This window comes from Eubalaena glacialis, chromosome X (assembly GCF_028564815.1).
Source record: "Eubalaena glacialis isolate mEubGla1 chromosome X, mEubGla1.1.hap2.+ XY, whole genome shotgun sequence".
NCBI lineage: Eukaryota > Metazoa > Chordata > Mammalia > Artiodactyla > Balaenidae > Eubalaena > Eubalaena glacialis.
In genome coordinates, this window is record NC_083736.1 from 2,176,338 (window position 1) to 2,248,426 (window position 72,089).

At 42.6% G+C, this 72,089-nt stretch overlaps 1 protein-coding gene and 1 non-coding gene across 2 annotated transcripts; one reads left to right on the top strand and one right to left on the bottom strand.

Annotated features, from left to right (window-relative positions):
- The first annotated feature begins 19,182 nt into the window (after window positions 1-19,182).
- On the top strand, window positions 19,183-19,658 carry LOC133082515 (cytochrome c oxidase subunit 5A, mitochondrial-like). The gene has a single exon (XM_061179122.1). The coding sequence runs from the start codon at window positions 19,183-19,185 to the stop codon at window positions 19,639-19,641; it is 459 nt and encodes a 152-aa protein (XP_061035105.1). The 3' UTR covers window positions 19,642-19,658.
- Window positions 19,659-20,180: 522 nt separating this feature from the next.
- On the bottom strand, window positions 20,181-20,287 carry LOC133082861 (U6 spliceosomal RNA). Its single transcript, XR_009699076.1, has one exon. It is a non-coding gene; the product is annotated as a U6 spliceosomal RNA (small nuclear RNA).
- Window positions 20,288-72,089: the final 51,802 nt, after the last annotated feature.

The window sequence follows — 72,089 nt, forward strand, 5'->3', positions numbered from 1 at the left end:
AGATATAAGAACAAATGTGAACACATTTAAATGACATCTTGCTTTATGAGGATTATACTGATTTCAGGTTTATTATAACTTAAACCAATATTTTCAATTTTAAATGACAAGCTTTAAAAGGTTTCAACTGTATAATTAAGCATTGAAAGTATACTCATATAGTGGTGAGGATAAAAAAGCAGGTTGGGGGCTTCCCTGGTGGCACAGTGGTTGAGAATCTGCCTGCCAATGCAGGGGACATGGGTTCGAGCCCTGGTCCGGGAAGATCCCACATGCCGCAGAGCTGCTAAGCCCGTGTGCCGCAACTACTGAGGCTGCGCTCTAGAGCCCGCGAGCCACAGCTACTGAGCCCACGAGCCACAACTACTGAAGCCCGCGCGCCTAGAGCCCGTGCTCCGCAACAAGAGAAGCCACCGCAATGAGAAGCCCACGCACCGCAACGAAGAGTAGCCCCTGCTCGCCGCAACTAGAGAAAGCCCGCGCGCAGCAACAAAGACCCAACGCAGCCAAAAATAAAAATAAATTTTAAAAAAGTAGGTTGTATTAAATACTTTGAAATGCAATTAATTAAATCATAGACTTTACTTTTCAAATCTAATCGCGATTTTATCCTATTATTTTCTTGCTTTAGCAGGTTTTTGGTTTAGATAAGTGAAATGATGAGTTGAATAAATTATTATGCTCATATGTTTGTATAGAAACACAGAAAATGTTTGCAATAATAAGATGAAGGCACATTATTGTTATTTTAGTGGTTGCTTTATGGTAAAATACACTTTATAGTGTATTTTGTTCTGAAGTAACTTTTCAAAGCGTGAATTAAGCTCACTATGGTGTGCCCACAATAGGCATGCAGTTGTATGAATTTCCATCTCTGCCTTTCTCTGATGTTTTGCAAATCTTTGCCAAGTTCTTGGACCTCCACTGAGGGGAGGTGTGTGTGATGATGAAGAGCATCAAGAAAGAATTCATCTTATCAATCAAACTGGAAGAAAAAGAAAGAAAAAGAAAGCATTCCATCCTTCCACCATGTATATCAAATCGTCCTAGTTTACACTTTAAATATCTTACAATTTTATTTGTCAATTACACCTCGATAAAGCTGGGGGAAAATGAATCTTTTCCACCCTAGGCCAAGGTTTAAATATTATTTTTTTAAAGTTTTACTTGAGACGTTTAATTAGAAAAACATGACAATCCATATCTAAAACATTGAGATGTAAACTATGTAAAGGCAGTGAGAATTTCTGGGAGATCTGAGGATGCTATAAGGTCAAAAAACTCACCCCGGGTGCCCACCTATCTTTGCCCACATTCTCCTACCCGCATGGGCAAAAATGCAACAGCAACTCCAGGTGGGCGTCTGGCATGACCCAAGCTGGGGTTTACTAAGTGCTTCACAGCAAGTATAGATAATTCTCATCGCCCTTGACAAGGTGGGTCTTAGTTCCCATTTTGCAACTGATAAAACTTACCCATAAAAGAGACAAGGAGTGTCCTGTAGGAGCAGGTCAGGGTTTCAAACCCAGCTCAGATGGATTTAAATCTCAAGTTGCCACTTTCCTATGAGACATGCCCCTCTCAGCAGAAGGCATGACCGTGTTCTCCTAGAGCATGGAAATACAGCTCCAATCTCCCAGACCCATGCCGGAGTAGGTGTTTTTGACGTTTTGCCTTAAAGATACACGTGCAAACTATGTTCGCCTACCATTTATCTGTTTGATGAACTAGTTATTGATGTGAAATGAGACATGTAGCCAAGTCCCTCCAGCTGGGAGACAGGAGATGCTTATCAAGCTTCCAATGGACACTAACGACGGGAGGAGAGGTACCCCTGAGCGAGGAGGGTAAGTGAGGTCTCCCCCCTGACCTTTCTCTCCTTCCCTCCCTTTACTGGGACTGACAGAGACTCAAGCACACACTCTTGGAAGTGCAAAGAATAAAACATGCAAGCATGTTTTTGGTTTCCTTGGGCATCTGTCAAATAATTTTTCTACACCCCCGTAATGATTTTAAGAGGGAAGGGTTGCATTCTTTGATGGAGACAAAAATAAAAAGTACTTACTTCAGTGTGTCTGTACAAACCTAAATTCCCCACGCAGATGGGCAGCTTGGCGGAGGGAAAAATATGTGCCATACCCTGATCTCCTGTTATGGACTGAATTGTGTTCCCCCTAAATTCATATGGTGAAGTCCAAACTCCTAGGACCTCAGAATGTGGCTGGATTTGGAAGTGGGGTCTTTTAAGAAGGTGATGAAGGTAAAATGAGGTCACTAGGGTGGACCCTGATCCCATAGGACTGGGATCCTTATAAGAAGAGGAGATTAGGACACAGACACACACAGAGGGACGACCCTGTGAGGACACAGGGAGGAGACGGCCGTCTACACACCCAGGAGAGAAGCCTCGGGAGGAACCAGCCCTGCTGACACCTGGATCTCAGACTCCAGCCTCCAGGACTGGGAGACATAAATGTCTAACGTTTAAGCTGCCCCGTCTGTAGTATTTGCCCTAGCAAATCAGTACCTTTGCCTTATCAATAGTGATGTTCTATATACATCCACCTCATGTGTCCATCAACCCTGCCTGCACATGCATCTAATCGATGGGGCTGTTAAGGATTTCTGGGATCAATATTTCACCCTCGGGCCAGGCATACTTGGCCAACCCCAGTACACCCCGGGGCTCTCAACTCTGAGTAGAAACAGACCATGATGGTCCCAAGGAGTTCACATTCTCCAAGGTTCTCTGGGTCCTAATTTTTCTGTCCTCTCCCCATTTTCCACTCAGCTTTCTCATTTAAATTCCCAACATACAAATGAACTTATCTACAAAACTGAAATAGAGTTACAGATGTAGAAAATAAACTTATGGTTACCGGGGGTAAGGCGGGGGGAGGGATAAATTGGGAGATTGGGATTGACATATACACACTACTATACATAAAATAGATTACCAACAAGGACCTACTGTACAGCACAGGGAACTCTACTCAGTGCTCTGTAATGGCCTGCACGGGAAAAAATCTGAAAAAGAGTGGCTAGATGTATTTGTATAACAGATTCACTTGCTGTCCACCTGAAACTAATACAACATTGCAAATCTATTAAACCCTAATAAAATTTTTTTAAAAAGTAAAGAACCTAAAAAACAAAAAGTCCCAATGTATCTCCGACTTCCTGGCCCTGTGTCCCTGGGGAGATGGAATTACCCACATCCAAAGAAAGCAGAGTGGGTAGGACTTCCTGACATCACCCTCAAGTACATTTTCATCCCGCTGCTATCCCATAATCATCGCACATCTGCAAATGCCGTGAGCGCGCTGTGAATGAAGTCTGCGTAAAAATGTACTAATAATGATCAAGATGTAAGATGAAGTGATAAAGATGTAAGTGATGGGAAAGAATCAGAAAAGGAATGTCTCCTCTCCCTGGGGAAAAAAAGTGTGTGTGTGTGTGTGTGTGTGTGTGTGTGTGCACGCGTGTGTGTTTGCAGACTTTCTAGCAAGGATTGCTTTGCATGGTCAGGGCTCTGACGGAGCATCATGTGTTCAAGGTTCAGCCACGTTGTAGCCTGTGTCAGTGCTTCACTCCTTTTTAGGGCTGAGTTATATTGTGTGGAGAGACCACCTTCTTTATCCATTCATCTGTCGACGGACACTTGGGTTGCTGCTGCCTTTTGGCCACTGTGACTAGTGCTGCTATGAACATGAGTATTTGAGTCCCTGTTAGCAATTCTTTGGGGTATGTACCCAGAATTGGCTGGATCGTATGGTAATTCTGTTTAACTTTTTTGAGGAACTGCCAGACTGTTATCCATAGTGGTTGCACCATTTTACATTCCCACCAGCAATGCACAAGGTTGCAATTTCTCCATATTATTGACAGCTCTTATTTTCCACTTTTTTGTTTTGTTTTGTGTGAAGTGGTATCTCACTGTGGATTTTATCTGCATTTCTCTAATGACTATGGCTGTTGAGCATCTTATCATGTGCTCATTGGCCCATCTTCTTTGGAGAAACATCTATTCAAGTCCTTGGCCCATTTTAAAAATTGTGTTGTTTGTGTTTTGTTGTTGTTGCCTTGGAGGAGTTCGTATTCTGGATACGAATCCCTTACTAGATACATGATTTGCAAATATTTTCTCCCATTCTGGGGGTTGTCTTTTCACTCTCTTGAGAGTATCTTTTTTTTTTTAACATCTTTATTGGAGTATAATTGCTTTACAATGGTGTGTTATTTTCTGCTCTATAACAAAGTGAATCAGCTATACGTATACATATATCCCCTCCCTCTTGCGTCTCCCTCCCTCCCACCCTCCCTATCCCACCCCTCTAGGTGGTCACAAAGCACCGAGCTGATCTCCCTGTGCTATGCGGCTGCTTCCCACTAGCTATCTATTTCACATTTGGTAGTGTATCTATGTCCATGCCACTTGAGAGTGTCTTTTGATGCACAAAAGTTTTTAGTTTGGGTGAAGTCCCATTTAATTATTTATTTATTTCTTCTGTTGCCTGTGCTTTTGGTGTCAGCCAGGAAATTATCATAACTTTTTGGAAACGCTTTTTTCAAGACAAGCTGATGTGCATCCAGAGTGGAAAACGTGAGATCTAGTTGGACGTCTCTCTCCCCAGGAATTCCTGGGTACAACCAGCTGCCCAGACATCTGAGTCGAATGGCACTTTTGTCTCTTCTTTACCTCTGCTGCTTGTCACTGCCCAGAAGATGGCATTCCCTGGGAGGCAGCAAGAGAAGCCGATTTTGGCAACTGTGCAAATGGTCACTGTCGGCTCTTCCTTTACCATCAGGAAGTGACTTGACATGAGATGGTTTAACAATAGCCCCACTGCAGTTTCCATCGGCCAAGCACGCCAAATGCTCCAAGGGTCACTTTGGGAAAGTTCCCTGTTTTTTTTTTTTTTTTTTCCTCCAGAGAGATGAGTTCATAAGTCTGGACAGCTGACGAGACCCTCTTTGTGGCCCCAAGAGGTTATCTTAAAAAAGGATGCATTTGCAAAAACAACATTTTCCAACAGGCTACATCTTCTCCCCTCGAGGCTGTGACATTTGGAGATTTTACAAGGACAATGCAAACGCCCCGGGGGAGGGCTTTTGGAAAGGAAGGTGATACATAAAGCCGAAAAAGGGGCTAAGATCTCCTCCCAACTTTCTGCAGACACCACAGGTTTTCATCTTAGCAGCACTCAGCCTTCGCCTGCCTTTTCCAGGACCAGTTACGTCACCTCCCCTGGAAGGGCTAAGGCGCAGCTGTCTGCCCAGAGGTACGGAGCAGAGCTCAGACCTCCTTCAAGATGATAAATCTTGACGCTTGCTGTGTCTAATACCTGAGCCGTCTGCCTCTAGCATCCGCCCCAGGCAAGGGCTCATTTCTGTCTTGTGATTTTTAGGGATCGTTTTTCTGTTCCCACATCCTCTGTACCTCTCACTGACTAGGTGCTACGCTCACAATAATTGTCACCATGATGCGTTTCTTTTTTTCTTCTGCTCCTTGTAGACCTGACTTGCATTACCCTGAAACCTATCTCTGCAAGGAGAGTGTGATTCAAAGTTATATTATCCGTGGGACAAAGCTATCCACGTATCTCCTGGCTCTGAGTTTAACCATATGTAAACATTGGAAGTGCCTAGTATGTGTTTCTTATCTTTCTCAGAGGTCACCATGAGCTGGATGATGGATAGAAGTGATGAATTTGGGCTTCAAGACGCTTGTGTGTGTGTGTGTGTGTTTATGAGACAGCGTACATTTTAGACTAGATTAACCAGGGTGCACGTGGAGCTATCCAACGCAATCTTAATGTCCTGTAAGGAAATCCATTACCAACACCCACCCCGTAATATTTATACATGAACACATTACTGTGGGTGTGTTTGTTGCATGAAGTTTGAGATACGGTCTCTAGGCATTGAAGTAAGTTCTCATTTATCTGTCAGACATTTCTCTGGGTAAACATTGTTTTTTTCCTGTTGGAAATATGTTTGAAGGTGTGGTGGAACTCAGGATTTATTTTACCATAAACCTCTCAAACTGTCCTGGGAGACGGATTCAAAAGTCTCTGTTCCCAACCTAATAACAAATGCCATTGAGATGTGCACTTCACGCCACAAACAAGGGACATTTTAATGAGCTTGTTCTTTTCCTTGTTATTTGGAACGGCATTTAGGGAGTGAGAAAGAATGCAGGAAAAAACGGAGATGGGAAGGAGAAGACTGCTTTTGATGATACACACAGACAGGTAAATACACCCGCCCATGCGTACGTACATGCACACATAAAGTCATGCAGAAACGCATGCATACACGTACACCCAAACGCATGTACACACATGCATACACGCAAACCTAAACACATGCTTGCATACGAACACACATGCACACAAATACATGTGCATACACAAACACACAGATACAGACTCATGCAGAAACATACACATTCAGACACCCAGACACACAAAGGTTAAAGACGATAACCCAGGCCAGAGCCAGATGTGGGAGGTGGCTGAGACAGGGGAGGGTTCTCGTGGCTGGCCGTTCGGCCCTGACCAGGACAACCAGGAGGCAGGCAGACTGCAGGATGCAGCCCCCAGTGCTAGCCACGTGCAAGTGGACGAGGCTGGCCTCGGCTCCAACAGGAGCTCAGACCAGCCACTCCTCAACCAAACCCCAGCCCCAGATTCAACGCTTTATCCTGTGGTCGGAAGGACAGCTCTATGCACGTAATCTCTCAGCCACACATCAGCTTGGAGAACTCTTGGAGACGGATAAAGGACCACCATGCATTTATTCAAAAGGCACCCAGGAGCTCCTGAAGAGAATCACCTGTTTACCCTAAATTTACGCCTACCATCCTCCCAGCTCGGCAGGAGGCTGGCAAACCCATCAGAGTAGCCGACAGATAAAAACACAGCGCAAGCGGCGCTGAGCATGTCTAAAAGTGAGTCTGGTAATCTGGGCATCTGACCCCATCATAACCGAGCTCCTACTGTGGTCCTGGAAAGAACACTAGTGTCCACTACTTATTGGTGACCAATGGTTACCATGGATACCTCTATCCAGCACATGTGCAAACTCAACTTTTATCCCACAGTCAGGCACATACACCACTGTGAACATTCATGTTAAAACCCAATCAAATGGGCACCAATTTTTTTGGATCTTAGTTCCCCGACCAGGGATAGAACCCATGCCCCCTGCAGTGGAAGCACAGAGTCTTAACCACGGAAGTCCCAGCAACAATTTTTAAAATTTGAACTCCTACTGGGTTCAAACTGCTACACTGACCCACATGCCATGCCTGGAAAGACACTAACAGCTGAAAAGAAAATAAAACCATGTACAGGACTGCCTTCTGCATTGAACACACATACAAAAGAAATTGAAAATAAAATTTGCAAAAGAAACTTGAGGTGGGCTGATGTGGATGATTTTTCTTTTTTACTTCTGACAAATACTTTACGAAGTGTTTTGTTAGGCTAATGAAGGGGTGGGGGGAATCTCACTTTCAACACACAGAATGTGTACCGTGGGATATTTCCATGTATTACGGACTGAGTGTTTGAGTTCCTCCGAAATTCATAGGTTGAAGCCCTAACCCCCAGCACAGGTGTATTTGGAGAAAGGAAGCAATTAAGGTGAAATTAAGTCATGAGGGTGAGGCCCTGATCTGATAGGCTTAGTGTCCTTTTTTTTTTTTTTTAAAACATCTTTATTGAAGCATAATTGCTTTACAATGGTGTGTTAGTTTCTGCTTTATAACAAAGTGAATCAGTTATACATATACATATGTTCCCATATCTCTTCCCTCTTGCATCTCCCTCCCTCCCACCCTCCCTATCCCACCCCTCTAGGTGGTCACAAAGCACCGAGCTGATCTCCCTGTGCTATGCGGCTGCTTCCCACTAGCTATCTATTTTACATTTGGTAGTGTATATATGTCCATGCCACTCTCTCACCCTGTCACATCTCACCCCTCCCCCTCCCCATATTCTCAAGTCCATTCTCTAGTAGGTCTGTGTCTTTATTCCCGTCTTGCCACTAGGTTCTTCATGGCCTTTTTTTTTTTTTTCCCTTAGATTCCATATATATGCGTTAGCATACTGTATTTGTTTTTCTCTTTCTGACTTACTTCACTCTGTATGACAGACTCTAACTCCATCCACCTCATTACAAATACCTCCATTTCATTTCTTTTTATGGCTGAGTAATATTCCATTGTACATATGTGCCACATCTTCTTTATCCATTCATCCGATGATGGACACCTAGGTTGCTTCCATGTCCTGGCTATTGTAAACAGAGCTGCAGTGAACATTTTGGTACATGACTCTTTTTGAACTATGGTTTTCTCAGGGTATATGCCCAGTAGTGGGATTGCTGGGTCGTATGGTAGTTCTACACGCACATATGGTCACCTTATCTTTGATAAAGGAGGCAAGCATATACAGTGGAGAAAAGACAGCCTCTTCAATAAATGGTGCTGGGAAAATTGGACAGATACATGTAAAAGTATGAAATTAGAATACTCCCTGACACCATACACAAAAATAAACTCAAAATGGATTAAAGACCTAAGTGTAAGGCCAGACACTATCAAACTCTTAGAGGAAAACATAGGCAGAACACTCTATGACATAAATCACAGCAAGATCCTTTTTGACCCAGCTCCTAGAGAAATGGAAATAAAAACAAAAATAAACAAATGGGACCTAATGAAACTTAAAAGCTTTTGCACAGCAAAGGAAACCATAAACAAGACCAAAAGACAACCCTCAGAATGGGAGAAAATATTTGCAAATGAAGCAACTGACAAAGGATTAATCTCCAAGATTTACAAGCAGCTCATGCAGCTCAATATTAAAAAAACAAACAACCCAATCCAAAAATGGGCAGAAGACCTAAATAGACATTTCTCCAAAGAAGATATACAGATTGCCAACAGACACATGAAAGAATGCTCAACATCATTAATCATTAGAGAAATGCAAATCAAAACTACAATGAGGTATCATCTCACACCGGTCAGAATGGCCATCATCGAAAAATCTAGAAACAATAAATGCTGGAGAGGGTGTGGAGAAAAGGGAACACTCTGGCACTGTTGGTGGGAATGTAAATTGATACAGCCACTATGGAGACCAGTATGGAGGTTCCTTAAAAAGGCTTAGTGTCCTTAGAAGAAGAGATACCTTCACTCTCTCTCTTTCTCCACAATATGAAGACACAGCAGGAAGGCAGCCATCTACAAACCAAGAAGAGAGTCCCCACCGGAAACCAACCACTCTGGCCCTTTGATCTCAGACTTCCAGCCTCTAAGACTGAGTAAATAAATGTCTGCTGTTTAAGGGCCCCCCATATGTGGTACTACATTATGGCAGCCTGAGCTGAGTAACATACCATCTCTGGGTGTTTAGCACTATAATTTTCTACCACAGGGGCAAATGGATTTTGCAGCCCACCATACGCTTGTGTTATAGGCCCCTGAAAAAACTGAGTGAGCACTGGCTGGATAGGGAGGCTTTGCAAAGACCCTGATTGTCCCTGACTATGGTGTTTGGGGTGGGTTTCTGCCCCCGCCCTCAGGAGCACGGGAAAGCACATATGGACACGTGTAGGCTGTGTTTTACATTCTTCAGCATTTGTTTTTGCCAAGATGACCAGTGAATTTGTTTCTGACTGGTTTCCTCTGGGTGGGTGCTGGGGTGGGTAACATTCTCTAATTAATTACACCTGCCTGGACCCTGTCAGCCCTTGACTTGCTGCTCTCATGGCTGGGAGGGCTGTGCTTTGTTCATGGTGGTGGGTGATTCTCTAATAAAATGCTCCTTGAATTGACATTGACAGATTAATGATGCAGGAGGACAGAGTCATAGAGAGAGGGGTTGGGGGACACTTGGGTGCTGCCATTTTGTGGTGGACTTTTCGTTCTGGACGAAAGTAACCCTACATATAATGTACCTCCTAGGACTTTGCATGACCCTTTGTGCTCTCACGTCTCGAATTTTAATAAGCATGGTTTGAATATAAGTGCGAGCATGGTTCCAAAGTAATTAACACAACAGCACAGTGGAGACCTAGAAAGTCTCTATCTATCTATCTATCTATCATCTATTTACTTATCTCTATCATCTTTCTATTTATCTGTTTAGCTATCCCTATCATGTCTCTATAAACTATCTATCTCTACCTATTTCATCTATCATTATCTGTATCTATCATCTATTTATCTATTATCTATCTCTATCATCTTTTTATCATCTATCATCTATCATTTATCATCTCTATCATCTTTCTACCTATCATTTATCTATCATCCATCCCTCCATCTATCACCTAAGTATCTATCTACCTATTCTCTATCTACCTATCTACCCTCTATCTCTCTATATAATCTATCTATACATCCATCCATCTATCCGTCTTTTCATCCATTTGTCTATCTGTCCATCCATCCATATCTATGCATCTATATATCTATCCATGCATCATCTCTCTCTCCACGCATTCATCCACCCATCTATTCATCTACCTATTCATCCATCTATCCATCCATATCTATCTATCATCTATCTAGTTATCATCTCTATCATCTTTCTATTTATCTATTTATCTATCCCTATCACGTATCTATCAACAATCTATCTATACCTATCTCTCTATTTCATCTATCTATATCTATCATCTATCATCTACTTGTTTATCTATCATCTATCTCTATCATCTTTTCATTATCTGTCATCTATCATTTATCATTTATTTATCTATCGTCTATCCATCTAGCTATCATCTATCAGTCATACATCTATTCATACCTACTATGGAAATTGCTTCAGTATGTAGTCAATTAGAGCTTCTACATGCACAGATTTCATTTTGGTTAAGCACTCTGAAGTGTGAGTTATGGATGATTTCAAAGAATGGTGGGGGTCAACCCTAAAGCATCTCCCAGGTGTACGGGAAGAGGGCTGGACACTCCAGCCCACAGCCCTACTTTTCTGAAGGGGGACACTAAATGGTTATGCCCCCCAGGATGCGTCCTACTTTCAGGAGCTTTCTGAAAGTGCAGTAACTGACGTTCAAGGTAATGCCCCCTTGAACCTTCTGGTCATTGGTATGCATCAAGCTGATTATGACCCAACATATCTGAGGAGCAGTTGCCTCCCTGAATCTCCAACTGTTTTCTCTATTACATCGGCTCTGTCCCTGACACACACCTGGAGTACCATTCAGGACTGAGTGCCAGGAAAAGGATGACCTTCTCTGTGTGTGCAGGAGAGGACTGCTTCCCATGCCGGATGCAGCAAGTCTGTGATTTAGCTTCAAGCTACCACCAACTTTAGAACAAACAACTATATTTAAACCAACACATGGAGGGAAAAAAAATACATGTTAAAATATACATCTAACTGTTACAGAGAAACAATGCCTGAATTGTCATGACTTCCAGTTTATACCCACCAAATATAATTTCTCTAACAATCAGAGGAAGGAAACTCAGCTTCAGAATTTCCCTGGGACCAGAGGAGTGACTTCCAAATAAAAGTGCTTTAAACTCCTCTGACTGGGGTCAGTTAAAAACCATGTCTTTTACTCTCTAGGAAAATCATGGGGCATGCTTCTGACTCAGGATACACAAAAGGACCTAGTTTGACGTTGATGAATCAACATCTGACTGCCCTCCTAACAGAAACATTTCCAGGGAAATCCATCTCCTCCAACGTGCATTTTCTTTCCCCACCGCAAACTTTTCTTGGAAGTTCCTCATCTGACACTTGAAAATCTTTGCATTTACATTGAGATATTGGGGTTGGTGTGGGGATATTGGGCTCCCAATGCATAGGAGTCTCCAGGCTTTCATGAGAAAAACCTCTCTGCCAGACCTTAACTCTAGGTCTACTCCCAATTTTGTCCCTATCATGTCATTTTGGGTAATTTGAGTAACCTCTGAATGTGAGATCATCACAGCAATTTATTTCCTAATTTCTCTCTGTCCAATTGCATCCAAAGAGTTATGATGCACTTGGCTGCAACTGGAATTCAAATCTTCCACCTCTAGAGTTTTCCCTTTACATTCATCAGATTCCCTATTCTCTTCCTTTCCCTGATGGCATTGATAGCAGGTAAGGAGCTGCTCCTACTCAAAAATCATAATTTGTACAGTCTCCATGGGTAGAACCAACTGGGATATCTAGTCTACCACCTAACTTTTATGACTCCTTGCAGGATTTTGTCTGCAAAAATGAATTACTAGCTCACCTTAAAGCTATCTCCTTTCTCGAAGTAGGAAGTAGGAAGCATCACACTCTCAATATGACTCAAGCATCCATGGAATCCTTCCCGTTCCTACGGGTCACATTTCCATTTTTACCAAACTTCTGCCCACATTGACTTATATGCTAGGTGGTCAAACCGTATTTGTGCAATAGATGTGTTGAATTCCAAGCCCTGTCTTCATCTTATGAATAAATGCATTTCACAGTCACCCAAAGACCTGACATCATAACTGATAAGAGTTCTTGGTTTGATTTTTTTTTTTTTCTTTTGCATCTTTTCTTTCAGCTCTCCAAGAAAATTACCTTTAAAGTATTTTCCTTGGACAACTTCTCTCTTATTTTCTTCGTTGTCAATGACCAACATAGTCTGTTCTCTTAAATATTCACAACTCCTTTCCCCTTTGGGGGTGGAGGGGTGTAATCATAGCTACGTTCCCAGGTTCACTGTTTTTCCTGTTTCAGCATCTTTTTTGGTTAATGAACACAGCTTAGGAACATTTATAAGTTTGGTTCAACATTCCAATCTGTTTCAATAATCCTTTCTGACTTTTCTCAAGTAAGCAAGGGATGGTTAAGTGTTTCCAGGCTTGTGGATGCTCTCCCGGGCATATCCTAAGAGAAATGTGGACTCTTCTTGGGCTTTTCCTGAAATCCAGCTCATGGTCTCTCCGTGCAGGTTGAGTCTGCTTATCTGAAAATAACATTAGACACACTCAAGCAGAATGGTTTGCTCCCGGAGCTGTTTCATCCTCACCTTTGGCAGAAGGACAGGTGATTCATGCCAAGGTGGCTTCTAACCAGCCACTGGCAAGATGTAATCTCTCTAGTCCATTATGGGACTCCCCCAATTTTCTTGCCTTAAACCCTTGCAAATCGAGTGAATTTTTTCTTCCACCTTTTTTCTCCTCTCTGTTTCTTCTGTTCCGTAATCCTGCCCCTTCTTGGGGAAGCAATTTTTTTTTCAGCTCTAATTAATTAGTCTTAGACATAACAATAAAATTAAACCATATCCATTTTCTGCTAAGTTTAGTAAAACAAGATTTTCTTCTTTTACTATTCTTTTAAATTGTCTCACATTTACATACATAATGATGTACAATTTAAAAAACAACTGTAGTTGAATAGGATATGAGAGTGCTCAGAGGCTCCTTCTTTTAGCTAAAAACAAAAATATCTCTTATGTAAAATACGTGCTGTTAAATTGGGACCAAGCTTCATATTATTTTGGTTGATTCTAAATCAGTGGTCTTAAGTACATTTTGAAAACTTATATCCCTTCTCAGAAATTTCTGTTGACCTCTAAACTTCCTCATCATAAGTCTCAATAGTTGTAAAATATATAGTTTACAGAAAATTGTGAACATTGACATGAAAATTTCATCAGTCTTTGAAATGGATCCATTTGGATTCCCACCATAATCCATATAAAAATACTTGAACAAACTCATTTTAACAGGTCAGAAGTTCTTCATTCATTTTTTTTGTCTCTGAAATTCTATTTTCATATCACTTTTCTTGGGAAAGCAGTTTAATGATTTACATTTCCTTGTAAGAAAAATCTACTCCAATTAGCATTTTTTTCTTCTTCCTGTTTTATTGAGATATAACTGACACACAGCGCTGTATAAGTGTAAGGTGTACAGCACAATGATTTCACTTACATATATCATGAAATAATTATCACAAGTTTAGTAAACACCCATCATCTCATACAGATATGAAATTAAAGACATAGAAAAAAATTCTGTTTTGCAATGAGAACTCTTAGGATTGACTATCTTTACAACTTTCATACAGAAGACCCAGCAGGTGTTCATTCTATTTTTCATGTTGTACATCACAACCATAGTACTTATTTATCTTATATCTTATAACTTATTTATCTTATAACTGTATCTTTTGACTGCCTTCATCTGATTTTTTTTTTCTATGGGTTCTTTTGTTTGTTTTTGAAGTATAATTGACTTACGACACTATGTTATTCCTGGTACACAACATAGTGATTCAATATTTCTAAACATTTCAAAATAGCCACCATGGTAAGTCTTGTTACGATGTCACCATACAAAGTTATTACATAGTTATTGACTATATTCACCACACTGCACTTTTCATACTCTTGACTCGTTTATTTTGTAACTGAAATGTCTTTCAGGCACAGGGTTTTGCACACATTTGCCATGGGTTAAATATTGAGGCAACATCATATCCATGACCATAAACTACAGACTAGCCTAAGTTTGTTGGCTATTTGAGAGTGCAGTGCTATTAGTGTAGGAACACTAACACATTTTAACAAGTCCTGATATGAACGTGAGCACACTGCCAGAATTCTTCTAATATGTACGAGCCAGTGTGTTTATATATATATATATATATATATATATATATACACTTTCTAACATATATCACGTTAAATCCATGAACAGAGTTTAAGACAAAACCAAAAAAGGACCCTGTGTTGCCTGTATCGTATAACACTGTGGCATCTGGTAAGAGTTTCAGCCAAGCCAGGTCACATCCCTGACCACACCTGTTATTTAAATAAGACTTCCCTTCTCTCCACTGCTCTGTGAGGTAAAGCTGCTGATACCACTTTGACATTGATCTTCTGATTGCAACAAGAAAATGATAGAAGATTCGGTCCTAGGGAATTCCCGGTGGTCCAGTGGTTAGGACTCAGCACTTCCACTGCCGTGGGCCCAGGTTTGGTCAGGGAATTAAGATCCCGCTAGCCACACGGCACCCTCCGCCCCCCACCCCAGCCCCCCAATAAAAGATCTGGTTCTGAAAATAAAGTCTTTGGGGAGGAAATATTGCCTGAATGTCATGGGATGGTTTCTGTCTTTTGCACAAACATCTGTGTTTTCTGTGGACACCCAGATTCACAGCTAACTGAAGGGAATTTTGTCTCTCCCTTTTCCAAAGGGAGCCAAAGGCATCCCTGCAAAATATGCAATACACGCAGGAGGGCTGGCATCCCAGAAATGCCAACGCAGCCCAATCAGAGATTCTTTCCACTGCAGCCTTTCCGTTAGCTTGATTGCAGTGGCTGATTTCATGGAAGAGAATGAGCGACCTCTTCTTTAGCCAGCAGCATGGAGCTGAAAATTTGCAAAGCTGTGATGGCCTTAAAGATGGATCTCTACCTCTGATAAAATGACACATGCACCCAGCTTATGGTGGAAAGACTGAGTTGCACCTTTTTGCTCCTAAGATCACTCAGCTGATTCTCGAGGTCCACAGAGGTGGTGAGAGAGAAAACATCCGGCTTCCAACAGCCAGTATTTCATTTCCCACTGGTTGGTGCTAGTGGACATCATTGCTGGTGGATGTGATGTTTCCTACTGAAGCCAAATCTGGCCTCCATGCCCTGACACCAAATTAATTCTTGGAGACCGAGTTTGGGGTGAAGCAGAAGAGAATAGCTTTATTGCTTTGCCAGGCAAAGGGGGGCCACAGGAGGCTAATGCCCTCAAAACTGTGTGTCCCGGGGACTTCCCTGGGGGCGCAGTGGTTAAGAATCCACCTGCCAATCCAGGGGACACGGGTTCGAGCCCTGGTCCGGGAAGATCCCACATGCCGCGGAGCAACTAAGCCTGTGCGCCACAACTACTGAGCCTGCGTTCTAGAACCCGCGAGCCACAACTACTGAGCCCATGAGCCACAACTACTGAGCCTGCGCTCTAGAGCCCGCGAGCCACAACTACTGAGCCCATGAGCCACAACTACTGAGCCTGCGCTCTAGAGCCCGCAAGACACAACTAGTGAGCCCATGCACCACAACTACTGAGCCTGCGCTCTAGAACCCGCGAGCCACAACTACTGAGCCCGTGACCCACAACTACTGAAGCCCGCGCGCCTAGAGCCCGTGCTCCGCAACAAGAGAAGCCACCACAATGAGAAGCCCACGCACTGCAACAAAGAGTAGCCACCACTCGCCACAACTAGAGAAAGCCCGCACGCAGCAACAAAGACCCAACACAGCTAAAAATAAATAAATAAATAAATACCAAACAAAAAACAAAAAACTGTGTGTCCCAACCTGGAGGGGGTAGTGAGGAGTTTTATAGCGATGGTTCAAAGAGGGTGTGATCAGCTCATGGACATTCTTTTGATTGGTTGGTGGTGAGGTCATCGGAAGTCAGCATCATCGACCTTCTGGTTCCAACTGGTCTGGGGTCTGTGTGCTGGTGGGCAGCATGCAGTTAACTTCTCCCACCTGCTGGGGTTTCAGTATCTGCAGAAGAACTCAAAGATATTGTTGTGTGTATCCCTTGAGGGGGAACCAGAACCCTGCCCCAAGGCTGCACTGTTGTTTCTTGGCTGCGCCTCCCTTGTCTCTGCATCCCCTCCCTTCCCTGATTAGCAACTGTTTGAACCTGCCCGTTGGAACTCAGGGAAGGTCATGGGGGCTGAATGAAGCTTATTTCCTGTAATCAAGAAACGGGGGACACAGAAAAGCTTTTGTGCCCAGGAGCCCCACAGGGTCCTGCTTGGTATCACTACCAGGGATTCTACGCAAATTTTACATTTTTGGGGTCAACGTCAGGATTTCCTCATTTCAGTTCAATTCGAGTGAGCACAGGTGTCTTGAACCCCTGCTGTGTGAGACCCCCCTGGGCCGGCAGCTCTAAGGAGCTTGAGCCCGACAGGGTGGGTGGAAAGGAAGGAACAGGCGTCCCGGATGGGGGGGTCTCCTTGAGCTGCAGCATTTACAGAGGGATGGGGTTTCTGCTGGGTGATGGTAATGGGTGGGATGTTGCCAGCAGAGGTGAAATGAGGCAAAAATCACCTCTGGGTGCACACAGATCCCCTCGGAAGATATAATGGGAAAAAAAGGAGCCATGCTGATGATGTGTGCAATGATTATCACCTTAAACTCTTCCTGATGACCCAGTAGAATAAGGGTTATGGGGATACGTTAAAGTGATACTGCGTTTTTGAACTCATGATGGCGGGCAAGAGAATCTCACCATGGCTTCATTTCCTTTTTATTTTTATGCAGGTGAAATTCACATAACCCCAAATCAATCAATCAAAGAGAACAATTCGATGGCATTTGGGACATTTACCATGTTGTGCAACCATCACCATGATCTTGTTCCAGAACATTTTCATCACCCTAAAAGGAAAACCTATACCCATCCCCAGTCAATCCCCATTCTCCCCAGCCCTAGGCAGCCAGGTATCTTTCTGTTTCTTCGGATTGAACTATTCAGGACATTTCCTACAAATGGAATCCTATAACGTGTGCTCTTTTGTGTCTGGCTTCTTTCACTTAACGTCTTGTTTTTGAGGTTCATCCACATTGTAGCCGGTATCAGAATTTCGTTCCACGTTATGGCTGAATAATATTCCAATGTATATGTGTGTGCAGGTATATGTACATATATTTCATTTCCTTTTCGACTCTTGGTGAGGTGACCCTATGCCCTGGCTTGCCTGGGATGGTCCCAGTTTATACCTGTGCCCATGAACTTATGACAAGCTCCCCCGTTTCCATCTCAGTTTGGATGATATTTTGCATGATCACTCCAGTTCTAGGAATATTCACGGAAAATCACAAAACTGGAGGGCTTTTTTTGTTTTGTTTTGTTTTGATTTTCTTGCCACAGCTCTGATAATCATGGCCAAGAAGATCTTGTGACCTTCTACAACAGCGGGATCTTAGCTCCCCGACCAGAGATCGAACCTGTGCCCCCTGCAGTGGAAGCACAGAGTCACAACCACTGGGCCAGACCGCCAGGGAATCCAAACTCATCCTAATTAACAGGAGCGTGGATGAGAACCACGGAACGCCAGACCTGGAGGGGTTAGAGAAACAGGACCAGCCCGAGATGTGCACAGATGCCAGGAGAGATTTGGACACATTCCTTTCTATACCGTAAACAATTTAATTGCATCGTAAGCTGACCGAAGGGTGCTGTGAGACTCTTAAGAAAAGATGTGATTAGAATACAAAGATGGGCTATTTGGGGCTGCATTTGTAGGTATCGTGTGGTTCCGGGGTCCCCGGAGGAATAAAAGGTTTTTATTCTCACGTGCCAAGTTTCCACCTCTGGAGGGAACGTGGGGAGCTATTTATCAAACTCGGGTGATAGCTCACATCTTACCTTTGTAGTCATGAAAAGGTGGGGTCTTATCTTCACTGAAAATCTCATCATTCTCTTAGGTATACGCATGTCATGTTCTGGTTTATGTAGCCCCAGTGTTCACTCCCTGGATAATTAGAACATTTCCTCCCTGCTGTTCTGGTCCTGTTTCCATTTCCCTGGGCTGAAGGATGGGTGTCACATCAGCCTAAGACGTGGTTCAGCGTCCAAGAACTCTTCCTGCAAGGAGGCGGTGTCGTGTCGCTGTAGGGCTCTGGAGAAACTTGGCAAAAATGATTTTCTGTTGTGTGTTATCTTTGCCCTGATTACTGAATCTCTGTGGGTCTTTACCCTAGACCCCACTGGGTTTCTAATTCCTGTGGATTTACGAAAATTTCTTTGTGATGTATTATTATATCCACTCTTCCATTGGGCACCTTCCCCTTAAAAAAAAACCCAAACACTAAAATTGAATGTTGCTAGAAATTATTTCATGGAAATCTAAGACAGTGTGTTTGGTAGACACAACTGGACATACGTAAAGTCCTTGATTTTCTGTATCAAGGGAAAAACACTTGATTGTTTTTATAAACCTGGCTAGGATGCCACATGATGGAAGACTTAAATATTCCATTTCTAGGTCTGTCGGAAAATGGGCGTTTAATGAATTAATGATGGTACCGTTGAATCTGTCACCTTCTTAATGCCTTGCTCAGGAACTTATGGGCATAAAGTCTTCTTCATATTACGTGAGATTTGAAACAGCCCAGGGGCTTATCCTGTGTGCCGCCGTCGCCATCATGCTAGGCTCCACTGCCGGCTGGTACTCTGTAGCAGCTACCGCAGTCGCCTGGACCAGCCCTCGAGGCCTCCTGCACGCCCCTCCGGCCTCCAGCCCTGCCGCCGCCCTCCAGTCTATTCGCTGCTACTCCCATGGGCCACATGAGACAGACGAGGAGTTTGATGCTCGCTGGGTGACATACTTCAATAAGCCAGATATTGCTGCTTGGGAATCGCGTAAAGGGATGAACATCCTTGTGGGCTATGATCTGGTTCCAGAACCCAAAATCACTGATGCTGCTTTGCGGGCATGCAGACACTTAAATGATTTTGCTAGTGCAGTTCGCATCCTAGAGGTTGTTAAGGACAAAGCAGGACCTCATAAGGAAATCTACCCCTATGTCATCCAGGAACTTAGACCAACTTTAAACGAACTGGGAATCTCCCCTCCAGAGGAACTGGGCCTTGACAAAGTGTAAACCCCATGGATGGGCCTCCCAAGGATTTACTGATACTGTTACTTGATTGTAAACGATCACCTGGAAATACTGATGTTAACATATTACCTTATTTGAACAAGTTTTCCTTTGTTGAGTACCAAACCATGTAATGTAACCTGGACTTTAATAAAAGGGAAATGAGTTTGACCTGAAAAAAAAGAAACAGCCCAGGGTCCTCCGTATCTTAATAAGCCTCCATCTTTGGACACTGGGGGTGGTGAAGACCCCATACAGACCCCAAACATCTGAAGACTTGGGGGAGACTCCAAATAAAGTAAGTTTGGCTATGGCACATTTTAGGGGAGATAGAACACCATACCCTGGATCCACCTGAAGTCAAAGGGAGTGAAAACAAGACCCACTCTGTAAGTAATTATCAATGCCAGGTGCTGGTGATAATGTAGCCTGAAGGTTCTAACTGGAAAGAGTGATACTGGGATGTATTATGTGGTTCTTTTTTTTTTTTTTTTCATTTGTGAGTATACCAGCATTTATTATTATTGTTTTTTTTATTTATTAAAAATATGGAACGCGTCACGAATTTGCATGTCGTCCTTGCGCAGGGGCCCTGCTACTCTTCTCTGGATCGTTCCAATTTTAGTATATGTGCTGCCAAAGTGAGCACTATTGATTCTCTTGAAATAAAAATCTGGGGGGACTTTTCTTCCAGTCTTCTATCCATTACCAATGATTCTCGACCCAGAATGATTTTCTCCCCCAAGGGATATTTGGCAATGTCTGGAAACATTTTTGGTTTCCAAGAATGGATGATTCTACTGGAATCTAGTGTGTAGAATCCAGGGGCCCCGCCAAGCATCCTACAATGCCCAGGATGGGCCCCACCACAGACAATGATCTGGTCCCTAATGTAAATGGTACTTCTGCAAACCGTAGATGAAGGCAAATACGTTTTAACCCAGATACAAAAGAAAATGACAGAAAGCATATAATAGATAACCAACAAGGACCTACTGTATAACACAGGGAACTCTGTTGAATATTCTGTAATAACCTAAATGGGAAAAGAATCTGAAAAAGAATAGATACACATCTATGTATAACTGAATCACGTTGCTGTACACCTGAAACTAACACAACATTATTAATCAACTATACTCCAATATAAAAAAAAATTTTTAAAAAATGAATGCATGTAAAACATTCATTAGAGTTTCTGGAAACATCAAGTAATTCAAGGTAATGTTTCCTGGGTGTACATTAAAATGATAATCCAAAATTTCATTTTTAGAGTGCACACATGTTGACTTCTGTCTCCATGCAGCTTGAAAAATAGAGGCTAATTAAATTATGCCAAGTGTATGGAAGGTTTTTATCCCCGTTGTTTTTGAAGTTCACCGAAGCAGTGTTTGTTCTCCAGCTGAATAAACATCTTCTAAAGTGGATCCGACATTTCAAGTTTGTTTCTGCGTTGCGAGCCCCATTGGGGAGGGGGGTGGGAAGGTGTCTCACTGGATCTCTTACTGTTTAAAATATAACAAAGGTTGGGAAAGAAACCCTATAAAGTCTGTTTTTATTATGATGTATGAAACAACAATCATGGGAGATCTTTCAAAAAGCCAAGTCCACAACTGAACACATTTTAAATTTCCTATGAGATATTATAAAAGAATGGGCTAGGTTTGATTAGAAGGCAGACCAAGCTGGTTCTCAGAACAGAGGGGCGGTCAGGGTTTGGTGTCGTGTGCACCCATCTTTGTAATGTGATCTTTCCTCCACTCCCCCCCTCTCCCCAGCTGTCCAGTGTCCTGGGGGTTCTTATTTTCAGGACAGAAATTGGCAACAGACACTGACCTCCAACTCAGAAAGCTGGGTTCTATGTCAGCTCTACCATCAGCGATGATTATTATTTTTCTTTCAAGAAACATGTATTATGTCTCTTCCAGGAGGTGGGCAGACTCTAAGTGGTTCCAGCGATGCTCACCTCTGGATATTCATGTCCTTGTATAATCTGCTCCCCCCGACTGTGGGTGGGATCTGTGTTTTGTTTCTAACCAAGAGAAGATGACAAAGGTGAGGAGATGCCACTTCTGTGAGCATATTACATAAGATTCTGACTTATGTCTTATAAGCAGGTTCTCTGTATGGACGCCCACCATTGCTGGGTTTGATGAAATATGCCGTGAGCTGCCCTATGAAGAGGTCTGCAGGACAGAGAACTGAGGGCAGCCTGATGGCCAGCTAGGAACGCAGCTGCTTAGTCCAACAACCCCTGAGGAACTGAATTCTACCAACAACCCCGTGAATGAGCTCGGAAGTGCATCCTTGCCCCATGGAGCCTTCAGATGAGACACCAGCCCTGGGCACACCTCGATTGCAGCTTTGTGAGATTCTAATCAGAGGACCGAGTTAAACTGACCCACAGAAGCTGGAGATAGTAAACATGTGTTCTTGTAAACTTGTGAATTTGTGATGATTTGCTACACAGCCATAGCTAACTAACACAAGTCATAAGCCAACCATTCTGCTAGAACCCGAGAACAGAGGAACAAATAAGGGACTGCCCCATTCTTCAGTACCTGGTTGGATTCCCTGGAAATCAGCCCCCATCCTTAGGTGATTTGCAAATGTCATCTCATGAATACAACAAAAGACACCTTTATGGCTCTTAACACAGGACATGCCGAGGGTTTTGGGAACTCTGTGCCAGGAACAGATGAAGAGCAAATATATAAATCACTATATCATGCAAACTATTATTATGTTTAGAATGGATAAACAACAAGGTCCTACTGTACAGCACAGGGAACTATATCCAATTGCCTAGGATAAACCATAATGGAAAAGAATATAAAGAAAAGAATGTCTATATGCGTATAACTGAGTCACTTCGCTGTACCGCAGAGATTGGCACACATTGTAAATCAACTAGACTTCAATTAAATTAATTAATTAAAAAATAAATCACTACATCACAAGCATCCTACTATATGGCTGTTAAGTGAGGAAAGGGTGAAAGTTGCTGGACAAAGGGAGGATTCACGTCACGGGCAGGACAGAGCTGACCAGGCAAGAGTTTCTCACACAAGTCAGGATGCTGCACAATTTAAAACTTAGGAATTGTTTATTTCTTCAACTTTCCATTTAATATTTTCTGACTGAGGTGGACCATGGGTAACTGAAACCACGGGAAGTGAAACCACAGATAAGGTGGGGAGTATTGTATCTGCCTTTGATCTCGCATGGCCTTCTCCACCTGTGTCTGTGCCCAAATTTCCCTGTTCTTTTTTTTGTTTTGATTTTTAAAATATTCTTAAATTAAAATAATTTGTAAATATTATTTATTTTTTTATTGAAGTATAGTTGATGTACGACTTTGTGTTGGTTTCAGGTGTACAGCAAAGTGATTCAGTTATACGCATGTATTCTTTTTCAGATTCTTTTCCCTATAGGTTATTACAAAATATTGAGTATAGTTCTCTGAGGAGGTCCTTGGTGGTTATCTATTTTATAGATAGTAGTGTGTATACGTTAATCCCAAGCTTCTAATTAAGGACACCAGTCACGTTTTGTGAGGGCCCACCCAAATGACCTCATGTTAATTTGATCGTGTCTGCAAAGAACTTATTTCCAAATAAGGTCACATTCACAGGTACTGGCAGTTGAGATGTCAAACATCATTTTTTTTTTGGTGGGGAACACAATTCAACCCATAGCACCATTCAAGTATATCAGCTCTCTGAGCACTTCTCACCATCTTCATTGCAATCACCCTGATCCCAAATACCACCAACTCTTTTCCAGCAAACAACCAGAGAGCCGTGGATTATTAGGGATGTTCCCAAAGGCACATGTGATTTCATTATTCTATAGGACTCACTTCACCCCTTAGCATCTTGTCTGTACAACCTGTTCCTCACTCACTCTTCCCCACCCATGCTGTTCCATAAACATGCTAGGTGCCCCTTACCACAGGGCCTTTGCACAACCTGTTCCCACTACCTGGAAAACTCTCCCTCCAGCCGTCTGCTTGAGATCAGCCCTCATGGCCCCCATGCCTTAGCTGAAATGCCACCTTCTCCATGAAAGCAAGCTTGACACTCCTGCACGGAAAATTTCAACTTCTCTTCTGCTCTCAGCTGAGGGCTCCAATTCCCCATATACTCTTCTGCTTTTTAAACTTTCCATAGCATTTATCACCTTCTAGCATTTTTTGTGATTCACAGATGCCTGATGTTTATTCTATAATAGAGGCTTCAGCAGAATGCAAGACATGTTTTTTCCCTGACGTAGCCCAGTAGCTGCATGAGTCCCTCTGAACACAGGTGAGACTCAGTAGATATCTACTGAATGAATGAATGAGTTCATGATGGATGAGTCCCTCTGAACACAAGTGGGATCTGGTAGATGTTTACTGAATGAATGAATGAATGAATTCACGATGGATGAGTTCCTTTGAACAAAGGCAGGACTCGGTAGATGTCTACTGAATGGATGAATGAATGGATGAAAGTTAAATGCCTCTCCCGAGATGTCACTAATAAGAATCAGAAACAGGGCTCAAACTCACATTTCCATGTGGAATCCAACCTTCTTTCCACAACAGCAAAATCTAGTAGAAATACATTCACTGATGGTTACTAGCCCATTTTCAAGGGGTAACCATAAGGAAAAACCGTTAAGACTCATGTTAAAATAATCTATATAATGATATTTGGAGGATAAAAGGGAAACAAAACATGACCCTAAAGTACCCCTAAACATTTCATTATCTGCTTACAGAATACAAATTTCCATTAGGACAATTTTAAATGAATCAGCTGAAACTGACCCTATGGAAATTCCCGGAGCTGTAATATTTTAAAATGGCCCTGCTCACATTTTTAGTATAAATACAGTCTCATTTTCTTTCTTACAGTACAAGGGAAAACCAAATAATGTCAACAAACTGCAGGAGAAATAGACAAATTAAACCATCAATGCAAAAACAAATCATTGAAGAAACAAAAAGTTGGACTCAATTCCACAACAAAGCAGTTGCATGCTTTCCAATACTATTGAGGAGTAGCATAAATTTGTTTTTTTAAAAACACTTAATTCCCCTCAATTGCAATTCCAATTCTTGCTTTGCTGTTGGTAGTGGTTTGTTTGTTGTTCTATTGTCCTAAATTGCTTCAGGGAACTAGAATGTAGTCTTGATGCTTAATCCAATTCAGCTATATTCATTTTCTTATTATTTTCTCAATAAGTAAATATTTTCATTTTGGAGAATGGTTCCAAAACACAATTATACCTCCCAGCAAGGGTTGTCATGCCAATTAGTAAGTCACTACTACTTTATTTATTTTTTTTAATTGAGGTAACATTGGTTTATGACATTATATAAGTTACATGTGTACTGCATTATATTTCTACTTCTGTATACACCATGGGATGCTCACCACCAAAAACTTAGTTTCCACCAATCACCATATATTTGATCCCCTTTACCCATTTTGCCGTCCACCTCTGGCCCCTTCCTCTCTGATAACCGGTACTCAGTTCTCTGAATCTACATGTTTGCTTTTGTTTGGTTTGGTTTGTTCACTTATTTTGGCTTTTTTTGTTTGTTTGTTTGCTCCTTTGTTTGTTTCATTCCACATAGGAGTGAAACCATGTGGTATTTGTCTTTCTGCATCTGACTTATTTCACTAAGCATAATGCCCTCAAGGTCCATCCATGTTGTTACAAATGGCAAGATTTCATTCTTTTTCATGACTGAGTAATATTCCACTATATATGAATGTATGTATGTATGCATCCACACACACACACACACACACACACCCCACCTCTTCTTTATCCATTCGTCTGTTGATGGACACTTAGGTTGTTTCCATGCCTTGGTTATTGTAAATAATGCTGTAATGAACATTGGGGTGTAGATTTTTTTTTAATTAGTGGTTTTGCTTTCTTTGGATAAATATCCAGAAGTGGAGTTGCTGGACCACATGGCAGTCCTACTTTTATGTAAGCAATCTCCATATTATTCTCCATAGTGGCTGCACCAATTTACATTCCCAGCAACAATGCATGAGGGTTTCCTTTCCTCCACACCCTTACCAACACTTGTGTCTTGCCTCTTTGAGTCACTCCTATTTTAAGCATAAATGGTTTGGGGCGTAACATCCTTAAAGGAAAATTTAGGGGGGAAAATGTCATGTCATCTTCAGGGATTCAATCACTTAGCAAACATTTGTTGGATGCTTCTTAATTCTAGGGCACTGGGTGAGTTTTTTTTTTTTTTTGACAGAACGTAAAGCCTTAAAAATTTTTATTTTTTAACTTTTTAGTTTATATTGGAGTATAGTTGATTAACAATGTTGTGATAGTTTCAGGGGAACAGCCAAGTGACTCAGTTATACATAGACATGTATCCATTCTTTTTTCAAATTCTTTTCCCATTTCGGTTGTTACAGAATATTGAGCAGAGTTCCCTGTGCTGTACAGTAGGTCCTTGTTGGTTATGCATTTTAAATATAGCAGCGTGGACATGTCAACCCAAACCTCCCGAACTATCCCTCCTCCCATTCCCCGCCGGTAACCGTAAGTTTATTCACTCATTCGTTCGCTTAATTATTCAAGAATTTTCGTTGGGTGCTGATTTGGGCTAGTCTCTGTCTTAACACCTAGAGGACGAATGGGGACAAAATAGAAGTGGCTCCTACTTTTTGGGAAGTGTTGATCTTTTAGAGGAAGTTGTTTGAATAATTAGGAGCTGAAGTGAATGTCTAAGAAGGAAAAACAGGGGTGCTGAGAGGCACAATGCCAGGGGTTGTGAGGTCTGTCCGTTCAGACTCCAGGCTTTCTCTTTCTCTTGGTCATTTTTTGGTCTAGGTTTCTCCAGTTTGCCTACTGCCACTTCCTCCTCCGTCCTCCAAGAGGGCGTCTGTTCCTCAGCTCCACGCTTGCCCAAAACCCTCCTGGAGGTCAGGACTCTGCTCTGCCCAGCTGGTTTTCTTTGCATCAGAGGAGATGCTGACAGGTAGACCGAGCATCCTTGGTCAGGTGGAAAGTCATCCACCTGGAAGGACCCTCCCCAGGGAGCTCACCGCGAGTTCTTCATAGATGTGGAGAGCACCCCGGTGATTTCCCTGGGGGGAGAAACAAAACCCTTCCTGACTCAAGAACAAGGCAACGTCCATAAACTCTGGGGCCAGCGGGATCTTTCTGCTGTACCTACTAGAGGGTTTGGGACAGTTCTGTAAATCGCTTATCACAAGAGCCTGATTCCTTGGAAATTCATCTGCATGTGTGAATCTTCTTCTTTTTATGTCTCTGTGCTTTTAGGTCAACTACTTTTCAAGCATGTCACTCTGAGGTATATCTTACATCCTGATAACCTGTTCTTCTTATTATGGTTAAAATACCCCTAATATACATTGCACCACCTGTATTAATTTCCTAGGGCTGCCGTAACAAAGTGCCACCCACTGCGGGGCTCGAAACAACAGAAAAATCACTCTTTGAAGAACAGAAGCCTGAAGTCAAGGTGCAGGCACGACTGATTTCTTCTGGAGGTTCTGGGGGAAATTCGCGCCTCTCTCCCAGCTTCTGGCGGTGCTGGCAAGCCTTGTGTTCCTTGGTTTATAGAGGCATCATCCCAATTTCTGTCTTTATGTTCATACGCTGTTCTCCCCGCCTCTGTGGATCTGTGTCCAGATTTCCAGTCTTGTTGGATTAGGATCCCTCCCTCCTCCAGTACGACTTCGTTATATCACAATGACCCTAATTCCAAATAAGGTCACATTCTGAGGGACAGAGAGTCGGGACTTTAACATGTGAATTTGAGGGGCACACAGTTCAACTCATAACGCCGTTGTAACCATTTTAAAATACCCGACTGGGTGGCATTTAGCCTATTCACAATGTCGTGCAATCATCCCCTTTATGTAGTTCCAAACGTTTTTCATCACCCCAAGTGGAAACTCTGTACCCATTAAAGCAGTCACTCCCCAGTTTTCCCTCCCTGTGGCCCTTGGCAAACACTAATCTGCTTTCTGTCTCGTGTTTAAACGCTGGCTAATGCGGGCATTTATAGATATGTCGAAGGGAAGCCCAGGAGCAAACAGATGCCCGATCTTACCTAGAGAGTTCAGATGCCTTGTGGCATTTGGAATGGCACGCTCTCTGTGGTTCTGTCTGCAGACGGGTCACAGGAGGACTTACATGACCTCACTCTTGGATCAGGAAATATTTTTCACCAATGATTCGGATAACCCCATTCCAGGAGCAGGCTTTTCAAGCTCGCACAATTAAAACCAGCTGAAGAAAAGCCAACTCACTCCCTTGAAAAGAACGAGATTAGCATATCTAGAAACAGAGGTGAGGTTCAGGTGTGGCAAAATAAGAATAAAAAGCCCCAGGGCGATCAGGTCAGGGAAAAAGAAAAAAAAGATATGGCCGGAGGGCTGGTGAAAGTCAGGGTTGGTCTGAGTGTTCGCAAAACTGAAATGGCAAGATTGTCATTTGTAACTGTCTGCCCTGCTCTTGCGGGCAGATAAAGTGGCGAGATGGCTGGTGGGTCAATCCTGTTTTGCATCCTGAGTCCTAGTGAGACTGGGGCAGGGTAGCGCGCCCAGTGGGCTCCCGAAGCCTTTTTTGGTCCCCCGTTTCTTGTAGGCAAGACTCCAGCCTCCGAGACCTTCCCTGAGTTCCCAAGGGCGGATGAGGAACAGTTGCTAATCAAGGGAGAAGCGGCCAAGCCCCTGCACCCCAGAGACCCTGCACACACCCTAATCTTATCAGCAACCCCACCCTCGAACTATTGCTATAAACTCCTCGTCAAACCCTCCCAAGTTGGGACACATAGTTTTTCGAGGGCAGGAGCCCGCTCTGTCCTCCTCTGCCTGGCAAAGCAATAAAGCTCTCCTTTTCTGCTTCACCCAAAACTCTGTCTCTGAGATGCGATCTGGCACCGGTGCAGAGCAGCTCAGTTTTTGACATCACTAGCAGGCTCTGACACGTGTGTCCAGTGAGCAAATAAACTCCACAAAACATGTCAGACTAGATAAGACTGGCCATTTCCCCAAAACCTTTAGATTCCAAAACATTTCATCATGAGCTCAAAATATGCCTTACATTATGCTATGAGACTATATATATACCCAGCAAACACAAGCATCGGATTTCCCTGAGTGCCAAATGAAAACTGGAAAGTTGCAGAGGAGGAGTTCATATTTCTATTACTTTCTTCTCTTTTGTTGCTGCGGTTCATGGCAAGAACACTGGTGTTTGGTTTCGTTTTGGTTTTCTCAGCGTTGGAGCTGCCCGATGGAATCAGATGGACATGCAAAGGTCAACGAGTTCTGAGAGGCGATATCATGGAATTTATTTTGTGTTTTGGTTTACATCGATGGGTTTCACAGCAGGGGAATGGAAATAGCACTTATGGAGGAACTGCTAGATGGTAGGCACAGGCAAGGTCGGGCAGCTCCATTAGTAACTAGGATCAAAACAACACCCTCAAGATTGTGACAACCCCTTGGCCATGTTTTGGGGAAGCTTGGCATTGCTCAGCATCGGTGCCAGGCTGCTGACACAGCTCAAGGGAACATCTAAGCTTCTATAAACAGAGCAGGGTGAAACAACACATCACAGATGTTAAAATACAATAGGAAAAAAAATGGATGACAATAAAATCATTTGAGATCCCTTTCAAGAGCAATTTCTTGCAAAAGAGACTTCTACTCATTATAAAAGAAGCCACAGAATTATCCGAATCGATGTTCCCCTTTACCATTTGCTTTCACAAATAGCACGATTTAAAAATAGATGTATATTTGGATGGTATCCTGTAAAATTAAACTCCATTTCTATAAACCTAGTGTCCTTTTCATCCAGTGAATGAAAATAACTGGAAAACATCCAGTGTTTGAAATGCTCTGAACAACCACAAAGTAATCCGTAATTTGGGACTATTAACTGATCTCTTTCTCCATTAGGTTCACTGACAAAGTCTGGTCAAGCTGTTGAAACAAATTGTTTGGCTGCAAGTTTACTATGTCTGTGCTTCATCATTGTTTTCTTTCAACATGATTTTTTTTTTTCCTTCATAAATGGTAGAACAACTGGTAAGGTCACAAGGGGTAAAATAAATATGGGGGTCAGCATCTTCTAGTGTAACCAACCAAGAAATGTTTCTTATTTACAAGGGCTGTGGCCACATGAAATCTCTCTCCAGAGACAGGCAAAACCAACTCTATCATGCATTCATTTAGCATCTGTAGTTTCTCTTCATCACTTTATAATACAGTTAAAATATTTTCCATTGTCCTGAAAAGAGGGCCACCCTGGACAATAGATTTTTACCAAGAGTAAAAAAAAAATTCCAAGAAATGCCATTAAAACAAGTCCTATTCTCCTCACGTGAAGCAATGCTAAAACACACTAGCTGTGTGAATGCATCATTTGATGGACTTACTTTGTTTTTTAACAGAAAATGTCTTATAAATCACATGTCAACCTTTTCTTTTTTGAGCTAAGAAAATTTGAGAGCATAAGGCTTATAGTAATATGCAGAGTGTGTGAAGGGACTTCCCTGGTGGCACAGTGGTTAAGAATCCACCTGCCAATGCTGGGGACACGGGTTCAAGCCCCGGTCCGGGAAGATCCTACATGGCCACAGAGCAGCTAAGCCCATGCACCACAACTACTGAGCCTGCGCTCTAGAGCCCATGGGCCACAACTACTGAGCCCATCTGCCACAACTACTGAAGCCTGCACGCTCTAAGGCCCACATGCTGCCACTACTGAGCCTGCGTGCTGCAACTACTGAAGCCCGCGCACCTAGAGCCCGTGCTCCGCAACAAGAGAAGCCACCGCAATGAGAAGCCCACGCACCGCAATGAAGGGTAGCCCCCGCTCGCTGCAACTAGAGAAAGCCCGCGCGCAGCAACGAAGACCCAACGCAGCCAAAAATAAATAAATAAATAAATAAATTTACATTAAAAAAAAGAGTGTGTGAATAGACCACATTGAGCAAAACCAAGTTTGTTTTTTTATTTTATTTGAGAAAATAACTTTTTTCTTCATTGAAGAAAATTTGGAAAATACATGAAAATAAGTATCTTTGTAAAAAGCAACAGAAAAAATTATGAAGACTATTTGAGGATGAGTACCTGTGTTCCTTTTGGCAGGGATGGAAGGAGCAAATGCTTCTTTAGACCAAAGTTGGGAGGTACTGTGGCATTTATTTTATTTATTTAAATTAAAAAAAATTATACAACTTTTAAAGGTTTCTTTCCATTTACAGCTATTACAAAATATTGGTACAAAACAAAGTTATGGTTCCCAATGGGGAAAAGGGGGGGAGGGATAAATTGGGAGATTGGGATTGACACATACACACCACTATATATAAAATAGATAACTAATGAGGACCTACTGTATAGCACAGGGAACTCTACTCAATACTCTGTAATGACCTATATGGGGAAAGAATCTGAAAAAGAGTGGATATATGTGTATGTATAACTGATCCACTTTGCTGTACAGCAGAAACTAACACAACATTGTTAATCAACTATACTCCAATAAAAATTAATTTAAAAAATATTGGCTATATTCTTCGTGTTGTACAAAACTGGGGGATTTGTATCTTACGCTTTCTCGTGGTAACCTCACAGTGTTTTCTTCTGTGCGTTCTCTTTCTTGCTTTTGCTCTTACAGGTGAGAAAGCTCAAATTCAGACAGCTCAGTGTGAAAGCCCAGAGTTGAATCTGATGTGCCTGGTTATAACGTCAGGGTTTGCCCACTGCCTCCAGACACTGTGGAATGCCGTTATTCAACTTGGTTTTCAAAAAAATGTCCTACGTGTAGCCATACCCCAAAGCGTGTGTCAAAACCAAGTGAGCGTGAAAAGTCCCTTATACATTTCCAGGCCTACTCGTGCATTTCACAGAGTGAACGTATTCTTTTTTGCCCAGTAAGCCATCTTTTTAGAAAAGCAGAAAGACAAGATGTACAGTATCTCAAAAAAGTGTCAAATGCATAAAAGTCAAGGTCTTGTCGACAGGATGAAAAATTTGCACTGGGTGTGGCCATCCTAAACAGAAGGACTGGGGGGAGAGGGGATATATAAATTACTTTTAAGCTACTGTCTGGATTGGTATTTAGAAACAAGTAAATGTGCCTGATTTGTTCCAGACGTGTCCTCGGATGTACAATAGACTTCTATCTCCCTTAGCTGAGTCAGAACTGGGGAATCTCTCTATTTGTCTATCTAAAGATGTTGCCCCAAACAAATGGGAGATCTCACTGTGCAAAGTAATTTCCAGAAGTCGCATCCATTTTAGAAGGAATGTAACATAAGATGGAGAGGAAACCAAACACAGAGAGATCCTCAAAGCTGCATGCATCTGGTTTTCATTTGGGCTGTATGTTTATTTTCGTCGTGTAACTTTCATTTTCCAAGTGGCTGGCGGGTAAAAGGTTTTAACTGATGCAACTCTTTTTCCAACTGGCAACTTTCTGGCTGTCATCCCGAGACTGTGTCCCATGGTTCCATGAAAATACATTGACGACAGAAAACCTCCGCCTCCAAGTTTATTCAGACCCTTGAAAAAATCCTTCGTAATGGATCACACATGTTCTAGGGTGGCTAAGGTATCAGGCTCTCCCAGGAGTGAGAATGAGCTTGGAGGAATCCCATTTCCCCCTCCGCCACCTACTCAGTATATCAAGTCCCTTGGATTCCATGGAGTGGTCAAAAGGCCAATTAAGTAGAAATAAAGGCGAGCTTTATTCAGTTTATACTGTATCTCTAATCATTAGTTTTTACACGAATGAGACTTGGTATGTCTCTCTTTCCTTTGAAAGCAGGATTCTCTCTAAGCAAAGACTTGTAGATGGCTGGGCTGTATGTTGGACAGCTTATTCTTATAATTCCCCCAAATCTTGCTTTGTGTATTTAAGTGCTTTGCTACCAGGTCCAAAGAACTTTAGCATGTTGATAACTTTTTGGCGAAAATTTATCGCTTCATACTAGCCTTCTTTATCCATGGTTTTCTTTTTTTTTTTTTTAACTTCCTAAAGTCTTTTTTACTTGATTTGAACAGGGCTCCAGAATGCTCTTCTTCATAGTTACTCACCATTTTAGTGTTTTCATATCTTTGTCTTAGCCTTTCTTGGTTATTGGTTTCAGACCCTTTCAAACTAGCGAGAACCTAGATTTTTTTTTTAAAACCCGATCTGAGAGTTCCTATCTATCAAGAGATATTTTCATCCATTTGTATGTACTGCAATTGCTAATATTTCTAAATTTCATTTTGTGTGCTTATTTTACAATTTCTATGAACCGTTACCTTTCTTCGCTTCTATTATTTCTCTTCTATGATACCTAAATTAAAAAAAAAAATATTTCTCCCATGTTTTTAAGAGGAAGCTGTGTTTTCAGTCTTCATGATTTAATGATTAAATTTAATATGCCTAATAACTTCAGCAGAAAAATAATAAAGCTCACATGTTTACTGTCTTCTCAAAGAAATGACTTGCTTTAACTCTGTTCCATTTTTACTCTGCAAGTTTTATCACTGTTAATTTTGGCTCCACCTTTGCTTGTATGCCCTCATGTAGTCGTAATTTTATTATTGGTGCTGGGTTTGATGTGGTCAGTGTTAGATTGGGTTCACACTCTGGTCCTTTTCTCCTTTTGCTCACAATGTTTCTTGCATCCTCTTCCTTCATCTGACTTCAACATTGTTCTTCCTGTGAGTTTCCTTTTGAAGTCCCAACAATGAGGGTCCGTGAGAAACACTCTGGCTTTGCACTATGTCTTTATTTCCTCTGTACTCAGAATAGACTTGACTCAGCGTAGAATTTTAGACATCCAGAAATTTCTCTTTCATGTTTAAAAGACATTCGTCTAGTTTCCAGCCCTCCTGATGATGTAGAGATGTCTTCTCTGGGTCTTACCGGATACTTTGAGGTCACCTGGCTATTTTAAGTTTTCCTCTCTGTTTTTGAACGTCCACCATGTTCCTGCTATGTGTTTGATGGTGTGTTTATTTTTCCATACCATGATTTTTGAACTGGGGAATTAAAGTCGTTCACACATGTACACACTGCTATATTTATTTATTTATTTATTTTAAAATTATGGTCATATCTCATTAAAAAAATTTTTTTTAATTTATTTTTATTTTTGGCCGCGTTGGGTCTTTGTTGCTGCGTGCGAGCTTTTCTCTAGTTCTGGCGAGTGGGGTCTACTCTTCGTTGTGGTGCGCGGGCTTCTCATTGCAGTGGCTTCTCTTGTTGCGGAGCATGGGCTCTAGGCGCGCGGGCTCAGTAGTTGTGGCTCACAGGCTCTAGAGCACAGGCTCAGTAGTTGTGGCACGTGGGCTGAGTAGTTGTGGCTCACGGGCTCTAGAACGCAGGCTCAGTAGTTGTGGCGCATGGGCTTATTTGCTCCGCGGCATGTGGCATCTTCCCGGACCAGGGCTCGAACCCGTGTCCCCTGCACTGGCAGGCGGATTCTTAACCACTGCGCCACCAGGGAAGTCCCGACACTGCTATATTTAAAATGGATAACCAATAACATCCCAATACATAGGCATCTTTATTTTTTTTTCAGTTACCTTAACCATCAGCTTTCTATGTTTCAAAATTGTGTTGCAAACTGTTTTCTGCTGTTTCCCTTTCTCTTTGTGCACGATTATGCAGTTTAATCAAATACTCTCGTTTTTGTACGGTTTGCCTCCATACTTATTACAAATGCTTCTCTTCAGGAATGGCCTCAGACTGGCACCTGGGAAATAATGAGTTCTGATCCATTAGAACAGCCTGTCTGAGAAGAACATTTCTGTATGCTTGACATTTTGGGCCAAGTGGTACAAACCTGATTAAATAGTTTATTCTTAAATTGTGCTATTTGATGAATGCATGTCTTTGCTCTAGGGGTCTGGGATCTGAAGAGCTGAAATTGTGATGTAGGTACTTCAGCCTTCATGACAGATCCCCAGTAGAATTCCTGGACACCAAGGCTTGGGTGGGCTAATTTGCCCAGCGTTCAGATGTGTTGTCACATACCACTGCTGGGACAATTAGCCATATCCACGTAATTCCACCTGCAGAGGACACCTGGACGTATGTGCCTTGTTTCTCCTGGACTTTGTCCCACAGACCTTCAGGCTTTGCTAATTTTAAGGAAGGAGGATGAGAGAATGTTCTGGGCTAATGGTAACGTCTACCTCGATAGGGTTGGCTGCACAGACATATTTATTTGTCAAAACTTATCATACGGTACACTTAATATTTATGCATTTCATTGTATGTAAACTTTACCTAGAAATAATTTTAAACAAATAGTAAAACCTAGTTAATGATACGTATGTTGAAATTTTCAGGGTAGCCTGTGTGGATGTCTGTACGTAGTTTAAAATGTCTCAAAAAGAAACGCAGAATAATGGATGGAAATTGGGATAGGTAAATGGACAGACAGGCCTACAAAGCAAGTCTAGGAAAACGTTAATGCTTCACTCTAGGTGATGAGTGCATGAATGCTCAGTGTAAAATCTTTTCAAATTATATGTTTAAAAACATATAATTTGAAAAGATTTTTTATTTTCCTAATAAAATATTTGGAAAAGATTTTTTTATTTTCCTAATAAAATATTTGAAAAAATCAAAATTGGAACATTCCAGCAAACTCTCCATTTTTACTGTGATTTTGAAACTGAAGTATTGATCTCAATAAAGTTTCCTCAAGAAAAAACAAATAAATAAAATGGATAATCAACAAGGACCTACTGTAGAGCACAGGGAACTCTACTCAATATTCTGTAATCACCAAAATGGGAAAAGAATCTGAAAAAGAAGAGGTACATGTATACATATAACTGAATCACGTTACTGTACACCTGAAACTAATGCAACATTGTTAATCAACTATGCTCCAATATAAAATAAAAAGTTAAAAAAAAAGTCATTCACAGATCTGCTAAAATGAGCAACCACTGTTTCTTCAAGTATGACTCAGCCCCTTCTTTCTTTCTTTTTTTTTTTTAAGTTTTCTTACCAATTGTGTGACCTTAAAATTAAAAAAAAAAAAAAAGTCCACAACTATTCTGGTTCTTAATTTTCTCCTCTGGGTCAGATAATCTCCAAAGATCCTTCCAACTTTAGAGACACAAGACTACAATTCTATCACTTAAGAGGAGGAATGAGAGAAACTCTAAATGGACACATTTTCTTTGTCTCCTTGTTTTTCTCCCCTTTTAAAATTTTTAAACTTTTAATGCTTATGTGATTATAGATTCAAAAGGTGTTGCAAAAATAGGACAGGGAGGTCTCTCTCTTGTATGTTTTTAATATTTACAAAGGGAACATTTACTAATACACAAATTATTCAGATTAGCTGACTTTGCAGTTTAAATGTCCTTGGAATCATTTCATTGTTTCCTTTATATTTTTTTCTCCCAAATTCCTATAACTGTTTTTTTTTAATTATAGTTGATTTAAAATATTATATTAGTTTCAGGTATAAACAAAGTGATCCAAAACTTTTATAGTCTATACTCCATTTCCAGTTATTACAAAATATTGGCTATATTCCCTGTGCTGTACAATGTAGCCTTTGTTTTATACACAGTAGTTTATATCTCTTACTCCCCTCCCCCTACGTTGCCCCTCCCCGCTTCCCTCTCCCCACTGGGAACCACTAGTTTGTTTTCTATATGTGTGAGTCTATTTCTTTTTTGTTGTATTCACAAAAGCACCAAGGACTGCTTCTGTATTACTCATCTATCTTCCTTATTCCTGCTACATTAAAACCAATTTTTAAAAAATTGAGGTATAGTTGATTTACAATATTATATTAGTTTAAAGTGTACAAAGTAGTGATTCCAAATTCTTATAGATTATACTCCATTTATAGTTATTACAAAATACTGGCAATACTCCCTGTGTTGTACAATATATCCTCATAGCTTATTTATTTTATACCTAGTAGTTTGTTCCTCTTAATCCCCTCCCCCTATCTTGCCCCTCCCTGCTTCCCTCTCCCCACTGGGAACCACTAGTTTCTTTTCTGTATCTGTGAGTCTGCTTCTGTTTTGTTATATTCACTAGTTTGTTGCATTTTTGTTTAGATTCCACATATAAGTGATATCATACAATATTTGTCTTTCTCCGTCTGACTGACTTCCCTTAGTATGATAACCTCTAGGTCCATCCACGTTGCTGCAAATGACATTATTTCATTCTTTTTTTATGGCTGAGTCGTGTTCCATTGTATATATGTATCACATCTTCTTTACCCATTCTTCTGTCGATGGACATTTAGGCTGCTTCCATGTCTTGGCTATCGTGAATAGTGCTGCTGTGAACATGGGGGGTGCATGCATCTTTTCTAATTAGAGTCTCGTCTGGATCCATGCCCAGGAGTGGGATTGCTGGATCAAGTATCCCTCACTCTTGGCTTCACACAAGTCCCACCTTCGTTCTGCTTTGGGGTTGTCTCCCTGCGTCCTGTCGCTCCCTTTCCACCCGCTATTACAGCGTATGAATCCTTTCCATTGTACCCCCCGCATTCTGCTCTACGGATATTTTCGTATTCAGCTTCTCAGCAGCAGCATGCGTTCCCCTCTCTCCTCTAGGGCACCGCCTTCCCATGGTCTCTCTGGACAGCACCTCCTCATTCACATCCTCTCCATCCATCACGAGGCCAGCGGAGGCGGCTGAGCCTTGCAGATTTTGTACTTCATTGGAGATTTGCATCTCGCAATCACGTCTACTTTCCGTAGCCCCAGTGTTGGCTGAGCAGCCTCCCGATCTTCTCACCAGGCGCCAACTCTCGGAGGATCATTCCGTCGCAGGGGTGATGGGGCCCTTTGTGGGTGTTTCCCTTTTTCTTGAGCAATGAACTCTGCGTTCTGAGCCGTGCACACCTGGCATCCCATCGCCTCTCAGGAGAGCCTTCTCCAAAGCGACTACATCTCAATAAAAAGGAAAACTGGGACAGCACACCTCGTTTTGCGTGTGAGTGGAAAGCTGGAAACCCGTCGACGTTTCCGATCAGAATACTCTTGGTTCAGTTCCTGGGGGCTGGCTTTTCGTGCGGAGCCAGAGGTTGACGGCAGAACATTCTTTTTGCTTTCCACCTTCTCTGCAGCAGATCCCGGAAGTGGTTTTCCCATGCAGTAAATGAGAACACTAAATGAGAAACTCACCAAACAGATAAATCAGCAATTTTATTGCTTAAAGATTTATCATGCAAACACAGTTTAGTGTTTTGTCACTGTAATGCAGTCTAGCGGATAAACAGAAGCGTTGCTTAGGGGGGAAAAAAGTCGAGGGAGCTGGAAAAATATCCAGAAATAATGTCTTGTGTAAAATCTCACAGAAGCTGGGTTTAAATGCTTCCTATCACCTCATTAGCATTTGTAGCAGCCGTCCTCAAGCCAATTCATGAAGAAATCTAAGAAATATGATCTGAAGATTGCACTGAAAAGTTTGTGCCCAGAAAGCAATGTGGAATTTAAAATGCTGTCTGTATTTCTAGTAGCAAATTTACTAACACACCAACCCAAATATTTAACTTCATGTAATACATCACTTGCTGTATAAACGGTCGTCTGGAGCAGCATGAGGGAAAAAGGTTATTTTATGGAGAAATGACGATAAAGGAATTTATTGCTTGTTTTATTGCATTTGCCCTTATTCTCATGTATCAGAAAGTCTGCTAGCAAACACAGCAATGGCATTACCAGACTTACTTATCTTCCCTGTTGCAGGTAATGTGGGTTATGAAACTTCATATTTTCCGAAGCAATCGTTCATCTGCACTTTTTTTATGACGGAAATTTCTAAATGCTATGCAAAGGGGCAAAGACACGAAACACGCAGTGTTTCTCTAAATGCTATAGTCATTCCTTATTTTTCCATATGTCATATGTTCCTGAAACCGTAAATTCATACGCCTGACCAACCTGAAATAGTTCTCCAGAATTCAACGTCATCTAAATGATCAGATGCATCAGGGAATGTGAATCTGAATTTTGAAATATAGGCTATAGTTCTTAAAAACAGGAAATTTATTCTGACTATTCTAGCAATACACTGACCCTGATTGAAAAGCAGACATAGACTATCTGGGTACAGCACTGACTTTGAATCCCAGTCTAATGTAATATTTAGAACCGCTGTGATTTGTTTAATAAGAAGGAAGACGATTATGTACATAATTTGAAAATAGAGCTTGTTGATCAAAACACAAAATCTTGCAGGGCTATGAAGGTAGAGATGACCAGGAGTTTGGGGGAAGCTTACAGAAATGATCCTTTATCCCCCAGGGAACACAGCAAGACCACACCCTACCTGCACCCCACCCCAATACTGGTACGTTGGACAATGTTAACTGATTCTGACCAATGGCAACTGGGCAGAAGACCGGTCCCATTAAAAACAAAAATCTCCCAACCAGTAGCGTCCCAAGGGATCCGTCTATTCTACATACAAGAAAGAAGAGAACACGTATCTGTAGGAAACTTAAACATTAACAGTAAAACTAATCTCTTTTCTAACGTACTTGTAGAAGTGACATAACCATCGCCTTTGTCATATTGGTTGCACCGAACAAAGCTGGTCCATTGTGGAAAAGGTCTACACAAGAGTGTATTAGGAGGGGAAGACCACAAGCATCCATTCTAGGGGCTGCCCACCCCAAAGAATGGCCCAGGAGAATCCCCCAACGGGGAACAACCCCGTTGGACTCTGCAGGAACTAGACATAAATATTTTTGTCCTGACCCACTGAGATTTGGAGGTTATTTTCACTACTCTTGCACAAACTGCCCTGCACCAGATAACTTTCTGAAACTTTCAAGTGGGAGTTTCAAGGTGAAAAATGTGAGCCTTCGGAAAGAAAAGTGTTCCTATTATGTGTGTCCTTCCTGGATGTCAGGTTACAGCTTTACTGACCTGGTCCCTGCCTTTGCTCCACATAAACAACCATGGGGACATGTCTGCAGCCCAGCCTTGGAGCCTGGCTGTCACAAAAGTCAAAAGAAGTTTCATGAGACCAAAAGCACAGCCACATTCTATGAAAGGTTAATTTTTTTTTTTTTTTTTTTTTTTTACTGCATTAGTACAGATACTGTTATTTCAATAGTCTTCCTACTTCCCCTTACATCTGTAAAAGTGAAAATGAAGGCAGGTTGTGGTTTCTGAGTTTACACTTCACGGGACGTTTTGAACAATCTAATCCAGGACATGAAGATAGTCTTAGGCTCCTCGTTTCTTTAAAAATATGATTTCCTTATCCTCCTACTCTGTTGGTGGGAATGTAAACGGGTGCAGCCACTATGAGAGCAGTATGGAGGTTTCTTAACAAAATCAATATAGAACTACCATATGATCCAGCAATCCCACTCCTGGACCTATGTCCAGACAAAAGTATAATTCAAAAAGATACATGCACCCCAATGTTCACAGCAGCACTATTCACAATAGCCAAGACATGGAAGCAAGCTAAATGTCCATCGACGGATAAATGGATAAAGAACATGTGGTACATATATACAATGGAATATTACTCAGCCATAAAAAAGCACAAAATCATGCCATTTGCAGCAACATGGATGGACCTAGAGATGATCATACTAAGTGAAGTCAGTCAGACAGAGAAAGACAAATACCATATGATATCACTTATATGTGGAATCTAAAATTATGGCACAAATGAGCTTACCTATGAAACAGATACAGACTTACAGACATAGAGAACAGACTTGTGGTAGCCAAGGGGGAGGGGTGGTGGGGAGGGATGGATTGGGAGTTTGGGATTAGCAGATGCAAACTATTATGTATAGGATGGATAAACAACAAGGACCTACTGTAGAGCACAGGGAACTCTATTCAATATCTTATAATAACCTAAAATCAAAAAGAATCTGAAAAAATATATATATATGAAACTGAATCACTTTGCTGTACACCTGAAACACTGCAAATCCACTGTACTTCAGTTAAGAACAAAAAAACAATAAAACACCAAGGTGATCTCTTTCTGTAGAAAGTCCATTAATCCAAACTTTGAAATCCCTCCTGGCCACGTCACAAAGAATGCCCTGTTCCAGCAGACCTCCTCTGCATCTGCCCTGAAAGCATGAAGTGGTATCCTCTGCTCTCAGCCTGGAAAGCGTTCTTGAAGTCTCCTCTCGAGAACGGTCACTGGGGGCATGCATCTTTAATTGCTACCAAAAAAACCCAAGAAACAAAAAAAGCATTTGGCAACGGAAGATGTGAAAGATGAAAGTTTAATTTGCTGATGATTGCATGTGGGCTCCGAAGATGGATGATTTATCTCTGACATTTGGCAGCAAATTTTAGGAGGCTGAGCCTCTTGTTTACATGCTTTGGCGTTTGTGCAATTGTACAGTACGGAGAGGCTCTGGAGGGATGTTTAGCTTTCTTTTTGAGCTTATGATTACCATGGACGTGGAAGTATCAGGCTCAGAGGAATGTGAAGGGGTCATTTAGAGAAAGCAATTCCAGACTTGCTCCACTGATGGCAATTCTGGGGCATCTGTGATTTGGGGGTGCTTCTCACACTCTTTGTGACACCTACGAACTCCTCTTGGGAGGCTCCAGTATGAAATGTGTCAGAAAGGCTGTAAAACGTCTAAAGCGTATACTCTCTCCAGAACCCAGGTTGTCAACAAAGCTAGGCGTATTAGTTTCCTGTGGCTGCCATAACAAAATACCATAAATTGGGTTGGCAAGACAATGAAAAGTTATTCTCTTCCAGCTCTGGAGGCCAGAAGTCTGAGACCAAGGTGTCAGCAGGCTTGGTTTCTTCTAGAGGCTCCTGGAGAGAATCTGCTCTGCCCACCATCCCTCACCAGCTGACGGCGGCTGTGGGTAATCCTTGGTGTTCTTTGGTTTGTAGACGCATCACTCCCATCTCTGTTTCCATAGTTACACGCCATTCTCTGAGCCTTCCTCATTGAAGGACACCCTCCTGGGATTTAGTGTTCAGCCTGCTGCAGGATGACCTCATCTTAACTAGTTACACCTGCAAAGACCCTCTTTCCAAAGACAGTCACATTCAGAGGTTCAACATGAACATAAATTTGGGGAGAAGCTATTCAACCTATTCAAGGCTCCTTCTCTTTCCTTAAACAGGTGATGTGGTCCTCGAGTTTCTCCTTCTGTTTATCCTTCCACAGAAAAATAAATGTTTCTTTTGCATTGGAAAACCTGTGTGCCAAACCCCAGCCCAGAGAGACTGGAGGGGTCCATTACTTCTCAACTATAGGTTTCAAGGAAAGCTCTCCCAAAATATTTTATTGCATTTTCAAATGAGATCTGTGCAAACATCACAACAGTGTTGATGGGTCTTGGCCCATGTTTATACATACATTCACTCTGAAAGAAGTTTAAAAAAATTTTCCCCTATACATAGAAAAGGTCACCTTAACTGCAGCCATCTTTGCATTATTCGTATTCATACCTTGTCAGTTTTCACTAATCCTGCAATTTAAGAATATCCAAAGAGCGATTTATGTCTCTGGGCTTTAGAGCTGTTTCCCTTCTCCCTGGCGCCAGGGTGGCCCCAAGACAAGCTCCACGTCAAACAGTTTAAATCCTTCAATGTTTATTGACTGCAGTGAAAGGAGATCTCTGGACGGGCAACATTTACATAAACTACCGATTAACAATGGCTGAGTGATAGTCCTATATATATATGTATATATATATATATATATATATATATATACACACACCACATCTTCTTTTCCCACTCATCTATTGATGGACACTTAGGTTGCTTCTCAGCCCTAAAAAAGAATAAAATATTGCCATTTGCAGTAACATGGATGGACTTAGAGATTATCAGACTGAGTGAAGTCAGTCAGACAAAGACAACTATCATAGGATATCACTTATATGTGGAATCTAAAAAATAATACAAATGAATTTATTTACAAAACAGAATCAGACTCACAGGCACAGAAAGTAAACTTATGGTTACCAAAGGGGAAATGGAGGGGAAGGATAAACTAGGAGTTTGGGATTAGCAGATACACACTTCTATATACAAAACAGATATACAACAAGGATTTACTGTAGAGCACAAGAAACTCTGATCAATATCTCGTCGTAACCTATAATGGAAAAGAATCTGGAAAAGAATATCTATCCATCTATCTATAACTGAATATATATATAACTGAATCACTTTGCTGTATACCTGAAACTATTCCAATATTATAAATCAACTATAGTTCAGTAAAAATAATATAAAAATGGCAATGAACTGGCATTTATCAACGGTCAATAGGTTATTGACAATGTAGCTTGTGCACAGACTTATGACGTAGCTGTGCTGATCACACTAAAGTGCCTGCCTTTTAAGTGACCTGATTCCACCCACACAAGGGAAGAGGTGGGGGTGTAGGGAAGAGAGATGGGAAAACAGGTTGGAGAGACAGATGGGTCCAAAAAATACATGGCCACGTACTGTATGTGAAGGAGTGTGAATGCCATCCTCAATGTGATGGGAAGTCAGGGGACAGTTTTAGGTAAGAAAGATGGTGGAAGGTTTACGTCTCTGCACATCCTTTGGCTGGAGGGCAGAAAAGACTATGCGGGGTGATGGTGGATGCAGATGCTCAGCCGGGGGGCTATCGCAGGCACGCAGGTAAGGGGGGGGTGGATTTAATGAGTAGCTCTCTTAGAGATGAAGGAAAGGGACAGGTTCAGGGTAGGCTTTGGAGGCAGAAACACCATCCTATGAACTGGATGTTGTCCTAGGGGAGATGGGGGGGAGGAGAGATGTCAGGGAGGGACCTTGGGTTTTGCTCTTGACCGTGGAGCCAAGACTGACGGAGGAGGTGTAACGGGAAGTGACCGAGCGTTCCCTTGCCGACGTAACTTTTGAGATCTGTAGCGGATAATCCAAACATGAAGAGGAAGGGGGGTATCCTAGGGGGTTCTTGGCTTCCGTGACAAATGTATGAGCGTCAAAGCGATGTCAATTACGCTCAGAAACGAGAATGGATTCTAAATTCTGAGTCGCACGAGGAGTATGCCTGAATCAGAAAACCCTACAAATCCGCTGCTACAGTTCCCTTGTTATTCACAGACGGCCCTTCCAAGAGCTTCCATTTTGCACACGCGTGTTTGCAAAGGTGTCTTTGGAGCTACACTCTTCTTTGTCCTCCATACAAGTACTTCTCTGTCCGTCAAGTCCTCGTCTTTGCTGGAAGGGTCGCTGTCTCTCTGCCTCTGGGTTTTGGAAGCAGTAACTGCCTGTTGTTTCTTGAGAACCTCCTGACCTGCACGGAACGGAAACCAAACCATCGACCGACGTCTTGGTAGTCAGGCTGTGAGGACAGGCTACATATTCAGGTCGAGATAGTCAAGGATCTTACTGTCTTCTCCCCTTTTTCTTATTTGTGGGAAGCTAGGGTGCAGCTGCCATGGCTGAAATTGGGGAAGATGCAGGCACCGCAGAATCTCTTTATGTTTCAGAATCTACGACAGTAGATGTCAAAAACATGTATCCCCTGTGACTCACTTGCCCGCGTTTCCTAGGAATTTCACGGCTTTGTATTAGACAAACATTCACTGAGTAGCTGAAATAGGACCAGTACTGCATGAGGCTTTATCCACACAAGGTAAATAGGTTTCATTCTTATGTTGAAGAAGACGTTTCCCATGTAGTTTGGAGGAAAGAAATCCTTTTAGCTCAGGGCACTCTGTTAAAAAAAAAAAAGACACATACAATGCACTACAAGGGGACCGGGGGAATCCGTATAAAAAGGACTATGGAGAAATGAAAATCAGAAAAGCTCACTGGCTTTCTCCGTGTCACTTGGCAACACTTTTCTCCAACCGAGAGAGTGGAAGATGAAGCAGAAAGTACAGAAATGATCCAACAGATGCTCAGACCCTTACACACAAATGCTTGTTAAATTGCTCATAACCCCCTTGGGCCAGCCCTGCCCCTTGCCATCTGCCATGATGTTCTGCTATTTTGGCAACACCAACATGCACTGACATTCCTCACGGAAAATGTGAGTTTAGAAAAGGCAGAGGGTAATCAAATTCAAGAAGTGATCTCTCTGTTAGGAAAGATCTTGACCACGAAGACTAATATATGAACGCTCATCGATATTAATGGATTAATGAGTTACCGTCTTCTGAAACACTGGGGCCAATTCTTCCTCAGAACTGGAGTGGCTACCAAAAGGTCTTGTAGGATGAGAGAATCCAGCTCATCATCCCAAAGTCTAGTATTCAAGAAAAAGCCCAAATGGTATGCATCACACTTTGTTTAAAATTTCACTCCGGTCCTGAATCTTCCCTGCCAAGTTTTAAGTATGAAATGCCATAAAGAGACGTTAAATGTTGGTTGCCTAACAGGAGAGATGAGACATCTGTGGTGATTCATCCAATGGTCTATCTTACTACAGAATTGCTTACAAGGATAACATTACGTGAGCTCTAATTCGGTGTTTATCAAGGGTAAATATGCATCCTTAGGGTTTCCAGACAATGAGGCAGTTCCTGTATGCCTGCCGCGTGGGATTCTGGCTGATAAGATGCCTGGGTGACCCCACCAGACACAGTGTCTGCCGTGGTTTGAAATATTTGTCATGGCAAAGCTAGCTTCTCATAAATAGATACAGTCCTAAGGCATATCTTAAGAGACTGTCGCAATATTTGCGTTTTCTTATATACTGCTTAAAGATTCTTGGGCATGTGTGCCTTTTGTCTGAACTGACTGTTCAGACAAAATACAGATGACTATTTCTGGCATCTTCCGCAAAAACAGGTTATCTGGTCGTTTTTATTACTTTATACACAATTACAAACCGTCCGCCTTCCAAAGTGAAAAGAACTTCTGGGTAAAGCGTAATAAGCCTGGGATGCGAGGGACGGTTACAACAGCTGCTTCATGAAACAAAATGAGACCATATCCTTCTCCACATTTAGTTGGTGGCAACCAATTGTGAGGCTGGCAGTTTCGTTTCTGATGCAGAGTAAAGAAGTGAGTAATTCACTTTCGTCCCAGGGTGGGTGCCTCTGTCATTTTAAAATTAAACTGAGTTTGAATCTGCCCTGCAATGTTTTTTCTTATTTTATTTTTTAATTGAGTAGAGTCGATTTACAATGTTGTGTTAGTTTCAGGTGTACAGCAAAGTGATTCATTTATATATAGATATAATATATATTCTTACATGTAATATATATTCTTATATATAACATATATCTACTCTTTTTCATACTCTTTTCCATTATAGTTTATTACAAGATACTGAGTAGAGTTCCCCATGCTCTACAGTAGGTCCCCATTGTTTATCTATTTTATATCTAGCAGTGTGTATCTGCTAATCCCAAACTCCTAATTTATCCCCCCTCCCTTTCCCCTTTGGTAACCAGGAGCTTGTTTTCTATGCCTGTGAGTCTGTTTCGGTTTTGTAAGTAAGTTGCTTTGTATTATTTTTTTAGATTCCACATATAAGTGATATCATAGGATATCTGTCTTTCTCTGTCTGACTGACTTCACTTAGTATGATCATCTCTAGGTCCATCCATGTTGCTGCAAATGGCAATATTTCATTCCTTTTTATGGCTGAGAAGCAACCTAAGTGTCCATCCATATATGAATGGATAAAGAAGATGTGGTCTATATATACAATGGAATATTACTCCTCCATAACAAAGAATGAAATAACGCCCTGCATTCTTTAAATGAACTGGGAACACAGATTTTCTAGAGAGGAATGTAAGGGAGAAAGAAACACCCTGCAGACCTCACAGCTGCAGGGCTGCCAGCAGCCAGTTCCTTCAAATGCCGTGACCGTATCAGGGTGACGGATGGGTGTCTTTTCCTCAGCAGTGAGGAGCGCAGAACACATGGAAACTTTCTGGAGTTACTGGAATTTTTATGTGGCATCACAGCTGTCTGAATGCTGTATGCCTGGCCAACTGGCTACTTTCTCTCTTTTATTTTTTCAGATCCTTCCCTTAATTTGTATTTGGACGTTGCAAATGATGTTTCAGAATGACTTTAGAATACTGTTACAGCGCCCATATGTTCCAGCAAACATTCTATCCTTTATTCGGCCCAGTGCTTAACGCATCCTAAGATGTACGCACACACGCACACACACACACACACACACACATATACGTAGACATTATGATGGTTAATTTTATGTGTCTTGATTGAGCCACAAAGTGCCCAGATATTTGGTCAGACATGATTCTGGGTGTGTCTGGGAGGGCGTTTCTTGATGGGATTAACATTTTTAAAAAATTGAAGTAGATTTGATTTACTATGTTGTGTTAGTTTTAGGTGTAAAGCAAAGTGATTCAGTTACACATATATGTATGTTCTTTTTCAGATTCTTTTCCATTATGGTTTATTACAAGATACTGAATATAGTTCCCCAGGCTATATACAGTAGGACCTTGTTGGGTGAGGTTAACATTTGAATCAGGAGACTGAATAAAGCAGACTGCCCTTCACCATGTGGGTGGGCCTCATCCAGTCGACTGAAGCCCTGAGTAGAACAAAAGGATCCACTCTCCCACAGAAAGGAAGTAACTTCTCTCTGTCTAACTGTCTTCAAACAGGGACATCTGTCTTCTGCCTTCAGACTCAGAGTGGAGCTGACACTATCAACTCTTCTGAGCCTGCAGCTTGCTGACTATAGATCTTGTGGCTTCTCAGTTTCCATAACTGCATGAGCCACTTCCCTACAGCAAATCTCCTTATATATACATCATTATGGTCTGCATGTTTATGTTCTCCAAAATCCACATGTTGGAGCCCTAACCCCCAAGGTGATGGTATGAAGAGGTGAAGAGGGTAGGAGAGTGGTGCCCCCATGAATGGGATTAGTGCCCTTATAAAAGAGACCCCAGAGAGCTCCCTCACCCCTTCCTCCGTGTGAGGACACAGCAAGAAAATGTCCGTCTGTGAACCAGGAATCAGGCTCTCAGCAGACACCAGATCTGCCAGCAGATGTTGAAATCTCACCCTCCAGAACTGGAAAAATAAATGTCTGTTGTTTCTAAACCACTCAGCCTGTGGTACTTTGTTATAACAGCCCAAATGAGCTATACATATATGTACCAAATATGCAATAATAATATATATTATTATTTTATGTATGATAATATATATACTTATATATAGACATATATATAATATATGTTATATATATTATATATATATGCCTTATATATTATCATATATAATATGTCCATCTTATATCTAATCTTGAATATAATATATGTTCTCTGGGGAATGTATATATATATATGCACAAATTCACACACATAGATCTATCTGCATATACAGATGCAAACATATATTCATTTCCATTTCCAGCTGATATATTACAACCCAAAAGCATGGGCAGGTTAAGACCCCACGTGGAAGGATGGAGCCTGTGAACAACGGCAGACAGGCATCTGCCAGCAGGTAATTTCTTCTCCCTTTCTCTGTTTGAGGGTCGGTTCCTTCTGTCCACGGGGAAGGGGGTGCCTGAGACAGAGCAGCCAGCCTTGCTCATACCCAGAAGTGGTAACCCCGCCTTGCCCTGTCTCTCCCTCCTTCCCTGCCTCGGCCCCTGTTCCCTCTCTTCCACTTCCTTGGACCAGCACCGCCTCATTGCTTTCTCCCTGCTTTCTGGGGGACCCCACCTAAGACATGGACCCTTGAGCTCACTGAGGCACCAGCATCCACAGTTCATCCCTGAGCTGCGCTTCCCATGCCTGGTATTTCTCGAAAATGCTCACTGGCAATTGGCGGAGGGCAGGCATGGTGCTGGGGCAGGACTGATAAAAGTGAGAAGCTGCATCCCCTACCTTCACATCGCTCAGAGACCACGCGGCAAACGGGGGATGAGTAGGGAAGTGAGACCAGGGCTATCATGAAATGACAGACAGTGCAAAGAGACCATCTAGGGGGCGTGCCTGGCCCTGTTGGGGGGATGCCGGGGAAGTAGTAGGGAGGGGGTGAATCTCTGGGGCTGATTCCGAAAGCAGAGGCATGTGTGTCTCAGGGGGAGATGTTAGGGGAGCATCTCTCGGGGCAGAAAGCCGCAGAAGGATGCTATAAATGAGATTCAGGGCAGGGTAACGTCCACGGTGCAGATGTGGCAATGGGTCCTGCAGTGCAAGGAAGAGACACATAGCTGCTGATTCGGGACCACGGACAGAGACAGAGGTGACACAGGGCGCCGGGGCCTTGCAGGCTTCCTGGGCAACGCTCTCAGTAAGGGACTGATCTTTGGAAACTGAACAAGCCTCTAATGCACCCTGTATCAGGGTCTTCCCAAAGTTATCTATTCGAACACCCTTAGTCTCCTCAAGAGAGAGGCAAGGAGACTCGGGGTGGCAGGACGTAGCAACGGGAAGCAGAGGAATGGAGTTCAGGCTCCAAACAGCCCAGTCGGGGGCCGAGCGGCCAAGACGGCAGAGCAGAAAGACCCAGAGCTCACCTCGTCTCACGGACACACCAAAATCACAACTCTGCAGAACAGCCATTGATGAAAAAGACTGGAACCTACCAGAAAAGATCTTCTACAAACTAAAGACAAAACAGCCAAGTCTGTTTGTTTTCTGCCCTGAATCTGAAAGGGTTCCAGGAGTCTCCTCCCTCCGGGATCAATCGTATGGACCTGGTTTGGGTTGGGTCACCACCTCTTGATCAATAAGCCCCGCAAACGATGGTGACAGCAGAAGACGGTTGTAGAGAAGCTACTCGTGAATCAAAAAGATCCTTTCAACGATGGGGACTTACCAGGGGGTGGGAAGCCACCCAGGACTGGCTAAAACTAGTCTACTGCGCCTAAAACTAACTTATTTTTTGTGTGAAATGTTGGCGATCTTCAAAAGAAGATATGCAGTGATATGAAGGTAACGAATAGACAAAGGAATGAACAAAACAAGCATGGATCCACCAGCCGCTTCAAACATCGAGAACATTTCCGAATCATTATTACTCTCTGGGATCCCCTTTCCTTTCAATGCTCCTCGAGAACCACTCCCACCAGAGTTAAGTATTTTCCCAAATTTTATGTGCAATAAGAAAATAGTAATGACTTCGCCACAGATCTCTGTATTTCTCAATAACATATTAGTATTCCATTCTGCTTGCTTTATTCATTGATAGCACACTGTCTGGTCTTCTGTACTCTTTTCTCTCAACTGTGCATTTCTAAGATGCACGAGGACGTTGCCTGTATATTCAGTCAACTTGCTTCACTTTTGTACAATATTCCACTGTCAATCACTTCACACTCTATATATCTGCTCTCCTGCCAACACACACGTGGGTTGTCTGCAGGTTGCGGTATTGGAGGCATTACTCCTGAGAACATGCTTATACATGGACACACGTGCAAGGCATTCTCTAGAGTTTCTACCAATGAGGGGAACTTCTGAGTCACCTTCAGCTTTTCAAGATGGCGCCAAATGGATTTCCAAAGCAACTGTACCAATGTACAGTCCCGGCAGCAAGGGATGAGTCTCGTCACTGCTTGCGTATGCATCAACAGAGGGTTTTATCCATGGGCAGAGGCTACTAGCTGATCCCAAACCAAACTATCCCTCTTCTCAGCTTGGCAACACCTCCCAGCGGGTCTCAGCATTTGATGTGTCTGTGTGGTTGAGTTCTGGCTAAAGGAACGTGAATACAAGGACGTACACCATGGAAACCTCCCATGGGTAAGCGTGCACGTGTTTTCTCTCTTTCAGCTGTGCGGCACCGAAGCAACGGCAACAAACAACACCAACAGCAACAAACCAACAAGTGAAAACAGGGGTACCTTGGGAGGCAGGTGTCGAAGATGGCAGAGGACCAGTTTGGCCAGGAACCTGGATCTCTCACTCCCCGCCGGGAAGAAACCTCCTCAAGTAGGAACACCTGCAAAGGACGAGTCATTTAAAATAAATAAACTGTGATTGCGTTAAGTCTATGAAAGTCTTTGTCTTTGTCAAAGCGGTTCGCATTACTCTCACCAACACAGCCCCCGACTTCTCAACTGGATCAACCTCCTGCATCTCCAATGACAGCGTAGCCAATGTGGGTTTCTCATTTTCAAACACGATTGGTTGACTTTTCAGCTGGTTACTCACCTGCGTGATTCCGCTTCTGGGAAGCCCGAATCTTCTTGTCTTTTGCTCACCTAGAGAATGTAAAATAATTGTAAGAAAATAAGAGAATATGCAGATACGTGTATATAAATAGCTATAGAATTCTATAGCTATCCTACATAGGGGGTATAGGAGTATGTGTATTAAACATATTTAGAAATGTGGCAATTTGGGAAATTTTTCAGGATTTAGCTCTTTCATATCAGGGCTTTTTAGAATATCTAGGGAGCCCCATGTTCTGAGGGACGTATATTTGTGCCCTGATTATGAAGGGCTTTATGCTGGTATACAGAATTTTATGTGGGTATCATTCATGCCCCTTAGAATCTTATAATCAAAAAAAAAATCCAAAGATTAAAAACCCATTAGCCTTACTGTAACTAGATGTTCCTGGGTGATAGCCAGCCTCTAGACGAACACAGTCCTGTAGAAGTTTCTGCAATGTTGGAATAACGTTCTACGCTGTGCCATCCAACATGGCGGCTACCCAGCACTTACTTGAAACATAGCTAGTATGACCAAGGAAGTAAGGTTTTAAGTTCTCTTTTATTTTAAATCATTTACATTTAGTTAGACAGGGATGACTACTGGCTACCATGTTAGGCCACTGGAATACATCTCTAGACCCTTCCCACTCAACACGTGGGCCACCACCATCAGCATCACCTGGGTGTCAGCCACGAATGGATGTTCTCAAGTCTCGCCTGGGACTTACCATGTCAGACTCACATGTGAGCACGTTCAAGTTTGAGAACACCACGTCAGAGTTGTTTCACACAGATATCCCATGTTTCTTCTCCTTCCTGAATCTGTCCCAAACAAAGCATGGTGGTGTCCTTCCATTACCCAATGACAATGACACCACCCATGCCTCTACCTGCAACTCCTTCAAATTCAGCTCATCTGTGCTCAAGATTATCAAGCTATTCCTCATTTTGTTTCTAAAATTAGAGCAAAATATGCTGCACAATTTTTGTACTGTTGTATAGCACCACGTGGTACCTGACATAGAATGGGGAGACGCTTAATATTGTTTCTATAAGAAAATGACGTCCAATGGATAACTGGTTGAAGCGAGCACCCATACGCTACAGATTTCCAACACCAAGCACAGTGTTAATGAAAACAAACACACCGCGGCGTGGCCCCTTCACATGAACCCTTGCCGAGACTTTCCCCATGATGGTGTGCGTCTGATGCCTAAGGCACAAGCATCTCTTATAAAAATTCCACCACCCACCTTATCACAGTTTTCAGTCACACACTGTTAAACTTGACTGGACCTGACATGGAATTACCCTTCTGCCCAGAAGGGCCTTTAATACATGACGTTTGATCACTGTAAAGGCCAGGTTGCTTTTATGTCAGTAGCAATTTGGAGGAAACCCATTCAAGGGGCACAAGAAATTGGGTTAACAGTGGAAGAATTAACTGGGAGGTAGGGTGGGTGATTACTCTCAGAATAATCATGGGTAACAATTCCGTAGCACCTGCTGCGTGCCAGCATCAGACTAAAAGTCTGACGTGCATTAACACCTTGGATCCAGCATGACCAGGACACTGATGGAAAGAGGCCACTGGGAGACCAGTCAGAAGGAGGCGGGTTCAGTACCAGGAGGGAGAAACCCAAGTGTCGCAGTGGGTTTGGGGAAAAGTGGCTGGGCTGGGTATTGCTTTGTTGGTAGATACTCTAAGATTTACCATTATTCGGATCAGGACAGAAAGAAAGGAATCAATAAGCACCAACTTCCAGATTTTGACTTGAATAATTATGTATATATACAGTTGACCCTTGAACAACACAGGTTTGAACTGTGTGGGTCCACTTCTAAGCACATTTTTTCCACTAAATACGTACGACAGTACCACACGATCCAGAGTTAGTTGAACCCTGGTATATGGAGGAACCATGGACACAGAGTGCTGACTATAAGTTATACTCGAATTTTTGGTGCCCTGAACCTCCACGTGGTTCAAGGGTCAACTACAGTGGGACCATTCTGAGAAGGGGAAAACTGGAGGGTAAGAAGAGATTTGGAGGATTTTTTTTAGAACGGGGTCGGGGGGTGGAGAGTGTAAGCCAAAGTTCTCAAATGATTAGAACAAAGCCATCCTATCCCTGAGCTGCTCTAAATGATCACAAGGCAGAAAATACCACAAATAAGGTAATGTGCCCGGGTCGGGTTTCCTCTTTTAGAGAGAGGTCGACCACCATTTTCGTCCTGGATTTATCCTCTTTGTCAACGGCTGTGAGAATCTCTCATGCATTTCTCAGTGGCTCACCTGTTCCCCATGGGGCCCATTTGTTCTCAGAAGACAAGTTGGGTTCCATGATGCCAGAAGTAGTGGTCAAGGAGGGTGGTCCCTGGTGCTCCCCTAAATCTTCACAGAGACAGAGATGTCTGGCTCCAGGCTCTTATCCCAGCAAGTTCAACTCTGGCTTGTCATGATTCAGCTCCAATCAGACACACCTGGGGGCTTGTGGTAGAAGGAGACGTCTAAGCCATGGACCACCCACCATGTTTGATGTATCCCTTGTAGGTGTCATCAGATGGCTACAGGTGTTGGCTGTCCAGTTTGCATACCCCATGGCCATGCTACCACTGGGGTCCTGCCACCCGCTAGCCAAGCTTCCATTTCTTCCGAACCCAGGCTATTCAGAGAGAATCACGGAGTATATATGTCAATCCCAATCTCCCATATATCCACCATGGATACTATGCATAAAATAGATCACTAATGAGAACGTACTGTGTAGCACAGGGAACTCTACTCAGTGCTTTGTGGCGACCTAAATGGGAAGGGAATCCAAAAAAGAGGGGATATACGTATACGTAGAGCTGATTCACTTTGCTGTACAGCAGAAACTAACACAGTATGGTAAAGCAACTCTACTCCCATAAAAATTTAAAAAAAAAAAAAAAGAGAGAGAGACTCATGGAGATTTCCTCTCCAGATGGCTCCAGTTTTCCTCATCCCTCACTGGGTTGGCTCACTGCCCTTGGACATCACTTCATTCCACTGGGGGTTGAGGGCGGGTCACCCTGTGTACCGTGGAGGCCCAGAGAAGCGATGTATGCCAGCAGGGCGAGTCTAGAGCAGGATCCTGGAAGAGGAGATGCGTTTTTGTGAGCTGGGCATGGCAGGATGGATATTGGCAGGACACTTTCTAACATTTATAGACCGTTTCCAAAACGGTAAATTGGGTGAGTCCTTACTCCTATGTATTTTGTGAAGAGGCTAGACATTAAGAAATGGTTGTGGAATGAAGTGAGGGTTTATGGGTGACAAATGTATAGAGACAGTGGTCCATGCGCATGTCTGCCCAGTTGCCACATCTGGAACATATGACTGTTGAGGAATAGAACTAGAAGAGAAAAGTGATTGTCAGTTGATGATAGCAGAGGGGGAGGTGATGCTGGGGAAAGAGAAATCCCCCTGATGGATCCTGAAAGGCTTACAGATATTACTATAAATAGGCACATAGACAATTTTTTTTCTGAACTCTATATACGCTGCTGGGTATGAAATAGGTATCTAGTGAGAAACTGCTGTATAGCACAGGGAACTGTACTGGGTGCTCTGTGGTGACCTGGATGGGAGGGACATCCAAAAGGGAGGGGATACGTGTATACATACATACAGTAGGGTCACCTCGCTGTGCTGCAGGGGTTAGCACAACATTGTAAAGCAACTATACCCCAATAAAAAAAATAAATATTAAAAAAATAAGTACAGAAAAGAAAAAAAAAAAGTACATGGGAAAGGAAACTTAAATGCATATGACTAAACGAAAGAAGTTAATCTGAAAAGACTACCTACTGTGTGATTCCAGCTCTATGACATTATAAAAAAAAGACAAAATATGGAGACAGCAAAAAGATCAGTGGTTGCCAGGGTCTAGGGGAAAAAGGGAAATGAACAGACAGAGCACAGATTTTTTAGGGCAGTGAAACTACTCTGTATGATGATAAAAGGATGGATACAGGTCATTATACATTTGTCCAAACCCACAGAATGTACACCACCAAGAGCAAACCCTAATGTAAACGACAGACTTCGAGTGATAACGTGTCAATGGGTTCATCCATCTATTTTAATTTTACAAAGGTACCACTGGGTACATCCATCACATCTATCTATCTGTCTATCTATCTATCTATCTATCTATCTATCTATCTATCTACCTATCTATCCATCCATCACTTCTATCTATCTATCTATCTATCTATCTACCTATCTATCTATCCATCCATCACTTCTATCTATCTATCTATCTATCTATCTATCTATCTATCTATATATCTATCTATCTATCGAGAGAGGGAGAGAAGTTATTTTAAGGAATTGGCTCACATGATTTTAGGGCTGGCAAGTCCAAAATCCCTAGGGCAGGCCAGCAGCCTGGAAATTCAGTAAGAGTTGATGTTACAGTCTTACGTCCAGTGTCATCAGGGCAGCAAGCTGGAAACTCAGGCAGAATTCCTTCTTCTTTGGGGGACCTCAAACCTTTTTTCTCTTATGTCCTTCACCTAATTAGATAAGGCCCACCCACATTACAGCAGGTCATCTGCTTTACTCAAAGGCTACTGATGCAAATGTTCATTCCAGGTATAAAATATCTTCCCAGAAACATTTAAACTGTTTGACTGGTCACTGTGGCCTGGCCAAGGTGACAGATAAAATTATCCATCGCAGGCTGTATTTAAACAAAGCCACTTATGCAGGCATGTCTGATGGTCTGACCCAACTCCAGCAGGTGATTTCAGCTCGCCAATCTAACGTTCTAATTAAGTCCAGTTGCAGACAGATAAAAGCAATTCCTTGTTTGGACATTACGAGGACAGAATCAGCATCTGTTTTCTCCATCTGCCTCTTTCCTTGTCCTCAAGGCCATGGACCACAGTAGCTGTATTAGCAGGGGAATCAGACTGAATGGGTGAATTGCCTTGTGTTTTGTTTTATTAACGGCACCACCTTTAGCCACCAGCTTCTCAAACCTCTTCACCTCCCTAAATCTTAACTTCCTCATCTGGAAAATGAGGATTCTATCAGCCTCCACACATAGAAGCATTTAGAGCTTCAAATGTTCTGCTTTTAGAACAATGTCTGGGATACGGGAGGACCAGGCTGGATGGCTCACAGACAGGAATGATAGCACCAGGGTCCATGGAGTTCAGAGAAGCACCCAGACCCCCTCGGACCTTTGCGTGGAAGCAGCACACTGTCACCCCGCTCTGCAGTCTCTGTGACACCAAGGCTGGAGAGAGGACCCTCCCCCAGCATCTCCAGAGGACCCCGCCGCATGGTGCTAGCCAGGAGATGTGTACTTCATGGTGAGCCTTTCAAGCTCATCTCTGGGACTCCTGCAATGACAGTGGACGCACCTGGAGGAATCTGGCTCAGGGGACAATCCCAGCTGCAAAGTATCCTGGGACACAGATCAGTCACTTTCAGTTCTCTCTTCTCCAGGTGAGCAAGTAGGAAGGGGTTTCCAGCTTGCAGATGGCAGGTGGTGGGACTTCTGGGTCTCCATTATCATGCGAGACAGTTACTCATAAACAATTCTCTCTCTCTCTCTGTAGATAGATAGATACACAGATAATAGATATGATAAGTAAATAGATGATACAGACATACATAGATGAATAGATATTGATAGATAATAGACAGAGATAGACGTTGATAGGTAAATAGATAGATGGATAGCTAGCTAGCTAGATAGGATACATATGATAAGTAGATAGACGATAGATAGATAGATAGGTCAATAGATGATTGATAGAGGATCGGATTAGATAGATAATATTAGATAGACTGAGATGGATAGATGACAGACAGACATATGGACTAGATAGATGGATGATAGATAGGTGATATAGATATAGATACAGATATATAGATATAGATAGATATCCGATGGGTTCTGTTTCCCTGCAGAATGCTAATACAGGTCATCTATACTTGGAGATGGCAAACAATAACCCATAGATTAATAACCCATCAAATAACCCATCAAATCGTGCCAGCTGCCTGTTTCTGTATACAAGCTAAGAATAATTATGTATTTTTTAAATGGTTGGGGAAAAAAGTCAAAAGAAATGAAACAAGTCAATATTCTATGAGACTTGAAAATTATGTGAAATTCAAATCAATAAAGCTTTATTGGAACCCAACCAAGAGCATCCGTTTAGGCAACGCATATATCTCTGTACCCGTTGCAAGGCCGAGCTGAGTAGTTGAGATGACGCGTAGGGCCAAAAAAGCCCCCAATGTTTCCTCTCTGGCTCTGTACAGACCACGGGTGCCAAGCCGTGCTCTACGTCTTTGAGGAGAAGTCAAGCAAAAACCTTAAGCAACCATTAGCCGCTCAGTCTCTGTGATGTTGGGATGACACCTTATTCTGCAGAAGTCTCCCAGGGAAGATTCCACAGGCATCATCTCCCGATGCTTTTCTGAGAGTTTTCCACCTTTGGGGACACCGTGTCTGTAAGGCCCACGCCACCCTTGACAGCCCCAGCTGTCGCGAGTAACGGGCGTGTCCCTAAAGAGATCCCATTTCCCCTCCAACGAGCACCACACAGCCCTGCTCTGCACCGCTTTCAAGGCGCTGAGTCATCTCCTTCTGGAAAACTCAGTCCATTACTTTTCCTTCTGCAAAGCAGCCAGGCCATGTCATTTCCTTGCCAAGCTCCCACAAACTGAGATAATCATAATTGCTAAATGGATTACCATAAATACCAGTTTTGCAAGAGCAGAAACCCAACGGCAGCTGTTACCCCGAAGCGCATTCCAGAGGACGGCGTCGTGGGTGATTTCATAGTGCATTAGGTGGTGATTTATGTGGAAACATCTCCAAGAAGTGAGCTGAAAGGATGCAGGCAGGCGGGATCATGGAAGCAGTCATGGCGTTTTGAAGAAACGAAAAGATCGAGAGCAAGTGTCGTCTCTCTGGTTTTTGGGCTTCTCGGCTCCCAGACGAGGGGAGAAGTACTGAGAAGCATTGGACTCACGTCACCTCTTGATCTAAGCAGGTGGCACATGTGTAGTGTCATCTCATGCTAGGATAGGATGGGTTCTCCTCCCTGAATCCCGAGGATGACAGTATGGTCTCCTTGGTAAATGCAGCCCTTGGTAGTGATTCCAGATACGAGAAGGTGAGGGAAGAAAAGAATTATTGGTTTCCTCCAACTCCAACAGGAGATATACTTTTATTTTTATATTGCATCTTTCCACTCTGGAAAATGCCATTGGGGTCCAAGGAAAGGAACAATTTCGGGTAAGAGCCATCAACACAATACAGACCTGGCAACTGGACACCCTCTCACCAGCAAGGGATGGTCTTGGGCTGGTTTCCAAGGCTGAGAGTGAGTGAAAACCCAAGCACGGCTGCAGAAGTTGAGTGACTCATGGAAAAAACACATGACTTTGTGCAAATATGCATGTGTCTGCCTGCCTCCCCACCACATGCCTTACATGTACTGTGTCTATTGCTGAAGAATAGGCAGGACAAAACAAGATATCATTAAATAACTGAATGCAACTGTCTGATGCCTGTGATTAGCCTCAAGAAGAGTCTGGAGGTCCAAGGAGGGGAGTGGGTGTGACTATAGATTCAACAAGATTACCCAGGGGGTGGTAATCACTCAGTGGGATGGGTATATGAGGGATACAATATACTCTTCTCCCTGCTTTTGTATGTTTGCAATTCTCCAAACAAATATAAATTTCATCTGACCATCACAAAGATTTTAGAAGGCAGAGTATTTATTTATTTATTTTTAAAGTGTGTGTTGGCGCGTAGTTGATTTCCAATGCTCTGTTAGTTTCAGGTGTACCGCCAAGTGAATCACTTATACATACACATGTATCTATTCTTTTTCAGAGTCTTTTCCCATACAGGTCATTACAGAGCACTGAGTAGAGTTCCCTGTGCTATACAGTAGGTCCTTATTAGTTGTCTACTTTGTATATAGTAGTGTGTATGTGTCCATCCCAATCTCCCAATTTATCCCTGTCCCTCAGAAGGCAGGATATTTAAAAATGTACTCTTCCCTCAACCCCTTCACCTGAAATGTCTTTATGTCCCTGTCAACCACAAGGACAAGATTTTTAAAAATAATTTGAGTTCTGAGCTTCTTGGCAGCCAAAGGAAAAAGCGATACCTCTTCTGTTCTGTGAATAACCATTTCCCAACAATTCTCCCCGGGAAGAAAAGCTGTTCCAGTCATATCTCTGAGTCATTAATCCCCAAAATGTTTTCAATAACTCCCCCACAGGGAACACAGTGACATACTTTGGAAATGCACTCTGCTGTAAATATTTTCACTTTAACATCCAGTACGTACTAACGAAGTGCTGTGCAGAGGTAGCAATTCTGTGGAGAACTACAACAGCAGTGGTCTAAGAACTCAGCTTTTGGGTGGTCCAGGGTGAGTTGAAAATAACACCTATGCTATCTACGAGCCATGGTCCTTCAAGCCATCCTCCCCAAATATCGCATCTTTCAAGTGGTTCGTTGACCCATATGAATGGCATTTTAACGTCGTATCGTCTGGCAAAGGCATGGAAAAATCCACATTTTCTGTGGCCGGGTAAGGGCAGATGCATAAACCCTAATAACTGACCACGGAAACGGTATGGTTATACGTCTGTCATGGGGGCTCATGGCAGAATGGGTGGTGACTGTCCCTCAGTATAGCTAATATCTTCCCTATATAAATGAAAGTCCTCTCCACATTATGCTAAGTGAAATAAGACAGACAGAGACAAATACGGTATATCACTTATATGTGGAATCTAAAAAATACAACTGGTATTAGTGAATAAAACAAAAACAGAAGCAGACTCTCAGATATAGAGAATAAACTAGTGGTTCCCAGTGGGGAGAGGGAAGGGGGGGGAGGGGCAGGATAGGGGGAGGGGATTAAGAGGTACAGACTATGATGTATAAAATAAGCTACAGGGATATATTGTACGGCACAGGGAATATACCCACTATTCTATACTAACTATAAATTGAGTATAACCTTGAAAAATTGTGAATGACTACATTGTCCAACCTGTAACTTATATAATATTGTACATTAACGACAGTTCAATAAAATAAGAAAGTTAAGTTTTAAAAAGTCCTCAAAAAGTCCTTCCTTCCTCATTTTAGCGAAGGAAATGCTTCAAATTCAGACTTAGAATTCAGCCATACAAATATTTCCATCACTCTCCCATAAAACATCTGGATTTGAGCAATGCGCTCTCTTTGTGACGTATCAAGAGGTATTTCATGCAAAGATAATTTGAAGCAATGAGAACCGCTGTATGGCGCTTTCTGACTTACCTCTACCTGCCATGCAAACAGGGCTCTGGTCCCTGGGCTGCTTCCCACGGTAAAACTGATCCCTTTGAGTCCTATCTCCTGGCGGGAGTGAGAACATTAAGTGAGATGTTTTTAAACTACCTCCGGAATAGGTCAAATAGTTTAATAGTAATCAGATAGTAACTGATTACTACATCAACAGTAAAACAAAGAACCAAATTTAGCCATGACCCTAAGCGCTGGTCAAAGGTAGCAGGGCACTTATATGGGCTCCCATGGGCTTCTCTAGAAGCCGACTGTATTGTAAATTCCCACTCCCTCGGAATCCTTGTGATTGAGAAGCTCACACAAGTGAAATTCACCTTCTGTCCCCTATCAGAGAGAACTCTTTCACAAACTCAAAAAACTGGGTTAAAAGATGGATGCCACAGACTCTGAACGGTAATAGTAAGTTGGAATAAAATTAAATACCCAGCGGGTGTTTATAATGCTGACCGAATTACTGCAAGATATTCTACAGAACAAGAACAAAATTGAATATAGCTGTGTATACAAACGAATACGGGTAACCATGACCCTGCAGCAGGTCAAATGTAAGTGTGATTGTGAATCACACACCTTTAATGAAAGGGGGAGGTGAGGCCACGTCTCAGCTCCATCTCCTATGGCTGTGTCCCCTTCCTCAGGTAACTGGTGACTCCATCAGGTGGTTTTTCATCTGAAGAATGAGAATAATGGCAGAATCATTGAGGGTATTATGTGTGAATGATTTACTGGGTAGATGATAGATAGATAGATTGATATATAGATGGATTGATAGATAGAAAGATAGATAGACATATAGAAGGATGGATAGAGAGATAGGTAGGTAGATAGATAGATAGACAGACAGACATATAGAAGGATGGATGGATTGATAGGTAGACAGACAGACACAGACATATAGAAGGATGGATGGATAGATAGGTAGACAGACAGACAGACATATAGAAGGATGGATGGATAGATACATAGATAGATACGTGGATGGATGGATAGATAAATAGAAGGATGGATGGATAGATACATAGACAGATACATGGATGGATGGATGGATAGACAGATACATCAGATAAATGACAGGTGATAGGTGGAGAGATAGATCTGAATAGATGAAAGATTTATAGATTCGATAGATGGTACATAGATGATAGAACAGATAAATGATTGGTGGATGGATAGATAATAGATACATAGATATGGATAGAGGAAAGATTGATAGATTTGATAGATGAGAGTAGATAGACGATTGATAGATATGAAACACTGGTAGATGATAGATAGCTAGAATAATATGTATTACATATTATATGAATTTATGCTTATTCCCACACCCATGCAGTTGAGTTTCTCATGTAGAGTAACCCAGCCATTAGAGGACAGCCATTTCAAGTGAGTTAAAAATTGCAATTTCTGGGCTTCCCTGGTGGCGCAGTGGTTAACAATCCGCCTGCCAACGCAGGGGACACGGGTTCGAGCCCTGGTCCGGGAAGATGCCACATGCCACGCAGCAACTAAGCCCGTGCGCCACAACTACTGAGCCTGTGCTCTAGAGCCCGCGAGCCACAACTACTGAAGCCTGCGCGCCTAGAGCCCGTGCTCCGCAACAAGAGACGCCACTGCAGTGAGAAGCCCACGCACCGCAATGAAGAGTAGCCCCCGCTCGCCGCAACTAGAGAAAGCCCGCGCGCAGCAACGAAGACCCAACGCAGCCAAAAATAAATAAATTAATGAATTAAAGAAAAATTTCGATTTCTACATTTAAGTGTTGTATATCAAATTTTAAAAACCTTATTCTTTTAAAATTCTCAGTTTGCTAGCATACTCACTTCAGAAGAACTGATGACCTTCCCCATAAATAGTAACAACACCTTTGCAAGGAACCCGCAGCCCCTCTGAGAGAGGGGACTTCATTCCACCTCCTTTTGTGTCCCGCTTGCCTGGAGCAGATGACCATGTTCTTCTCATCTGCTCCTCAAGGGAAATGTACTTACGCTGTTAATAAGTGAATTCTAGCTTTCCACACTGAAAGAATCTGGAGATCCAACGTGTTTGGAAAATTATTTTCAAGGCTGACCTCACCCATCGTTGACAGCTTTGGCAGATGCTGTGGTTAGGTGCCGGTTCCACTCAACAGATACGCCAGATGGATGAGGAACGGTGTGCTTTCCGCCACGGGGAGAAGCGGTGACCTAAATCTAAAGATTGAGCATTTGTTTCCAGTTTCTGCTGGTGACCTGCCTCGATCTCTCAGTCTTTTTAGAGCTTCCCGGTTCCGAGGCAGAGTCCGGGCAGGGCGGGAGTCTGGATGGGCAAGCGTTGCCTGGACGATCGGGATTCCGGAATCCCAGGGACAAGGTTTAGGCAACCTCATGGCTCTACCCCCAGCACGTGTTAGGAAAGGATTTCCCTGTTCATGTTCTGCTGTGGACCTTCATCCCCCCTTTTCAAACCTGCTATGTATCTGAAGAAAATGAAAACACTAATTCAAAAAGATCCATGCACCCCCATGTTCACAGCAGCACTATTTACAGTAGCCAAGATGTGGAAGCCACCTAAGTGTTCATCAACAGAGGAATGGATAAAGAAGATGTGGCACATATACACAATGGAATATTACTCGGTCATGAAAAAGAATGAAATAATGCCATTTGCAGCAACATGGATGGACCTAGAAATGATCATACTAGGTGAAATAAGTCAGACACAGAAAGACAAATATTCCATGTTATCACTTATATGTGGAATCTAAAAAGAAAATAAAACAAATGAATGACTATAACAAAACAGAAGCAGACTCACAGATACGGAGAACAAACTAGTGGTTCCTGGTGGGGAGAGGGAAGCGAGGAGGGGCAACAGAGGGGTAGGGGATTAAGAGGTACAAACTACTATGTATAAAACAGATAAGCCACGAGGATATACTGTAGAACGTGGGAAATACAGCCAATATTCTATAATAACTACAAACCTTTAAAATAGTGAATGATTGCGCTGTACACCCGAAACGAATATAATATTGTAAATCAACTATACCTCAATAAAAAAATTAAATAATAAATAAAAGCAAAATAAAAAAGATCTAACCTTGACTGGATGGATTTTCAGACAAGGCTGAGTTCTGAAGGTGACAGTCTGCAATGATTTCTTCTCCAAATCAGGTCATATTCCCCAGTTCTAGAGACGGAGACCTGATATCTCTGGGGACACTGATTCAGGCTATTAGAGGAAGAAATTGTCACAATTTTGAAGGGTGACGTTGTTTTTAATGATCACCAGTGCCACTGCCCTCTGGAAGAGTGGGAATGTGGACGGATCGTGACCACCCGCTGAATGCCATTTCTTTGCTGGAAGGGAAACAAGCAGTGTTTGTTAGAATGAAAACAAACCTTGGGAGAGTTTTCCCTTTCAGAGTTTATAGATATCTCGGGGAGGTCCCAAGAGGTTAGAGGGACAAACTGGGGCCAGACCCCCAGCCAACATTCTCCCCATGCATGGTGTCTCTCCAAGAGAAAATGAAGTTATCTTTTATAGTGCACGATTCCCCTGCATTACCCTGAGCCCTGGCGTATCCATCCTCTTCCATTTCTGTTCCGCTCTGCTCTCTCCTGGAAGGCAAGATGAGCCTTTACAATGTATAAACTGGTGATGCTCTGGCCAGCCCATGTCCTCAGAACACTCGAGGGAGGAGAGCCCCGTGGTCAGGAGCAGACCGGGCTCAAGAGGGAAGGGACCTTGGAACAAGCTCATGGGTCCAAAATGTTAGTTTGTCAGAAAAGGCAAACAAATATCAACTCTCCCAGAAAGAAAAGAAAATCTTTCACGGCCACTGAAACATGGGAGCGGAGATGCCTTCAAGATAACTAGCTTCTCCCAAAGCAGTACTACTCCTGTAGTAGTGTTAGTAAACACTTTTACTAAGTAAGAAACATGAACAAATCCTAAAGGATTCTGACAAAACTCCAGGGGATGAACTGTATTTTTTTTTTTTTTAATTTTCACATCTGGAACTTCCAGAATCTGTCCATTTAGCATATTTCAAAAATAATGGACATATATGCAGCCTCTCCATATGAATTCAAGATGCTGTGATTAAGTGCCATATGCTTTGCTCTCGTAACTTGACAAAAGACATTATATTACAGAGGATGGAACATTTGATAGAAACAGTGTAGAATCCCTTTTTATTAACTTTCCTATATGTTTTTATATCTCCAGATAATTTTCCCGAAGACACAGGTAATTTTTTTTTTTTTTAGTAATGAAGTGTTTCACTTACACCCTTAGGTCTCTCATAAACTCCTTTGGTGATGAGAAAGAAACTTTCCATCGTTAACGAAAAGCATATGCTGAGGTTTAGATGACATCAATCTGATTCCTGTAGAATGATGGGACTTTGGGAGTTCTGTGAAGTTAAAAAAAAAAAAGAAAGAAAGAAAAAAGAAGAAGCCGTACAGCTTACTCAGCACTGGATTTCACACCAAGGGAAATGCATGGAAGAGGGTTAAAAAACCATTAATGAGAATGTCCTGTCATTCTATCAAGGGACGTGAAGAAATGGCTAATAAGAATGGGGACGGCTTTCAGGGATGTTGTCATCTTTATGGCATCAGCGTCACTCAAGGCGCACTCTGTCCATCTTAGATGCAGTGCCGGCGGCATATCTTCGTGAGAAGCGGCATCTCCAGCGTGAGTGTCCAGTCGTCCCTCCCAAACTCCATCCTCCTCCCTCTTTCCAGTCTCCCCATCTGCCCCCTTCATGACTCACGTCTTGACCACAGACATCTCCTGCCCCTCCCACCACAGCTGTCCACCCACTGCTCTCTGCGTGAGGCATTTCCCTGACATTCTCTTCCACCCTTTCTTCTCCTTTGTTTCCACCAACGTGACATAAATGCCAGATGTCGGATGGGGCTGGGCATTTTTAAAAGGAAAAAAGAAATGGCAGACATCCTCAGACGTTCCCGAGACCTCCCTCCTCCTTCCCTGAAGCTACTGTCCCATCTTCCCCCTTCCTGTCCCCACCGAATGTTCTCGAACATGGACCACACTCATTTCTCTCCCGTTCCGCTGACTGCTCAGCCCAACCCATCACTGCTGTGATGTTGCCCCGGGAAATACGGCATGATCTCCTTTCCAACCCAAGAACCCATTTTCAAGAACCCATCTTCTTGGAGCTGCTCCTTCCTGCTTCTCCCCAGAAACCTTTCCCCTCTGATCTCCACAGCATCATCCTCTTCTGCTCTCCGTACCTCTCCCACTGCGCTTCATCAATCATTATTCTGGATAATTTCCTCTCCTCCATATTCCCATACGGGTAAGAGCTCAAACCTCTCCAGTACCATTTTTTTTTGATGGTGGTGGGGTTTCCTGTGCTTCAGAATATAGTTTAAATGGACTTTTAAAATTAATTTTTATCAGAGTACAGTTGATTTACAATGTTGTGTTAGTTTCAGGTGTACAGCAAAGTGAATCAGTTATACATACACATATATCCACTCTTCTGTTTGATTCTGTTCCCATATAGGTCATTACAGAGTATTGAGTAGAGTTCCCTGTGCTATATACAGTAGGCTCTTATTAGTTATCTATTTTATATGTAGTAGTGTGTATATGTCAATTATTTGCAAACGAAGCAACTGATAAGGGATTAATCTCCAAAATATACAAAGAGCTCATGCAGCTCAATATCAAAAAAACAAACAACCCAATCCAAAAATGGGCAGAAGATCTAAAAAGACACAATGTAAAAAAGAAGAGAATGTAAAAAAAGAAGATATATAATATATAGGTGTATAACTGAATTATTTTACTGTATACCTGAAACGAATACAACATTGTAAAACAACTAAATTTCAATAAAAAATTTTTAAAAATTAAAAAAATAAATAAATCTCCACTTGATCACGGCTAACAACTACGTGAATGAGAAAATGACACATTTGGGGAGCAACGGCCAAGCAGAAGAGATAATTCCATTAATTTCGTTTTGTATATTCACTAGCGGATTGGGACCATTTAACTGTCCTCCCAGCCAACTCTTGCAGAAGCCAGAGTGGGAGGCTGCTGCTTGCTTGCAGCTGATCTGAGCGGCACTATCTCTACTGGGTGGAAATTACACTGGCTCCTTTGTGGCTTGTGAAAACAGGATGTGAGAGCATTTGGAAAGCCTTGGGACGCGGCTTCAGGGAGCTCTGGGGCCTCCAGCATCTACTCTGCATGCTGTCTATGGATGATGATTCACCCATTTCAATCTATTTCATTGATTTCTACCGATGCCTGGGTGTCCGGTTGGCAGTCGTGGGTGAAGCAGCATCAAAAACAAGTCACGGGGCTTCCCTGGTGGCGCAGTGGTTAAGAATTTGCCTGCCAATGCAGGGGACACGGGTTAGAGCCCTGAATCAGGAAGATCCCAAATGCCACGGAGCAACTAAGCCCGTGCGCCACAACTACTGAGCCTGCACTCTAGAGCCCGCGAGCCACAACTACTGAGCCCACGAGCACAACTACTGAGCCCGCGTGCCACAACTACTGAAGCCTGCGTGCCTAGAGCCCGTGCTCTGCAACAAGAGAAGCCACCGCAATGAGAAGCCCGCGCACTGCAACGAAGAGTAGCCCCTGCTCGCTGCAACTAGAGAAAGCCCGCGCGCAGCAACAAAGACCCAACACAGCCCAAAATAAATAAATAAAATTAAATCTCAAAAAACAACAAAACAAAACAAGTCACGCATAGGCAAAACTCCATCTCTCCTTGGATCCATGCCCTTTCCCGTCACAAACTGGGCTGCTGTGCAGAGGTGGCCAAAGCCCCCCACCTGGCGGGTGCTTCCATTCTCCCCAGACTGAACCCTTCCGTGGAAGACCGCCTCACACCCTAGGATGCTACGGGGAGATCTCCCTTCAGCGTTGTCTCAGTCTCTTTACTTCCTATTCTTTTTAAAAGCCCTTGGGAGGGGAGTTCCCTGGTGGCCCAGAGGTTAGGATTCCGCGCTTTCACTGCCGAGGCCCGCGTTCCCTCCGCGGTCAGGGAACCGAGATCCCGCAAGCTGAGCAATGCAGGCAAAAAAAATTTTTTTAATAAATAAACACCCTTGGGAGAGACTGAGACTTAAGCGGGAAGTTAAGTTTCCCACTTAACTATTCCTACTTTGCACACTGGGAATAGCTCATTACTGTGCCCAGAGCAAAGAAACAAAAGGAGCCAGTGGTTGTGTATGTGTGAGTGTGGTGTGTGTGTGTGTGTGTAATGTGTGTGGTGTGTGCATGAGTGCACGGAGAGACGCTGGTGCATGGAGGAGACCACAGTACACAGCTAAGCGTGAAGATTGAGATGTAAACTGCAGCTCTGCCATTGGTTCTGGGGTACATTAATTAAGTTTTTTCAAAATGTTCCCTCTTCCTCTATAAAATGGAGATAAGACCTGTCACCAGTATTTGTTGTGACGTTTAAAAATAAAGCGTCAAGTCCTGGAAGAGACACATGGATTGCTGCTGGGGGAGCTTGGTGCGGCAGAGGTGTAGGGAAGGAGGACTCTGAATTCTCCAGAAATCAGGGCTCCCTCTTCCAAGTGGACAGTAGACAAGGAGATCCGAACCCAATTTGGGAAGGTCATTCTGTGCAGGATGCCTCCACGATTGCTGCCTCCCACAAACACAACAGCAGTCAATACAAATATCACAATATCCCTGTAACGTAAGTCCCCCATGAATTTCTTCAATGCAGCTAAATCCAGGTGGTGACACAGACCACTCTCTTAACATGTGGTTTATGAGAGATTAACAAGCAAAAAAGAGAAAGAAAGGGAAAGAAAACCTTAATTTGGAAACTGGACATTATAACTTCTACTGTCCTTTGCCATGGTCCCAGCTTGTGGAAAATTTTAAAACTTGTGATAAATAAAGGAATTCCCTGGCAGTCCAGTGGCTAGGATGTGGCGCTTTCACTGTCATGGCCCAGGTTCAATCCCTGGTCAGGGAACTAAGAGCCCACAAGCCACACAGTGGTCAAAAATAAATAATAATTAATAAATAAAAATAAATTAAAAATTGTGATAAATAATTCAACACGTGAGGTAACTATACAGTGTTCATTACTTAGAGAATTGTTGAACCAATAATACAACTGAGAAGATGCTCCTCCAAGAAGCCTTTCAAAAGACATCCAGAAGATTTATATAAAAGTCCAGCAAAACTCCAATGATTGCCCCAGACAGAAAGAAGAGAAAGAACAGAAGACAAGGAGAAAGAATATTTGGACAACTAACAGTTGAAAATCTCCCCCGAACTGAAGAAACACAGAAAAGGTTAGATCCAACCAACCCAAGAGGGTCCAGCCATCCTTAAATCCCATATGGCTCATCTAATCAATTCCTAACCAGGAGGCTATCAAGCGAATATAACCAGAGGCAATGTTGCTAGAAAGACAGAGTCGTGAAAGGAAGGATGCTTTGTCACGTTATGCTCTGAGATGCTCAGAATCTAGGGGAGGGCTTTGTTCCGTCGTGTGGCCCTGACATGGGATGTTGAGAGCCCAGAGTGTGCCATATAAAGAGTGACCATCGCTATCAAGAAAACCCAAGTTGTGCCCTAAAGAGTGTGACCCAAACAACTCCAGAAAGAGACAGGAAGGACATTCTAGGGACAGGGAAGTCCCCCTTGGTCTGGGCTGCTCCTTAGGACGGAGCTGAGTTTATAACAAAGTCTACAAAAGGTAAACTTTACAACAAACCCAACCGTAGTCAAACCCAAGAGTAGAATGTCTCACCATCTGTATCATCACACCAGATGGGCTGCCTTGGAAATAAATGATTCTGGAAATTTTCACACAGAGCTGGACAACCCTTGCTCTGACCCTTGGAAACTGACTATGGGATGCTTGGACCATGAGTTGGTATCCATTTGGAGGAAACTCTGAGTGACCGGCTAAGGGGAGCTGGGCTGCTTTCTATGTCATGGAGAACCTTGCACCAGCTCACACACTGTCAGATTTACAACTTATTTTTAAATATTTCCTTTTAACAAATTATACACTATGCAATATTTCAACAAGAAAAGGCAAACACGTTTGGGTAGGCAAGGAAAAAAAAACATCTTGGAAAGGTAAATCCCAAACCCAGCATTTTATATATGAGTAATTCACTTCGAACAGTGCCAGTCAAGTGGGAAACTAGGGATACTCTGAGATCATCTAAGGATAGAGCATGCTTGGCTTTTACGATGTTGGGTTGCTTTGAAAGAAAGAAGAGGGTTTTGTTTAAAACATCCAGATAATTACAGCTGATCAGAATTTACTATGTGCGATTTTGTTAATAGATAACGAATTGTTTACTTTCTCCATGTGTGTTTTTTTTTTTTTTTTTTTTTTTCCATGTGTGTTTTTAAGCAGACTTTAGTTTCTAGAAACCTCAGATCTATAAAGGAAGATAGCTGTGGGGTTTATTCACCTGTGAATTAAAAAACTGTTACCTTAGCAACCTGAACCAGAACTCAGCCTACGCTGGGGCGGATACGTTCTGTTCCTTAAGTGGTACTTCACATGGTTTGATTTTGCTGCCAGTCAACTTGTCTGGGGTTTTAGAAAGGTCATCTCAGTTCTAGAAGGTTGAAGAGAAACAGTCTTGGTGTTCTCTGCATGTACAACCGGGATGAATGTATCAACCTTGCCGATGCTCTTTTGCAGCAAACCTAAGTTCTATGGTGCTTCTACAGTGAGATTATATTCACCAAAGAGTTAGGAAACCCACGGTTAAAACGACCCAAGCTTGTAGACTTCGTCCCTTTCTCCTGGCTTCAAGACAGCGACTCCTTTGCTATATGATCCAGTAATCCCACTCCTGGGCATATATCCGGAGAAAAGTCTAATTTGAAAAGATACATGCATCCCAATATTCATAGCAGCACTATTTACAAGAGCCAGGACATGGAAGCAACCTAAATGTCCATCGACAGAGGAATGGATAAAGAAGATGTGGTCTATATATACAGTGTTTGAAATTACATTAAGAAAGAGCCTCTGAAATGAACACCAGGTTAAACACTGGACTCCAAGGAAAGGCATCCAGTCATCCTGCCCTCATCTTTCCTGCGTTCAAATCCATGGGGCATCTCAGATCTGAGTCTGTGACCAAGGTTTATCACTTTACAATTGAATTCTAACACCTCTGAAAAGTCGTCGACCCAGGCCTCCTAAAAACATGCATTCAGAGATGAAATAAAACAGAGGTAGAGCACGTGGAACTCCAAGTGGGTGAGGACCCGGAGAGACCAAGTTGAAGATAAAAAAAGGGGGAGAGGAGCAAATTGCACGTGCAGAAGGACGGATAAGGCAGTTACCCGGCACAGCCAGCTACCCCGTAGATAAAGGAGGGACCCTTTGGTCCTGGTGGGGTAATTCACATCCCCACCCTGAAGGCAGTCTGCCTCGCCTGAGTGATTCAGCTACAAGAAGCTATGAAATCGACTAGGATAAATAACGGAGTTGGTCCGAAGGTCAGGGAGCTCTGAAGAGGTGGCTGCAAGACAGGACACCGTGGGGACCCACTTCTAGAAGAGAAAACACCCTTGCCTGCATCCGGGAGACAAAGGCTCTGGTGCTCTGGGCTCAGAAGCCCAGAGAAATTGGGGAACGAGGCCAAGTTTCCACAAGCAGTAAGTGGAGACATCCTCAGAAGAACTGGGTCTGTAATACGGCAAAGACAGTGGGACACACCAGTGCCCTATTAACAATCCCACAGATTGCAGGGAACAGGGATTTTTCTGTTTGTTACTAACGACTTTCAATGTCCAGCGTTTAAATTATCAGTGGAATTTCCATTGGACTGTGCGTATCTTTGATGGACATGGCCCGTGGGTATGAATAGCCACATCTGAGCACCAAATAAAGTAAGATGTGTTTATTGCAACCGATGTTATGAAGTTCTAGGAAGGAAAACACTACAAGACTGGTGCTAAAGAAAAACAAACCGAGCACACTCATTCTGATTTAAGAGTATCCCATTTTTATGTTTTTGCGGTAACATAGCAATGCTCTTACACACTCTGGATGGCTCTCTCCGCCTCTCTCGTATTTAATGAGATTGGACGAGGCATCTTAAGCCACTCATCTTCAATCTATGCACAAGTGAATTTTAAAGAAGTGGGCAAAACTGTGCTGTCGTGTCCTGGTAAGGTCTGTGCATCTCAGCCAACACAAGCACACCTCAGGTGTGAGAGGGACCAGGCAGGTGCAAACACCTTTACCCTTCCGAGAATGCGTAAAGTGCAAATGCAGACATGGCGATTCCTCGAAAGGCCTGTAAAATGCCATTTAACATAAAAACACTGAGAACATGTTTTAAAGGTAGCAAAACGCAGCACAGATGAAAGAAAGAACCCAGAGAACGTGAGGCAAAGAGAAAGCCAGTCTGGGTGGATCACAGAAAAGAGAACTTACAATATTTGTATTCAATAGCAAGAGTTTGGAAACGGTCTGAAACCCTGGGATCGTTGCCTAAAATTTTCCGCTTTCCTCAGCCAGACTAGAAACTGCATTAAATATATAAAAAAAAAAAAAATCGTGACGGTTTTTGCACCAGGAAAAATACATCCATCCGTTGTAGCATCTCATGAACTAAGGCAGAATGGAAAAATCAGAACCAAGCCATGCTCCTAAGGTGATGCCCAAATGCAAAGGAAACGGGCCGGGGGTTGGAGGTGGGAGTTCAGATTTCCGAGGAGTGTCAACGTCTGGTTCTCATCTGAGCTGCAATGAGGTGCCTGACTACCTTGAATCTCTCACCGGTTGGGCCTTTCCAACTCAACAGCACCAAATCCCTGAAAGACACTATTTCAAGCATGGCTTTACAGCCAAATAAGTTGAGAAGCCACAAAGCGGTATCATTTCTGGGGCACTGAGATGGGGCCTAGATAAGTTGCTAGAGCTGCCATAATAAAGTAGCACAGACAAGGAGGCTTAAATAACA

Bases quoted from the DNA above. Each gene is read 5' to 3' on its own strand.
- LOC133082515 (XM_061179122.1), top strand. From the start codon at position 19,183: ATGCTAGGCTCCACTGCCGGCTGGTACTCTGTAGCAGCTACCGCAGTC.